Source organism: Sarcophilus harrisii, chromosome 4 (assembly GCF_902635505.1).
Source record: "Sarcophilus harrisii chromosome 4, mSarHar1.11, whole genome shotgun sequence".
In the NCBI taxonomy this organism is placed as follows: Eukaryota; Metazoa; Chordata; class Mammalia; order Dasyuromorphia; family Dasyuridae; genus Sarcophilus; species Sarcophilus harrisii.
Genome location: NC_045429.1, coordinates 211,274,276 through 211,346,364, shown reverse-complemented (window position 1 = coordinate 211,346,364; position 72,089 = coordinate 211,274,276).

The window sequence follows — 72,089 nt, the reverse complement described above, 5'->3', positions numbered from 1 at the left end:
TTTTTATTCCTTTTGTGGTTGAAAAAATCCCCATCAATCTGTGGGGAAGAGACATTTTACAGCAGATAGGATTACAATTAAGTACTTTGGCTTTTTAGGCAGGGATGCTGTTGAAGGCCTGCCAGCACTCTCACCTGTTCCTATTCAGTGGAAAACTGATAGACCAGTGTGGGTAGAACAGTGGCCCTTAAGAAGAGATAAAATTCAGGCCTTAGTAGATATAGTGCAAGAGCAACTTGATCAAGGACACTTAAAACCTTCTCTAAGTCCTTGGAATTCTCCAGTATTTATTATAAAAAAGAAATCTGGAAAATGGAGGATGTTAATGGATTTAAGAAAGGTAAATGAACAGATGCAAACTATGGGAACTCTTCAGCCTGGACTTCCATCTCCTACTCAGTTGCCTAGAGAATGGCCTCTTTGGGATATAGATAGCAAGGATTGTTTCTATCCCTCTAGATAAGGAGGATATGAAAAGATTTGCCTTTTGAGTACCCAGCATTAATTTAGCTGAGCCTTATAAAAGATATGAATGCACAGTTTTACCACAGGGAATGAAAAATAGCCCAACTTTGTGCCAAATATATGTTGTTGCTGCTCTTACTCCAGTAAGAAAAGCATTTCCAAAGGTTATATTGTTACATTATATGGATGATATTTTGGGGTGTGCACCTGAGGAACAAATGTTAGAAGCATGTCTACAAAAGAGTATAGAAACAATAAGAAACTACAAACTTCATATCGCTACAGAAAAAATTTAAAGGCATGCTCCTTTTCAATATTTAGGATATGAACTATATCCTAAGGCACTTAGAATTCAAAAACTGTCTTTAAGAACAGAGAAGTTAAATACTTTGAATGATTTCCAAAAATTAATAGAAGATATCCAATGGATGCATCCAGTGCTAGGCTTACCTACCAATCAATTGCAACCCCTATATGACATTTTAAAGGGAGACACTACTTTAAATTCATCACGCCAGCTTACAAAAGAAGCTCGAGAGGCTTTGAGAGAAGTTGAACTGGCTTTATCCAATGTGATTGGAAGAGTCACTCAAAAACCCTTGGAAATAACAGTTTTTGCTATGAAAGAGGCACCCACAGCAGTCCTTCATCAAGGAGACAATGTGATAGAGTGGGTGAACCTCCTGGCATAATCAGAACAAAGCCTTACTCCTTATCCAGTGCTTGTGGCTAGAATTTTATTAAAGGCCATTAAGAGAGCAATACAATTATCTGGGACAAGACCTGATAGGATATACACCTTTTATACTAACACACAAATTAACGTATGCTGCGAGACCATCCCAGAGTGGCAAATTTTATTGGCCACAGCTCCAAATTTTGCACATGGGTCTCCATTAAAGATGAGCAGACTATTACATGATTGGCAATGGATTTTTGAGGAGAAGGTTTCTAAGGTTCCTCTTAAAGGACCCACCATCTTTACAGATGCATCTAAAAAAATATTTGTGCTGTATACTCTTATGATTTAACAATAAGAAGAGTAGTCAGAACTCCTTTTCAGTCCAGCCAGCACAACAAATTATATGCAGTCATGCTAGCTCTCACTTATTACCCAGGCGATATAAATATGATATCTGATTCAACCTATTCAGTAGGTGTTGTAATGGGCTAAGGTTTGAGTTGATGCACTGAGGTCCCAAGTACGTGAGGTTAAATAGTAATTGGGCTATACTCTATTAATACACATGATTGCATAAAGAATGGTCCCTGCCCACTCTCTGTGCAAGTCCGGATGTGTTGTATAGGAAATGACGATTTTGGTGGGTGGAGGCAGAGAGAGACAGGAAGAGAAGCTGGGAGAGATTGGGCCTGGGTTCGATACTCCTGGCTGGCTGCTGGTCGTGTGGCTGCTGGTCTAGCTAGCTTCTTGACTCAGCTGCACACATTGCTATCGCCGATTCTCTTCCACCTGCGATCCTTCTTCACTGAGAATAAAGACTGACGATTTTCCCATAACCTGAATTCCTGACTCCTGCTGATTTAAAAATACACAATCTTCGCAAGGTGTGGTACAAAGAATTGCCACAGCTCAAATAAAATTTGCAGCTTCTGATATATATCAGCTCTTCAAGGAACTTCAAGAGCAAGTGAGAAAACATCCAGGCAAGATTTATATCTTTCATGTCCACTCACATAGTGGACTTCCAGGTCCTATTTTCAATGGAAATTCAAAGGCAGATAGCCTTTTAACTATGTTAGTTAGTACTCCTTTGTTTCAGGAGGCCCAGGAATCCCATTCTAAATACCATCAGGCTGCTCGAGCTTTACATTTACAATTTGGGATAACAAAAGAGGAAGCTAGGAGCATAGTAAAAAGCTGTACAGCTTGCCTTCTTTTCCACCCTCCTATGCTCCCCCAGGGAAGAATCCTTGTGGTTTAAGACCCAATGAAATATGGCAAATGAATGTGGCCCATTATAAATCTTTTGGTCGTCTGTCTTTTATCCATGTTGTGGTAGACACCTTTTCAGGATTCACTTATGGAATGCCAGCAGCAAAAGAGACAGCCCTAGTGGTCACTGAATTCCTCATACAAGCATTCACAATTATGGGCGTGGCACAAGAAATAAAAACAGATAATGGACCCGCATATAACTCCAAACATTTTGAACACTTTTGTGCACAGTATAAGATTTTACACACCACTGGCATACCCTTTAATCCTCAAGGTCAAGTAATCGTAGAAAGAAGAAACAGAGACATTAAGACACTCCTCCAAAAACAAAAGAAAGGGGGAGCCATGGGTAACCCTAGAGAACTTCTAAATTTAGTTCTCTATACCATTAATTTTTTAATTCATGATAAAGATGCACTGGCTCCAGCAGACAGGTTTTATAACCCACTAGAAGAGCAGTGTCCAGTGTGAACAGCTCCACTATCTTTAGATAATTGCCAGGTGATGTGGAGAGATCCAGAAAGTGGTGAATGGAAGGGACCAGATAGGTTAACTGCTTGGAGAAGAGGATTTGCTTGTATCTCTACAGGAGGAGAAGGAATCAGATGGGTGCCAACAAGCCATATTTGCCTTGTCCATCAGAGAGAAACAGAAAAAGAGAAAGATCTCAAAACAAAGGAAAAGATTTAAGAAACATCTGACACTGAAGGAGCATTGACTGACAATGAAACTGTTAAAATAACTTTAAAAACTTCAGGAATCATTGGATTTCTAACATAAGAAGAGACTGTTTCAAATTCTTCAAAACAAAGGAGAAGATTCAAGAAACATCTGACATTGAAAGAGCATGGCTGATAATGAGACTGTTAAAATAGCTTTAAAATCTTCATGAATCATTGGATTTTCTAATACAAGATGAGACTCTTTCAGTTCTTGAAAATCGGCAAGAATCTTTTCATTTCCTTGTTATGAAAAATTGTTTACTTCAAACTTCCAGGAATTATTGAATTCCTGGCATATGAATTAATGGGCAATGGGTACCTTTTGGACTATTTTTAGGACTTATGGACATGTGTAATTTTGTATGTTGATTCATGTTATTTGTTAACATTACTACTAGCCTGTGTTATATTGCTATGTGCTTATGTAATTATGTGTAATGCCTCCTATATTGGTGGATTTATGTATACCTTGTTTCAAGTGAGCCCCTCTAGAAACCCACTAATCTGATTTGATTTTCTATTTCCTTTGGTGTTTTCATCTCCCTTCATGAGAAGTCAGGGAGGTCATGACCACCTATGTTCTAAATCAAAAGAAAAGGGGAGATGTTGGAATCTTTACAAATTGTTAAGCCATTAGAGTTGATAGAAACAATAATTATCTAGTTTAGCATGGTTCAATATGATTGATTTGATTTTAGAAGGAGATATTTTGGACCAGAACTTGAAATAGGGTAATAAGTACAACTGATGGAAACAATGCTTGTGTTCACACCTTTAGAGAGCTCATAAGTATCTAAGTACTCAATGGAGTTCACACGTTTGGGAGATTTCAGGCTTAGTTTGAGATATCCGAATTCACACATCCCCTAGGGCCAGAGAGCACTCTGGGAAATAACCCAGAATCCCTCTCTCTCCAGAAGGAGGAGTTAACTTTTGGGAGATCATATATATACAGGAAGCTCTTAGAGCTGGAAGGAGTTTTCTTGGTAACATTGACTGGGGTTGGAGAGAAGCACTCTGGGAGGAAGCACACAAACCCTATCTTTGAGGCAAGAGATTAATCTTATTTTCCAACTTGATGCTGGCTGGAGCCTGAAGAAAGCAGAGGCAGAAGCCAAGGACAAAGCTGCAAGATCTCTTAGAACCAAGCAGAGAGATAGGCCTGAGCTAACCGGGCTATATTGAAGAACACAATAAAATATCTGAACTTTTATCACCTGACTGTGTTTTGGAAAAAGAACACAACATTCTCTCTTTTCATTTTTAAGACTAACAATTTCATTTTAGTCTCTCCTTTTTTTTTTTTTTTTTTTTTTTTACCAAATTTACCAAAGCTTTATCTCTTTTGTTGTTGTTGCTGTTGTTTTTTTTTTTTTTTCGTAAAACTAACTCTTAGTTTTATTTATTAATTCAATAGCTTTTTTTTTAACTTTCCAATTTATTAGTCTTTCCTTTCATTTTTAGAATTTCAAGGTCTGTATTAGATTAGGGGTTTTTAATTTGCATTTTTTTAGCTGCAAGCCCAATTCATTGATCTTCTCTTTCTCTGTTTTATGCAGGTAGGCCTGTAGAGATATAACATTTCTGTGTATTAGCACATTTGCTGCATCTCACAAATTTTGTTATATTGTCAAATTGTTGTAATTCTCTTGGATGAAATTATTAATTATGTCTATGATTTGCTGTTTCACCCATTTATTCTTTAAGATGTGATTATTTTGTTTCCAATTATGTTTTGGTCTATTTTCCTTTGGTTTTTTATTGAATGTAGTGTTTATTGCATTGTGATCTGAAAAGAATGTATTTATTATTTTTGCCTTTCTGCATTTGATTTTGGGTCTTTATGTCCTAATATACGGTCAATTTTTGTATAGGTTCCATGAACTGCTGAGAAGAAAGTATACTTCTTTCTGTCTCCATTCAGTTTTCTTTAAAGATCTATCATATCTAACTTTTCTAGGATTCTATTTACCTCTTTAACTTCTTTATTATTTATTTCATACTTTGATTTTTCTAGTTCTGAGAGTACAAAGTTGAGATATTCCACTATTATAATGCTGCTGTCTATTTCTTTTTGCAACTCTCTTAACTTCTTCTATAGAAATTTCCATGCTATGCCACTTGGTGCATTTATATTTAGTATTGATATTGCTACATTATCTACGATACCCTTTAGATATACTTTTCTTCCTTATTTCTTTTAATTAGATTAATTTCTGCTTTTGCTTGATCTGAGATCAGGATGGCTACCTTTTTTATTTTCTTCATCTAATGCATAACAGATTGTGCTCCAGCCTTTTACCTTTACTCTGTATGTATCATTCTGCTTTAAATATATTTCTTGTAACAAAATATTGTAGGATTCTGGGTTTTAATCCAGTCTTCTATATGTTTGTGCTTTATGGCAGACTTCACTTCATTGACATTTACAGTTAATATTACTAATTCTGTATTTCCTGCCATCTTATTTTCCCCATTATCCCCTTAATATACTTTTTTCTTTCTTTTCCCCCTTACCCATATCCCCAGTATTTAACTTATGAGCACCACTTGCCTCAAACAATCCTCCCCCTTTAGTGTCTCCCCCCTTTCTTATACTTTTTCCCTGCTATTTCTGTATGCCCTACTATTTAGCCTATCCCTTTCCTTTTTTGTCTCTCCCCTCCACTTTTCAATAAAATGAGAGGTTTCTTCATAAACCAAATGTGTCTAATTTTTTTTCTTTTTGAGCCAAATCTGATGTAAGATTCATACCATGTTCATCCTCCTTTCTTCTTTCCCTCAAATATAATAGGTTCTTTGCCTCTTAGTGAGATGTAATTTCCCTTATTTACCTCCACTTTTCCCTTTTTCTAGTACAATCCCCTTTTCACCTCTAGTTCCTTTTTTATATTATAACAGTAAAATCAAGTTATACCTGCACTTTCTATCTATACCCATAACAGAAATACAGTGCTCAAGAGTTCCTTTTACTTCTTTATGTTTTTCTTAATTTCCATATTTGGAGGTCAGGTTTTTTGTTTGTTTGTTTGTTTGTTTAGCTGTGGTCTTTTCTTCAGACATAAATGGAATTCACCGGTTTCATTGAATGCCTATCATCTTCCCTGGAAGAAAATTCTCAGTTTAGCAGAGTAGTTCATTCTTGGCTGCATTCCAAGTTCCTTTGCCTTTTGTAATATCAGATTTCAGGCCCTTCAATTCTCTAATGTGGAATTTACTAGATCTTGAATAATCCTTATTGTGCCTCTTTGGTATTTGAATTTTTTTTTCTGGTTGCTTGTAATATATTTTTTTTTCCTTTGGTCCAATAATTCTGAAATTTAGCCACAATGTTCCTTGGAGTTTTAATTTTGGTGTCTCTTTCATGAGGTATTCAATGAATTCTTTCAATGGCTATTTGACCTTTTGATTCTATGATATCTGGGAAGTTCTCTTTGATGATTTCCTGAAAAATAGTGTATAGGCTCTTTTTTCATCATGTATTTCAGGGAATACATTAATCTTTAGATTATCTCTCCTAGATGTATTTTCCAGGTCAGTTTTTTTCCCAAGTAGCTATTTTACATTTTTTCCCCTAATTTTTCATATTTTCATTTTTGCTTGACTGATTCTTGATGTCTCATTGAGTCATTTATTTTCACTTGTTCAGTTCTGATTTTAGTGAATTATTTTCTTCATTTACCTCTTTTTAAAAGTTCTTTTTGTATTTGTCTAAGTGAGTTTTTAAATGAGTTGCTTTGTTCTATGGAATTTTTTTTTCCATTTCACAATTTTTTAAGAAGTTATTTTCTTTTTCCATTTTACAAATTCTGTTTTCCCGGGAATTCTTTACCTTTTCCAATTCACAATTTCTGTTTTTTGGGGAGTTACTTACCTTTTCCAATTCACAAATTCTGTTTTCCTGGAAGTTTTTAAACTTTTCCCTTTTACATATTCTGTTTTTCAAGGAGTTGTTTTCTTTTTCCACTTTATCAAACCTCTCTGTTAATGAGTTATGTACCTTTTCCAAACCCTCTTGCAAAGTTTTCCTTTTCTTTCCCCATTTTTCTTCTAGCTCTCTTTTGAGATCCTTTTTAATTTCTTCTAGTAAAGCCTTTTGTGGTGGAGACCAGGTTATACCACCCTTTTGGTCTTAATCTGGAGACAATCTCCATTTAGTCTCTTCAGGGTTTCAAATCTTTTCTTCTCTCTCACAATACAAGCTATCATAGTTAGAGTCACTTTGTTTTTTACACATTTTTAACAAAAAAGTTGGGATCTGCTTTAAGGTCAAGTTCTGGATTTTGGCCACTATATTTCTTGTAGTTTTGATTTTAGAGCCTGTTCAGTAGGTGATCAATTAATTCTTTCAATGTCTATTTTGCCCTCTGTTTCTATAACTTCTGGGTAGTTCTCTTTGATAAATTATTAGAAAATAGTGTCCAGGCTCTTTTTTTCATCATATTTTTCAGGGAGTCCAATAATTCTCAGATTGTCTCATAGATCTATTTTCCAGGTCTGTTGTTTTCCCAAGAAAGTATTTGACATTTTTTTCCATTGTTTCATTTTTTTGGTTTTGCATTTCTGATTCTTGGTGTCTCCTCGAGTCATTCAATTCCATTTGTTCAATTCTGATTTTAAATGAAGTATTTTCTTCACTCACTTTTTTATATCTTTTTTCTAAGTGTCCAATTGAGTTTTTAAGTGAGTTGTTTTGTTTTAGGGCTTTTTTTTCCATTTTGCCAAATTTATTTTTGAGAGAGCTATTTTCTTTTTCCAGTTCACTAATTCTATTTTTCAAGGATTTTGTTTCTTTATCCACTCTATCTTTAAATGAGTGGGATGACTTCTCCAGACTCTCTTGCCAAGCTTCCCTTTCCTTTTCCCATTTTTCTTCTAGCTCTTTTGTGAGAGCCTTTTTAATTTCTTCTATGAGATTCATCTGTGTTGAGGACCTGATCATATCCTCTTTTGGTGATTTATCTGGAGATAGTCTGTTTTTAGTCTCCTCAGGATTTAAAGTCTGCTCTCTATCCATATAGAAGAAACCAATGGCTAAGGTCCATTTAAATTTTTTGCTCATTTTGTCAGAGAAGAATCAAGGAAGACAAACTAGGAAAAAAAATGCAAACTGTTTTTTTTTTTTTTTTTTGGGGGGGGGCGGGGTGGTGTTACCGAGCTTCCTCTACAGACTGCGGGGGGGGGGGGGGGGGCAGCAGTGAGTCACTGGCAGGACAGCAATGGCTGCTATGTGTCTCAGCTCTGAGACTCTGATAGCATGCTGAGACACTGTGGGTTTGTGTAGGCAGGTCCCGAGAGAAGCTAACTTTTTGGGGTTATAGTCTTCACCCCCTATGTTTTAGCTTCTCTGCTTGTCTACTGGCTTGCTGCCAGGGCAAAGTATCCAATACTGTAGTAAAGCTCTCCCCCTAGAGATAGCTGAGATACACCCCACCCTCCTCCGATCTGCTCAGCTGTGAGCTGCCTGCCATGCTCTTGTTGCTGCTGCTTGCCCTTAGCCTGTGCCCAATCTAAAACCATCCCCACCCTCATTAAAAAGAGACCTTTTCTGGAAAATTTCAAGGATGTCTTCTCTTGGTAATTGTTTGTGGGCTTTTTTTTTTTCAGTCAAGCACTAATTCCGAGCTTGTCATGAATTAAATTCTAAGAGAAAACACAGAGCTTAAGTAGATGTGTGCCTCCTCTCCATCATCTTGGCTGGAAGTCAACATAGAAAATTTTGAAAGACTTAGTTATCCCTTCCAAAAGTATTTGTATTTTAATAGTGAAAAATGGCTAAAGCCATAGCAATAAATAATATGAATTTAAGCTTTTTGAAATTTGTAGACTCCCCTCTCCCTTTCTTTCAAGTGAAAGCATGACTTTTGAAGGAGAGGCCTTTTAAGAACTTCTAAAAAATCAATGATTGGACCTTTTATTAACTATGATCACGTCTATATTGCCGGCATAAACTGTATCTCTTTTTGAAGTGTGTTTAATTTTGTTACCTAATGCAAGCTGGCAAATTCCATTGCTTTCTCTGTTTCTCATTAGGCCCCTAAGGTAAATTTATCTGATTTCTGAGATACAGAAAAAGTTGCAGTCACAGAAATGATCATTAATAGGTAAATGTTTGGACTAAAACAATGAGACAAATGCTAATATCTTTGAGAAAATACCTATTTCTCCTTATTTGTAAATTTATTTTAACTTGGACAAAAATGATATATATTTGCAAATCTTAACCCAGTGAAATGGTCTTTATGCATTTTTGTGCTGTAATGTGAGAGTTTTATAACCTTCCTCATACATCAATTTGATTTAGCTTCTGAAAACTAATAGTATCATTAAAACCAGAATTTCAATCATGCTTGTAATTACAATTTTTAAAAAGTTTCAGAGTATCAAAAAACAGGACAAATCTATAATATGGCTATATTAGAGAAAGTTCTCCTATTATCTGTGGTCCACACATTTATGAAAACAAAGTAATCAAAAAATTTCTGCTTAGGAGTGATTATCATGAGAATAAGATCTGTTGCTATACAGAGAAACTAATTTAGAAATGAACAAAAAACTTAGAAGCTTCAAGCAATCACTTTTGATAAAGTAGATTCTTTTCCAACTTCATATTTTCCTTTGATATGAACCAAACTGAATTATGTGATCCTTCATCTACTGTAGGACTATGTAATAGATTCAAGTCCTCATTCCCAAGATAGATTGCATATATTAAGACATTGACCAGAAAACCTGTTGGGGGAAAAAAAAAAACTAGTTACATTTTACTAGCAATAATAAGTAGAGTTAGTTTTCAATATCATTCTCTTGACAAAAAAGAGTAAAATATAATATCAAAAATGAGAAGATAGATGAAACAAGAACTAAATATTTCTTAATTGAGCTCAGAAGGGAGGGAGAGGAGGAGGAAGGGAGGGAGGGAGGAAGAAAGAAAGGGAGAAAGGGAGGAAGGAAGGGAGAGAGGGAGGGAGAGAAAGAAGGAAGGAAGGAGAGAGGGAGGAAAATTTCATCTTTTTTAATGAGAAATTTTTAAATGATTTTCAGTAATTTATGGATATGAATATGAATAACATGTTTATATTAGCAGTTAAATAGGATATTATTTGTATGCTAGTTTTTGATTTATAAAGGATCGAGTTTATATTCTGCTTTAATCACATTTTTTTGCTGTATAGCTGGACAAATTATTTAATCTTTCTTTGACTCAGTTTCCTTCTTTGTAAAATGAGGATAAAATAAAACCATTATGGCATTTTATGAAGGTAAAATAGAAAATACACATAAAATGCTTTGCAAATTTTAAAATGTTACATAAATGCTTGCTATTATTATTATGTTCAGGGTAAACAGTAGAGTGATCCCCTTCATGATATAGTTTTAGTCTTCCAGAAAAAAAAATGTAATTAGAAATTAAGTTACTAAGGAAGTATTAGCTGATATGTGGATCTTACATTCACCTTGATTCAAAATACCAAATAAGAGAATTATCATGTTCAACAACAACATCACCTTGACAATCCTCTAGGATCAAAACCATTGACTTTTTAAAAATCTTGTCTCTCCTTCATCCTCAAACCAATTCTACCCTAAACATTTATATTTGATAACAAATACCATTGCAGCACTTGAACTATTCTACAACTACTTCGTTGTCTTATCATCTTCTGCAATCATTTGTTACTGTAAGCCATAGTATTTAGAAAAACAACACAGAATGATTCATTTTAACTCATAGTTTAGAAGAAAAATCTATTGCTCAGAAAACTAAATACTTATCCAAAATCATTCAAGAAGCGGATAAAGACTACTAGGAGAGTTGCTTTCCTCCAAATCAGATTCTTTCTATATAACATCCTAACATTTCCCTCCTGATGATGTTTTTTAAGATATTTCTCAAATGCAAGTCCTTCTGGGAAAATAGATTTATTCTAGCTTATATATAACAGGCATCTTATAAATTACACTTTAGGTCACCAAAAATTTAGCAGTTTTGTTCCATGTCTTATAATTCCATGACTTGCATTCATATACTATTCTGTTAAAACACCAATTCCATTAAATACAGAGTAATGGTTTAATTGCTTTTCTTTTGATCTCAAAAACCTTTCATAAAAACCACCCTGGGTAGGTGCTTACTAAATGCATATAATAAGCAAAAGAGATAACAACTGAACAAAATGAGTCCTGGTCCTCACAAAATGTAAATGGTCTATTGAAAGTCCTCTAGCACCTCTGGGGAGAAAATTCTCATGTAAAAAGCCAAGATAGCATAGAAAAGTCAGAAAAGCATTGTAACTCTCCAACATCCCTGTAGAAACTTTTTTAAATAGTGACTTAAACAAATTCTGGAGTAGCACAAACCACTAAATTGGGTTGAAATCATTTTCAGATAAGAAAACGTAGGTAAGTAGAAAAGGTCTGTTACATATCGGTGATAGTAAAGCCCAACTCAGTACAAGCCATGATAGTACAGACAACTCCCCCCAACCAGTGAACCAAGTGGAGCCCTTGGAAGCTATTGAATTAGCAGCAAGAGTGCTTCAGTCCATAGAGGGTAAGAAGGTCAAACAACTGGTCAGAAAGTGATTGCAAAGTGTTTGGGGAGTATGGGGAAAGGATTCTATTACATTGTGCATCTTCAAATCTGGATTATATTCCTGAGTGGAAGTCCCAGGGTAAGGAGGAACATTTTCCAAAGATTACTTTACAGCTTTCCCCCCCCATCATTATCATAGATGTTAGAACAACAAACCTTAGATATCCATATCAGAGTCCTGGTGTATTTATAAAGGTAGTAGAAAGGGCACAAAAAGTTTAAAAAATGGCAAAAGTAACTGGTTTAAAGCAAATGAACATCCATGGATCAGGAAATATAATTATGATTCCCATTGCACCTGAAAAATATTGCAATAACAGAAACAGAACTATATTGGAAAATATTAATACTGAAAAAAAGCTGCCAAGACAAGTTAATAACCTAGATGTCACATATACTTTCCCCACCATTATACAATGTTTTTCTTTTACTTTAAAAATATTTGCTGTTTTTATTTTCCCACACATATATAACAATGTTTTTAACATTTATTTTTAAAATGTTGAATTCCAAATTCTTTCCGTTCCTCCATCCTTATACAAGCAAGGTTAGCAAACAATCAGTTTAGCAAATTTAATATAATCTACATGCATAAAGTTATGAAATTTTACTAATAATTTTGATGGAGAGAACAAGAGGCACAGCCCAGTCCCTTGCTGATTACCCAATAAGATCCTCCTATTCAGTCCAATGAATGAATAGAAAAACAACAATCAGAAAAAGGCAGGGCAGAGACTGAGGAAATACAGCCTCTCGAAAGGGAAACATAGTTTAATGTACCCCAGAATCATAATATTTATTATATTCTTAAGGCACTATATTGTGAGGGAGCCTCATAGGATGTCAAGCTTATGATTAATAAATATTCTGATTAGTGATTTTTTAAAGATTGTTAAGGTTCAGAAGGAGATCCCAAAAGATTAGGGTCACAGACCAGTGTTAGAAGATTATATTTTTGACAGTTAACAATATTTGTGAGAGTATCCTAAGGCTAGAAGAGGTTAGAACCAGATTGTTTAGAACAAAAGCACCCTAAGGTAAGGGGACCCCATCACTGCTACATTTCTCCTAGGAGGAGCTACAACACATTAAGAATGAATAATCCAGGGGGGTGGAGCCAAGATGGCAGAGAAGACACACGCGACTTTCTAAGCTCTTCTCTTACCCTCTTTATCAATATTATATCGAGCCTCAAAAATAGTCTTGACTACTACAATTCGTAAAGATAAGAAGTAGAACAACTCACCAGCCAAAGAAAATCTGCAGTCTCCCCAACAAAGGTTCCTCCGGGGCCAGGGGGGAGATCAGCGTAGAAGGGGAGAGAAATTAGGTTCCTAGGAGAGCCTCAAACCGAAAGTGAAAGCACAGATCTCAGCACGCGCCAGCCCCTACCGCAGAGGGGCTTTTCCTTGGGGAGTTGTATCCTGCACGGCAGGAGGACACAGCCCGGGTTCCAATCTGCTCAGTGGGGAGGGCTTGCCAAGAGCTTTTCCAGGGCGAGTATTGGGCAGAACAATGGGGCAGAGTTCAGGGCTGTCTGCTGCGCAGTCTGTGGTCTGGGGTCAGGCACCACTCCAGTCCCACAAGAGGATCTGGCCTGGGCAGTGACACTTTCACCCTTAGTCCCCAGCCAAGGGCAAAAGCTAACCCACCCCCACTAAGCAGTTTGAAGCCCCCAGGGAACCACTTCCTGTTGGGGAAGAAAACCCACCAGAGCCTCCCACCATAGCCGGAAATCCTTTACTCTCCCGCCTGCAGAGGAAGCTGGTAACCCCTGAGGAGACCACCCCAAATTTTTAAAACATGAATAAAAAAGAAAAAAACGATAGACAGCTTCAGAAAAAGAGCAGGTAGCAAACCAAGAGACCCAAACAGCAAAAATGCATCAGAAGTCCTTTTACATGAGTCTAAAAGGAGACATAAAGTCCAAAAAGAGAGTTAGAAGATAAAAAAGGAAAGAAAGTTTTACAAGAGAGCAACAACTTCCTGAAAAATGAATTGGAAAAAGTAAAAACTTGGGAAAGAAGAATTGTGAATTGAAAAAAAAAGAATTCACTGAAAGTAGGATTTGGAATTGAAAAGAAAAGAACCCCAAGGAGGATCGTGAATTGAAAAGAAAAAAATTCACTAAAAAAAAAAAAATTAGTGAAATGGAAAAAAATTTCCAGACCAAAACAATATATTTAAAACTAATTGGACATATACAAAAGAAGTAAAAAGCAATGAAGAAAAAAAATTTTAAAAATTAAACGAAAAACAGAAACAATGATTCATTGAGACAGGAACGAAAAAAACCAAAAATTACAAACTGAAAAACCGAATTATCTAATTTGCAAAACGACAGACTTGGAAAATAGATCAGGAGATAACTGAGGATTATTGGATTTCCGAAAACATGATGAAAAAAAGAGCCTAGATAAATTTTACAAAAACTCAAAGAGAACTGCCCAGATGTAATAGAATAAAGGAAATTGTTGAAAACATCAACACCTTCTGAAAGAAACCCTTAAAAACCCGGAATTAGGGCCAAATTTCAGAACTATCAGAAAGGAAAAAATTTTACAAGAGCAAAAATAAACCATTTAAAATGGGTGCCACAAAAGGTACCCAAGATCTGGGCGCTTTACATTAAAGGAAAGAAGGGGCCTAAAATGATATCTGAAAGGCACAAGAACTTGGGATGCAGCCAAGAATAAACACCCAGCAAGTTAATTTTCTTCCAGGGAAGAAGATGACATTTAAGAACAAATGAATTCCATTAGTTTAAGAAAACCAGAACAAAACAAAAAATTTGATTCCAAATAGAACCCAAGAATGCAGAAAAGGTAAAAAACTTTTAGAATTGTTTTGGGATATACAAAAAGAAACAGTATAATTTATTGTACTGATATAACATAAAAAAGGGAAGAGATAGGAAAAGGGATGATGGCAGAAAAGGTGGGAAGGAGGGATAAAAAGAGGGAAACCACATCCCAAAAGAGGCAAAGGAAACTTATCAATCTGAGGGAATTTAGAGAGGGGAGGAAATTGTGAATCTTATCCAAGGGTTGGCTCAAAGAAAAAAAATTGACATTTGTTTTAGAGAAAATTCTCTTGCCCAAAAAACGGGGAGAGGGGGAAAAGAAAAAAGAGTAATGGGAAGAAGGGGAAAAGACCAAAGGGGGGAGGGAGGGAAAAAGACGGAAGATCGTGTTAAAGAGGGGGTAAAGTTTGGGGGGAAAGAGGGTTGGGAGGCAAGAATAAGGCCAACTGGGGTTAAGGATGGTAGGAAATAAGATTTAGTAATTTAACCAAATGGAATTGGGAATTACAAAGAGGAGGCAGATAGCAGACTGGATCAAAAGTCAGAACCCCAATATGTTTTTAAAGAAACACATTAAAGCAGGGATAATATAGAGAAAGGTAAAAAGGCGGGAAAAATCTATTAGCCAGGTGAAGTAAAGCAAGCCATCCATCTCAGATCAACAAAAGTAAAATTGATCTAATTAAAAGAGATAGGAAGGAAACCATCCGGGTAATAAACGAAGCAATATCAATAAAAAATATATGCACCAAGTGAGGCATCCAACTTCCCAAAGGAGAGAGAGATTGCAATAGAAATAGACAACAAAAAAGTAAAGTGGAATCTCAACCTTGCACCCAGAATTAGACAAAACCAAACCACAAAACAAATAAGAAAGAAATTGAATAAAAAAATTAGAAAATTAGGTATGTTGATCTTTGAGAAAATTAATGGAGATAAAGGAAATATTTCTTCTCAGCAGTTCATGGAACCATTCAAAATTGACCATATTAGACATAAAGACCCTAAATTAAATGCAAGAAAGCAGAAATAGTAAATGCTTTTTTCGATCATGATGAAAAAAACACATTCAACAAAAAAGTTAGGGGAATAGACCAAAAATAATTAAACTAAAAACTCATCTTAAAGAATGATTGGGGAAGAGCAAATTATAGATAAATTAATAATTTTACCAAGATAATGACAATGATGAGACATCATAAAAATTTGGGGATGCAGCCAAAGGGAATAAGGGGGGAATTTTTATATCCTTAAGAATTAAAAAACAGAAAAGAAAAAGTTTTAATGAATTAAAACAAAAAAAATAAAAAAGACCAAAAAAAACCCCAATCAAATACTAAATTGGAAAATTTAAAATTAAAAGGAGAAAATAAAAATTGAAAGAAAAAACATTGAACTAATTAATAAAATAAGAGTTTTCAGAAAAGCCAATAAAATAGATAAGCCTTTGAAATCTGATTAGAAAAAGGAGGGAGGAAAATGAAATTAGTAGTCTTAAAAATGAAAAGGAGAACTTCCAAAAAGAGGAAATTAGAGAAATAATAGAGTTATTTTGCCAACTTATGCCAATAAATTTGATAACCAAGGAAATGGATGACTCCCCAAAAAATATAGACTTCCCAGATAACAGAGGAGGGGAAGTTTGAATAGTCCCATTTCAAAAAAGAAAAGAACAGGCAATTAAACAACTCCCAAGAAAAAATCCCCAGGACCAGATGGATTTAATGGAATTTTACCCAAACATTTAAAGAACAATTCCCTAAATGTTATATAAATTATTTGATAAAATAGGGAAATGGGAGTCCTCCAAATTTATGACACAGACATGGTATGATACCAAACCAGGTATTGAAAAAAAGAAAGAAAATTAAAGACCAACTCCCTAATAAATTGAGCTTAAATTTAAATAAGATATTAGAAAAAGACTACAGAAATCATCTCCAAGATAATAACAAATCAATAATTTATACCAGGTGGGGTTTCAATATTAGGGAAAACTATAATATAATTGGCCATGTTAATAACCACCCAAAAAACCATATGATCATCTCAATGATGCAAAAAGCATTTGATAAAATCCAACATCCATTCCATTAAAAAACCTGAGGTTAGGAAAAATGGACTTTTTCCCCAAAAAACCAAGCACCAAAAAACCATGTGACATATGTAAGGGGACAAACTGCAAACCATTCCCAAAAGATCTGAGGAAACAAGGGCTAATCACCGTTACTATTTAATATTGTATAAAACGCTATAAGAATAAGAGTTGAGAAAGAGATTTTGGGAATAAGAATAGGCAATGAGGAAAACCAAATTATCCTCTTGCGATGACATGATGGTTACTTAGAGAACCCCAGATTCGTAAAAATTATTAGAAATAATCCACAATTTTAGCAAAGTTGTGGTTATAAAATAAACCCACATAAGTCATCACATTCTTATATACAACAAAAATCCAACAGTCAGTGTTCAAAAGAGAAATTATTTAAAGAACTACCGATAATATAAAAAAGAATCTATCCCAAAGGAAAATGAAAATTTAGAGCAAAATTAAAACCCCAAAAATTAAGTCTGATCTAACCAATTGAAAATATTAAATGTTTTGATACGAGCAAATATAAAAAGATGACAATATTACCTAAACTAACATTTATTTAGACTATACCAATAGACTCCCAAAAAACTATTTTAATGACCAGAAAAATAACAACAAAGTTCATATGGAAAACAAAAGGTCAAGAATTTAAGGGAATTAATAAAAAAAATCAAATGAAGGTGGTTTATCTGTACCAGATCAAAAATTATATTTTGAGCAGAACCAAACATTTGGTATTCTAAGAAAGATTAGTTGACCGTGGAATAGATTAGGTTTTGGGGAAAAACAGTCAACAAAATAACAACCTAGTCTTTGATAAACCCAAAGATCCCAAACTTTTGGGATAAAGAACACGTTTGATAAAAAATTGTTAAAATTGGAAACTAGTGTAGAAACAGGCATTCATCCATACTTTTAACACCGACACCACGATAAGGTCAAATGGGTTCATGACCAGGCAAAGAATGAAATTATTAATAAATTAGAGGAACACAGGAAGTTTACCTCCCGACCTATGGAAGGGGAAGGTCTTTGACCAAAGCAGAACAGAGATCATTACTGATCACAAAATAGAAAATTTGATTATAAAAACTGGGTTTTTGCAAACAAAACTAATGCAGACAGGATTAAAGGAAGCAAAAACTGGGAAAAATTTTCAGTCAAAGGTTCTGATAAAGGCCTATTTCCAAAAAAATAGAGAATTAACTTAATTTATAAAAATCGCCATTCTCCAATTAAAAATGGTCAGGATATGAAGAGACAATTTTGATGAAGAAATTGAAACTATTTCTATCATATGAAAAGATGTCCGGGCTTATTAATCAGAAAATGCAAAAAGACAACCTGATACCACTAACACCGCAATTGGTTAAGATGAGGAAAAAATAATGATGATTGTTGGAGGGATGGGAAAACGGGACATTGATGCATTGTTTGGAGTTGTGAAGGTCCAACCATTTTGAGAGTATTTGGAACTATGCTCAAAAAGACAAACGATACCCTTTGATCCAGAGATACTGGAATTTATCCCAAAGAGATTATAAAGAAGGGAAAGGGACCAGTGCAAATGTTTGTGGCAGCCTTTGAAAAGGGAAACAAACTGAATGGATGTCCATAGTTGGAGAATGGCTGAATAAATTTGGGTATTAAAATTATGGAAATTACTGCTGTAAGAAATGACCCAGGATGATTTCAGAAAGGCCTGGAGAGACTTAACAAACGATTGAGGAAATGAGCAGGACCAGGGAGATCATTAATACTTCAACAAAATTAGATGATGACCAGTTCTGATGGACCAGGCCATCCTCAGCAACGAGATCAACCAAATCATTTCTAATGGAGCAGTAATGAACTGAACAACATGCCCAGAAAAGAACCTGGGTGATGACTAAAAACCATTCATTGAATTCCCAATCCCTATATTTTGCACACCTGCATTTTTTATTTTCTTCGTTATTGTACAATGTTTCAGAGTCTGACTTTTTTTATACAGCAAAAAATGTTTTGGCGTATACTTATTGTGTATCTAATTCATATTTCAATGTATTTAAAATGGTCATCCTGCCATCTAGGGAGGGGTGGGGTAAGAGGTGAAAATTGAACAAGAGGTTTGGCAATTGTTAACACTGTAAAGTTACCCATGCATATAACCTGTAAATAAAAGGCTATTAAATAACAAAAAAAAAGAATTCCCTGGGAACACTTGCTATTTTAGTCCAATCTTTAAATTCATGGACTTGGGAATATCTGTTAGTCATTTTTTCCCTCTCCCTGTAGAGTATCCGAAGTCTAAAGATAAAGTTAAATTCGGTTTAATGTTGGGGAAATATAGTAAAATTCAACCAGTGGATAAACTTAACTTTCCTATCTCAGAACTAGATAAATCTTAATAAAGGAAAACAATAAACAAACCAAGAAAGTATTTAAGGAGATGAATGGAATTTTAGAAGTTAGATATTACAGACCTTTGGTAAAAATCAAATGGTAATATAAAGGAGCTCTTTTTCAGTGTCATCCTGAACTTACTCAAAATTAATTGCATTGGAATACAAAAACTTCAAACAAATCAGAAAAAGTAGAATTATTAAATGAATCATTTTCAGATTATAGTGTAATAAAATTGCATTCAACATAGGATACATTCAACATAGTGTAGTGGAAAAATACTGAAACTAATTAAAAGCTAAATCAGCTAATACTATAGAATGAATAAGTAAAAGAACAAACCAAGGAACAATCAATAACTTCATTAAAGAGAATTTTTTTAAAATGAGACAGTAAACTAACATTTATAAGATGCAACCAAAACAGAACTGAGGCAAAATTTTATATTTCTGAACTCTTATATGAATAAAATAGGGGAAAAAACAAATCAATGATTAAGCATAAAACTAAAAGATAAAACAGAACTAGAATCAGACGAAATTGAAAATACCCAAAAAGGAAATTATGAAAATCAAAGAGGAAATTATACAATTGAAAGAAAAATAAAACATGAACTAACAAAAACAAGATGGTTGTATTTTAAAATGACAAATACTTGAGAGGTTGAAGGAGAACTAATGAATATTTATGAACTATTAGTGAAACTATGAATTATAGAAATACTAAAATGCAATTCATAATATAAAAATATTATTCAACTTGCACTTACCTTTCTACCCAATAAAACCATGATTAATATTGTATTCTTAATAAGAAGGAAAGAAAAAAGGAAGAAGTTCATATGAGTTAAAATATTTAATAGTAGTTCACTTTGTAGTAACAGACAGTTATATTGTTTGATAAAACCAAAGACACCAGCTTCTGGGATAAAATCTCACTTTTAACATAAAAAATTGCTAGAAAAGTGGGAAATAGTATGGCCTAGAATAATATCTTGCATCCAAGAAAAAGTAAAAATGAGAATATATTTTAGATATAAAGGGTGTTTTATAAGCAAATTGAGAAAATAAGAAATACCTGTCAGATCTATGGAGAAATACCTGTCAGATCTATGGAGAAATAAGTTTCTCCAAGTCTCTCTATGGAGAAAATAAGAAATACCTGTCAGATCTATGGAGAAAGGAAGCATTCATAGCCAAACAATAAATAGAGAATATTATGAAATGCAAGTTAAATAATTTTGATTGTATTAAATTAAAAATGATTTGCACAAACAAACCCAATACAACAAATATTAGAAGGAAAGCAAGAAACTGGGAAATAATTTGTATAGCTAGAATTTCTGATAAATACTTCCAAGCATTTAGTGATCTGAATCAAATTTATGTGAATGGCTCAATTGATAAATGGTTAAAGGATATGAATAAGCAGTTTTCAGATGAAAAAAATTAAAGCAATCTATAGTCATATGAAAAAAAGGCTATAAATCACTATTGATTAGTAAAATGCAAGTCAAAAAATTCTGAGGTACCAACTCACAGATTGGTTAATATGATACAAATGAGAAATTTAATGTTGAAGAAGATGTGAGAAAACTCTAAGACTAAAACATTGTTGGTGGAATTGTGAATTGATCCTACCATTTTGGAGAGCAATTTGTAACTATGCTCAAAGAGTAATATAACTGTGCATATCCTTTAATATGCAATACCTTTGATCCAGCAATACCACCACTCTGTCTATATTCCAAAAATATCATAAAAAGGGAACAGGACCAACATGTGCAACACAAACACACACACACACACACACACACACACACACATATATATATATATATATATATATATATATATATATATATATATATTTGCAGCAGCAGCAGCAAAGAATTTGAAATTAAGCTGCTGCTTGTCAAATGAAGAACAGCTGAATGAATTATGGTATATGAATGCAATGAAATACTACTGTCCTATAAGAGATGATGAGCAGGTATATTTCAGAAAAATATGGAAAGACATATTAATTAAATGTAATGAATGAAGTAAGTAGAGCCAAGACACATTATACACAGGTACATTAATATGATGGAAAGATTAATTATGACAGATTTAGCTCTTCTCTTCAATGTAATGATCTAAGACAATTATAATGGACTCCTGACAAAATATGATGATGAAATCCATATTAAAAACTTTGGAGTGTGAATGTAGATTAAAACATACCATTTTCACTTTTTCCCCTTTCTCATGGTTTTTCCTTTTGTTCTGAGTCTTCTTTCACAATGTGACTGATGTGGAATTATGTTTAACATAATTATGCATGTATAACCTATATCAGAATGCTTGCTATCTTGTGAAGGGTGGAGGGAATGGAAAGAGAAAAAAAAAAACTGGGAACTCAAAAATCTTAAAAAGATGAATGTTGAAAACAGTTTTTTTATTTTTTAATAATTATAACTTTTTATTGACAGAGCTCATGCCTGGGTAACTTTTTACAACATTATCCCTTGCACTCACTTCTGTTCCGACTTTTCCCCTCCCTTCCTCTACCCCCTCCCCCAGATGGCAAGCATCCTATACATGTTAAATATGTCAAAGTATATCCTAGATACAATATATGTGTGCAGAATCAAACAGTTCTCTTATTGCACAAGAAGAATTGGATTCAGAAGATAAAAATAACCCAGGAAGAAAAACCAAAATGCAAACAGTTTACATTCATTTCCCAGTGTTCTTTCTTTGGGTGTAGCTGCTTCTGTCCATTGTTGATCAATTGAAACTGAGTTAGATCTTCTCTGTCAAAGAGATCCACTTCCATCAGAATACATCCTCATACAGTATTGTTCTTGAAGTATATAATGATCTCCTGGTTCTGCTCATTTCACTCAGCATCAGTTCATGTAAGTCTCTCCAAGCTTCTCTGTATCCGTCCTGCTGGTCATTTCTTACAGAACAATAATATTCTACAACATTCATATACCACAATTTACCCAACTAATTTCCAATTGATGGGCATCCATTCATTTTCCAGTTTCTAGCTACTACAAACAGGGCTGCCACAAACATTTTGGCACACACAGGTCCCTTTCCTTCTTTAGTATCTCTTTGGCATATAAGTCTAGTAGTAGCACTGCTGGATCAAATGGTATGCACATTTTGATAAATTTTGGGGCATAATTCCAGATTGCCCTCCAGAATGGTTGGATTCATTCACAACTCCACCAACAATGCATCAGTGTCCCAGTTTTCCCACATCCCCTCCAATATTCATCATTATTTTTCCTGTCATCTTAGCCAATCTGACAGGTGTGTAGTAGTATCTCAGAGTTTTCTTAATTTGTATTTCTCTGATCAATAGTGATTTGGAACATCTTTTCATATGAGTGGAAATAGTATCAATTTCATCATCTGAAAATTGTCTGCTCATATCCTTTGACCATTTATCAATTGGAGAATGGCTTGATTTCTTATAAATTAGAGTCAATTCTCTATGTATTTTGGAAATGAGGCCTTTATCAGAACCTTTAACTGTGAAAATGTTTTCTTTTCTAATCTTGGAAAACAATTTTTACATATAATTTGAAACATTAAAAATACTATTAAAACATTAAAGAAAAAAATTAGAACTAGCCACCTGAAAAAAGAGGTACAAAAATTCACTGAAGAAAATAATTCATTAAAAATTAGACGAGTAATTTGAAACTAGTGACTTTATGAGCCTTTTAAAAATAATAAAACAAAGTCAAAAAATGAAAAAATAGAAACCCTTAAATATAGCAATAGAAAAATAACTGACCTCAAAAATAGATTATAGAGAAATAATTTAAGAAGTATTGGACTATTTAAAGCCAGTATCAAAGAGACTAGAAATTGTATTTCTAGAAATTATAAAGGGAAAATGCCCTGATAGCTTAGATCCAGAAGGCAAAATAGAAATTAAAGCATCAAAGACCTCAAAGATCAGCCATAAAATGAAGATCCTCAAATTTAAAATTCTTAAGAATATGACAGACAGATTCCAATGTTCTTTGATCAAGAAGGAAATATCACAAGCAGCTAAAAATATTATAGTGGTATAGTTGGGATCAAACAAGATCTTTTAAGTGGCTCTGTCATTATCATATGATATTCCAGAAGGAAAATAATCTAGGATTATAGAGAATCATAATCTAAAACAACAAAAATTAATATAAACCTTCATTAGCAAAAATGTATATTTAATGAATGTCAATTTTGATATTGAAACAGAAGACTCAAGAGAAGTATAAAAAGGTAAGGATGAAATTATAGCCATATGAGGCTCAATAAGATTAAATCTTATTTTTGTTTTTACATCCTATATGAAAAGATGAACAAATTCTTAAGAAGTTTATCATTATTAGAAATTTACATAAAAGAGGGTATGGGTGTGAGTCAATAATATTAGCATGATCACATAAAAATGAAGAGGTGAGAAAGAGGGATGCATTGAGAGAAGAGGGGATTTAAAAACAAAATGGGAAAAATATTTCACATAAAAAAGAAATGGAAGTAATAGTTTTTACAGTGGAAGAGAAAACAGGTTGTGGTGATGGCAAGCAATATTAAAACTTTACTCTCCTTAAGTGGGAAGAAAAATCTCTCCTATGAAATAAGAAAATAGGAGAAAAAACAAGTATCTTGGGGAGGACACTAATAAAAAAGAGGATAGTTTAAGGAAATCATTGGTAAAAAGCAAAACATAATTGTGAGAAGGGACAGGAAAAATGAAAAAGAAAAAGAAGATAGAATGGAAGGAAATACACAGTAATCAAAAATCCAAGTGTGAATGGGATGAGCTTTCCTATTAAGAGCAAATGGATACCAGAATATATGAAAAATCAAAATTCAAAAATATCTGGTTTATAAGACTACAATTGAAACATAAAGATATACACAGAATATAGCAGAACTTCTTCAGTCAATCTCCAAATATTGATCATCTCCTTAAGTTCCAATCATTCACCATTACAAAAAACAGCTGCTGTAGATACTTTTTGCAAATATATATATATATTCCTTTTTCTTTGATTACTTTGAAGAATAAACTTAGTAATGGTACCACTGATTCAAAATATATCCACAGTCTTTTGGGGATAGTTCAAGAGTGTTCTCCAGAAAGCTTGGATCGACACTTCACCCTCTAATAGCAGTTTATTAGTGTATTTATTTTTCCTCATCTCCTCCAGCATTTATCATTTCTGCTAAGTGGGACACATTTTAAAGTTCTTTTAATTTGCTTTTATCTCTTAATTATGACTTAAAATTTTTTTTCTAAATGAAAACTTTTTTTTCTAAATGAAAACCTTTATAATTTATATAATTTATGATTTGAGGAAAGTATATATACACATATATTGCTGAGGCAATTGGGGTTAAGTGACTTGCTCAGTGTCACACTGCTAGGAAGTGTTAAGTGTCTGAGGCCAGATTTAAACTTAATTCCACCTGACTTCAGGACTGGTGCTCTACCCACTGTACCACCTAGCTGCCCCAAGTATATTATGTTTACAAATTTTGCACATATTCCTGTTTCTAAGAGAAACAACACCTTTTTAAATTTTAACTCACTCTCTATGGCAACTTTTAGCAAAATATTTTTCTGATTATCTTTTTCAATTAGCTCTATTTTTATTTTCTATCTCATCTTTTCTTTTTAATCTGATTTTTTGTGCACCATAATTGTGGAAATATATATAGACAACCCCAGAGGTTTATCATATATTGAATTACTTGTCATCTAGTGAAGGGGGATGAAGGAAGGAAAGGGAAAAAAATTGTTACACAAAATTGTGCAAAGATGAATGTTGAAAATTATCTATGTATATGTTTTTAAAATAATTTAAAAAATAGAAAGACTGACATGAACTGATGCCATGTGGAAACCAAGAGAACATTATACACAATGGCAAGATTGTATGATAATCACTTCTGATGTATATGGCTCTTTCAAAATTGAGGTGATTCAGGCAATGATAGTAGATATGAGATGGAGAGAACCATCTGCATCAAAAATGAAGTGTATAAGGACTGAAGTGGATCACAACATAGTTTTTTCACAGTTTTTTCTTTCAATTTCTTTCCTTTTTATTCTTGTGCATCAAGATAAATGTGGAAATGTTTGTAGAAGAATCACATATGTTTAACATATATTGGATTATTTGCTGTCTAAGAGAGGGGGTAAGGAAAATGAAGGGAGAAAAAAAAGTTGAATACAGGGTTTACAAGGTTGACTATTGAAAATTATTTATTTTGAAAAAAAAGGTAAAAAAAAGCATATGCTAGTTTGATTAATACAATAATACAAGATTCTTCCAAAGGATTTTAAAAATTTACAAAAAATTAATAAAAAATGCTATTCACCTACTAGGAGAGAAATGATGAACTCTGACCCAAAATTGAAGTATAATTTACTTTTTTCTTACTTTTTATACTATTTAAATTTTTTTTTAAATACACATTACTTTATGAATCACGTTGGGAGATAAAAATCAGAGCAAAAGGGAAAAACAAAAACAAAAACATGAGATAGTTTTAAAAAAGGAGTCAACATAGCCTGTGTTGATTTACATTTAGTAAATGTTCTTTTTCTGTATACAGATAACATTTTATGTCCAGATTCTATTCAGATTGTTTTGGATCACTGAATCATTGAGAAGAACGAAGTGTATCATAGTTGATCATCACACTTGCTTGCTTTTGTTATGAATACAATGTATTCCTGATTCTGCTTGTTTCTCTGAGCATTTGGTCATATAAATCTTTCCAGGGCTTATATCCCAAAGAGATACTAAAGAAGGGAAAGGGATCTGTATGTGCACGAATTATTGTGGCAGCCCTTTTTGTAGAGGCTAGAAACTTTAAACTGAATGGATGCCCATCAGTTGGAGAATGGCTGAATAAATTGTGGTATATGAATATTATGGAATATTATTGTTCTATAAGAAATGACCAACAGGATGATTTCAGAAAGGCCTGGAGAGACTTACACGAACTGATGCTGAGTGAAATGAGTAGGACCAGGAGATCATTATATACTTCAACAACAATACTATATGATGACCAGTTCTGATGGACCTGGCCATCCTCAGCAATGAGATCAACCAAATAATTTCTAATGGAGCAGTAATGAACTGAACCAGCTATGCCCAGAGAAAGAGCTCTGGGTGATGACTAAAAACCATTACATTGAATTCCCAATCCCTATATTTATGCCCACCTGCATTTTTGATTTCCTTCACAAGCTAATTGTACAATATTTCAGAGTCTGATTCTTTTTATACAGCAAAATAACGGTTTGGTCATGTATACTTATTGTGTATCTAATTTATATTTTAATATATTTAACACCTACTGGTCATCCTGCCATCTGGGAGAGGGCATGGGGGGAGGGAGGGGAAAAATTGGAACAAGAGGTTTGGCAATTGTTAATGCTGTAAAGTTACCCATGCATATAACCTGTAAATAAAAGACTGTTAAATTAAAAAAAATAATAATAAAATAAAATATATCACAGAAAAATAAATCTTTCCAGGCCTTTCTAAAATCAGCATGCTCATCATTTTTATAAAACAATAACATTTCATTATCTTCATATATCACACCTTATTCAACCATTCCCCAATTGATGGACATCTACTCATTTTCCAATTCTTTACCACCACAAAAAAGAATTGCTACAAATATTTTTGCACATGAGTTCCTTTTCCATCCTTTATGATTTTCTTGGGCTACAGTCCCAGTAATGGCACTGGATTAAAGCAAAGTTTGATAGGCTTTTAAATATAGTTCCAAACTCCTCTCCAGAATAGTTGGATGAATTTGCAAAAATTAAAAGCCCTAGTTCCTTCTATTCATTTTCCATGGCATATTCTTCATTTATAGCTTTATCTCTTTATTCTAATTTCCTTCTTCTGGATATGCCCTAGCAATTCAGGTAATGTCTGTTAAGGTAAAGTATAAAATAAGCATCCTTTCCCCCGTTCTGGGACATCATGTTGTCCTATAAATGCTTATTTGTATTTGATCTTGTAGCTGTTAAGTTATATTGTTGACTAGCATCAAGTTTATAGTTTACAAAAATCTTTCCATATTTTTTCATGGTAACCTTTTTTTATTTCAGCCTTGTCTCCCTATTTTAGGATTACAAAATTGGTTTTCAAATATTTATACATATAAATATAAAGCCAAATTTGACAAATGTGTGTTTAGCACATCATTTTGACCTGTCAGATCTTTCTAGGTCCTAATTACCTTATCTAATATAATAACACTGTTTTCTAAGTTCTATTCATTTGAAAATTTGAAACAAAATGTTGAATCACTTAGAATCAAGAACTGGTTCCTTAGATCTCTGTCTGAAGGCTTATTGCTTGATATACTACAATTGTTGACTATACTTTGGGTCCAGCAAACCAAATAGTGTCAAATTTACCTAATTATTTTCACCTCTGAAATGTTTTATAAACAATCATAGTGAGATATTTATTTAAATGTATTTCCTGAAATCTAAGCATACTATTATCCAGGATAATCCCCCATTATACCATTCATTAATTTGTCTGAAGTAAATGAGATAATCTGACCTGACCTTTTCCTGAGAAAGTTGGCTTTCAGTACTTACTTTTTCCCTTATTAAGTTCTCAAAAATTATCTCCTTAATAGTATAGCATTAAGTTTTCCTTGAAATAGAAGTACACCTTCTGTTTATGGTATTCTACAAGTTGAGCCATGAAACAGAATTAAAGAATTAAAATTGAGTATTATTCAGAAAGCAATCGATTTTACATATGGTGGGTGTCAGCAGGATGCAAACTTTTATAAACAATTTTAAAGAAAAAATAAAAACATAAAAGCATTAATGGAATGAATGAACATATATATGGCATAGTCATAAAATGAAAATGAGGAATAACAATTGAGTTTCATTGTGCTTCAATTGTAACCTTGTAATGACAAAGAAAATTAAGGAAAGAACTCAATAATAAACTTGAGGTGGGGCAATGGACAAAACTGACTTAAGAATGGCAGATTTTTCCAGATTCCAATTTACACAACTAGTGGCAACAACAAGTTAATCTGGATCTTTGTAAATGTAAATATAATGCCTCTGTATTTTGCTAAATCCAATATTTTTTTCTTCCTTATTTAAATAATTGCAAGGCTATTTACCTGTCCCTTGTGCTAAAGCCATTTTCCAATTTTTCAAGAGTCTTTGAAAATAACTGACATTTCAACCATAATTTTTCTTCATTCTTCCCCCATTAGATGAGACTCCTCTAGGTCCTTCAACTTGAACACACCAAAGATGGTGAGCTCTGTTTGATCATTTTCTCAATTTCCTTTTTTTTCCACCTTTCTTGATGTGTGTGTGCGTGTGTGTGTGTGTGTGTGTGAGTGTGTATATATTTGGATCCTGACTTTTCTAACACAATGTTTATTTGCAGAAGAGAAAAAAAATTTACAAATAGGATTTCAAACATTTCATTCTTGTTAATTATCAATAATTTGTTCCCCAACAGTAGTCTTCTTATCTTTTGAAATTTTCTCCATTTTTAAAATTTTTCCCATTTTCCCATTTTTAATACTCAAAGCTTTTTTGAGCAATTTTATTTTCTTTAGTATTCATAATCAGCCTAGTTCATTTTCTAATTCAAAATTCATTTTCATTCTTTTTTCTAGGATGCTGTTATTCTGTATGATTTATCCTTATTCCCTTCATAATTGTTTCTTTAATATGTAACTTTTAAAAATGTAAAGGTTTATCAGTAAGCATCATATGTAATGGGGATAAACTGGAACCATTCCCAATAAGATCAGGAGTGAAACAACGTTGCCCACTATCACCATTATTATTCAATATTGTATTAGCAATGCTAGCCTTGGCAATAAGAGTTGAGAAAGAAATTAAAGGAATTAGAGTAGGTAATGAGGAAACCAAATATCACTCTTTGCAGACGATATGATGGTATACTTAGAAAACCCCAGATATTTGATTAAAAAGCTATTAGAAATAATCCACACCTGTAGCAAAGTTGCAGGATATAAAATAAATCCACATAAGCCATCAACATTCTTATGTATCACTAACAAAATCCAACATAGGTACAAAGACAAATTCCATTTAAAGCAAGTACTGATAGTATAGGGAAAATCAGAAACTATATCAGCAAAACTAAAAAAAAAAAAAAAAATACTTTCCACACAAATAAAGTCAGATCTAACCAAATGGAAAAATATTAAATGCTCTTGGATAGGGTGAGCAAATAAAATAAAGATGACAATGCTACCTAAACTAATCTATTTATTTAGCACTATATAAATCAGAATCCAAAAAAAAAAAAACTATTTTAATGACCTAGAAAAAATAACAATAAAGTTCATATGAGAAAACAAAAGGTCAAGAATCTCAAGGGAATTAATGAAAAAAAAATCCAATAAAGGTGGCCTAGCTATACCAGATCTAAAACTATATTATAAAGCAGCAGTTATCAAAACCATTTGGTATTAGCTAGGAAATAGACTAGTTGATCAGTGGAATAGGTTAGTTTCAAAGGACAAAACAGCCAATGACGTTAATAATCTAGTATTTGACAAACCCAAAGATCCCAGCTTTTGGGATAAAAACTCACTATTTGACAAAAATTGTTAGGAACATTGGAAATTAGTATGGTAGAAAGTATGCATTGACCCACACTTAACACCATACTCCAAGATAAAGTCAAAATAGGTTCATGACCTAGGCATAAAGAATGAGATTATAGGGGCGGAGCCAAGATGGCGGAGAAGACACACACGACTTTCTAAGCTCTTCTCTTACCCTCTTTATCAATATTATATCGAGCCTCAAAAATCCTGCCAAGGGAAAAAAAAGGGGAAATAGGGGAAAAAAATTGAAAAAAAAAAATTTTCCCCAGGGGATTTCAAGGGGAAGAAATTTGGGTTGAGGGTTCCCAAAAAAAGGGTGAACACAACTACAAAGGCAAAAACCCGAACCCCCTTATGACCTGAAAAAAACCGGACCTCCAATCTGGGGGGGGTTGGGAAACCTTTTAGGGGCCCAATTTCAGGGCAAACATGGGGCAGAGTTCCCTTTGGTTGCTCAAAACCCCTAAGTCCCCAAAAGGTTGGCGGGGAATAACTTTACCCCTTAGTTAGAGGGGAAAATTGCAGAAAAATTCCCAGTCAACTTTCCCCTTTGGGGGAAAAAAAATTATAGGCCCAAAAGGGAGGAAACGGTTTAAAATTTTTCCCTTTTTAAAACGGTAATTTGCCCGACCTACCCAAAAGGTTTAAAATAATAAAAAAGGAAAAGAAATTGCAGTTCTTCAAAAAAGGGGTCGAAACCGAAGCTCAAACGAAAATGTCGAGTCCCTCCACAAAGTCCAGAAGAAAGGCCAAAAACCCCCAAAAAGTTAAAGTTAAAGGGAGAACCTTTGCAAAGAGCCAACAATTCCTAAATAAAGGGAAAAGAAAAAAATTCAGGGTAAATTTGAAAAGGAAAAATAAATTCAGAAAGGTTCTTGAATGAAAAAAAAAGCAAAAAGAGGTCCGGGGGAAAAAAAAAAAAAAAAGGGATTGGGAAAAAAGAAAATAATTACTAAAGAAAAAAATTATAAATTGGAAAAAAATTTCCAACCAAAACAATACTCAAAAAACCCAATTAATTCAAAAAGAAAAAAAACAAAAGAAAAACCCTTTAAAAATTAAATGAACAAAGAAAAAATTGCATTAACAGAAAAAACAGTCAACAAAAACAAAAAAATAAAAACAAAAAACCTGTTTTCTACTTCAAAAAAAAACCTTAAAAAATCTAAAGAAATAAATAGGAAAAACAAAAAAAACCCAAACACCAAAAAACAAAAAGAAGCCCAATTAATTAAAATAAAATAGCATTAAAAAAAAACAAAAAAAACCCTAAAAAAAAAAACCCCAAAAAAGAAAATAAATTAAAAAAAAAAAATTTTAAAAAAAAAAAAAAAAACCAAAAACACCAAAAAATCAAAAAATCTGGGACTTAAAAAAAAAAAAAATTAAAAAAAGGGCACAAAACTTGGGACAAAAAATAAACACCCAACAAGGGACTTTTCCTTCCAAAAAATAATTTAATAAACAAAAATTAAATTTTTTTTAAAAAAACCAAAAAACAAAAATTTACTCCAAAGAAAATCAAGAATGGAAAAAAAAATAACCTTAAAAAAAATTTTTTTTAAACAAAAAAAAAACAGAAAAAAAAAATTAAAAAAGGGAAAATAAAAAGGGGGGAAAAAAGGGGAAAAAAAAAAAAAAAAAAAAAACCCAAAAAACTACAACCCAAATTTAAAAAAAACGGGAATCTTTATTATAAGGCTCCAAAAAAAAAAAAATTACAAAATTTTTAAAACCCTTTTTCCTTAAAAACAAAAAAAAAAAACCCCAAAAAAAAGGGAAAAAGAAAAGGGGGAAGGGATTAAAAAAAAAAAAACAAAACATTTTGGGAAAAAAGGGGAAAAGGGGGAAAAAAAAAAAAAACTTTTCCCCTTTTAAAAAGGAAAAAAAATAAAAAAGGGAAAACTCCCAAAAGAAAAAGGCAATACAATTAAAAAAATTTAAAAATCAAATTTTTACAAAAACCATTTAAAAAAAACAAAGAAAAAACGGACAAAAATTTTCCCAAAAAAAAAACCGAAACAAAATAAAATTATTTAATTAAAAAAAAAAAAGGAAATTCCCCAAAAAAATAAAAAAAAAGCAAACAATCAAAATTAATCCCATTAAGGGCAAAAGCCCTTTAAAGAAAAAAACAAAAAAAAACAACAAAAAAACCCCAAATAAAATCCCCCCTCAAATTTTAAAAAAATAAAAAAAAAAAAAAAAAAAAAGAAAAAAAAATTGATTAATTTTTAAAAAAAAAAGAAAAGGGAAAAATACCCCAAAAAATTATGGAACCTTTAAAAAATTGACCAATTTGAAAAAACCCAAATTAAATCAAAAACAAAAAAAATGTTTTTTAACATAAAGAAAAAAAATAATTCAACCCAAAAAAGGAAAATAACAAAAGAATTGAAATAAAACAACCATCAAAAAAAATTTAAAAATAGTAACAAAAAATCCCAAATAAACAATGAAACATCATACCCAAAAATCACCAAAGGGAAAAAAAAACCCTTAAGGCTTAAAAAAAAAAAAAAAAAAATTTAAAAACTTTAAAAAAAAAAAAAAAAAAAAAAAAAAGGAGAAATTAAAAATAGAAAGAAAAAAATTAAAAAACTAATTAAAAAACAAATTGGTTTCTATGAAAAAAGCCAAAAAAAAACCCTTTGAACTGTTAAAAAGGAGGGAAAAAGAAAATAGCTTAAAAGAAAAGGGAAACTTTCCACCAAAAGGAAAAAAAAAAAATTTATTTTTCTCAACTTTTAAAAAATTTATAACCAGAAAATAACTACCTCCAAAAAAAAATTCCCAACTAAAAAAAAAAAACTTAAATCCCATTTGAAAAAAAAAGAAACATAAAACAACTCCCCAAAAAAAATCCCAGGCAATGGATTTACAAAAACCATTTAAAAAAATGCCCAATCTATATAAAATTTTTCATAAAAGGGAAAAGGGTCCCCCAATTCCTTCATAAAAAATGTTTTACCCTAAACCAAATTTAAAAAAAAAAAAAAAATAAACCAATCTCCCTAAGAAATTAGCTAACTTAAAAAAATTAGCAAAAACACAAAAATCATCCCAAATAAACACAATGAATTTAACCGGAATCACGGAAATTTAGGAAAACTATCAAAAATTGGCCATTTAAAACCCAAAACCCCGCACTCTAATCGAAAAACATTTATAAAATCCATCCCATTCCTAAAAAAATTTAAAAAAAACTTTCCAAAAAATCACGCATCAAAAAACCATCAGGATCATTGAAAACAACCGCCCCAAAAATCATGAAACAAAACCCCCACATCACCTTACTAAAAGAAAAACACACAGAAAAAGGAAAAAAATTAAAAAAAAAAGGCAAAAAGCCAAAATTTCACTCTTTGCGAAACGATTTTCCCCAAAAGGCTCTAAAAGTTTTGAAAATTCCAACTTTACTTTTTGGTTAAAAATCCCCCACACACATTTTATTCACAACAAATCCAACATCAAGTTACAAAAAAATTCCATTTAAAGAACCTAAATAAAAAATAGAAACCCAAGGGAAAACAAAACAAGCAAAATTACAAACCACCACACAAATTAAAGTCATCAACCTTGGAAAAAAAATTCTTTGAACAAAAAAAAAAATTTTCCTAAAAACATTTATTTGCCTAACCCAATTGAAATCCCAAAAACATTTAAACCAAAAAAAAAACAAAAAGTTCTATGGAAAACAAAAAATCAAAATTTCAAAATTTAAAAAAAAAAAAAAATATGTTAACTGAAAATCAAAATTTAAACACTTCCAAAAATTTGATTTAAAAAAAATTGCAGGGAATAAAGTTCCAAAAAACAATCCAAATTAAAACCTTAGGAAAACCCAAAATCCCACTTTTTAGAAACCAAAAAATTTAAAAATTGAAACTAAATGGAACAGGATTATCCATACTTAAGCCACACCAAAAATAAGGTCAAAATTTCAACACAAAAAAAAAAATTAAAAAAAAAAAATTTACCCTCAACCCGGGAAAGGGTCTTTAACCAAAAAAACAAATCAACATCACAAAAAAAAAATTTCCCCGTTTAAAATTTTTACCAAACCCAAACTAATCAACAAATCAAAAACAATAAACAAAATTTTTACCCAAAAATTTATAAACCCATTTCCAAAAAGAATAACCAAATAAAAATTCCCCCAAAAAAAAAAATAAAAAATTTTTTAAAGAAGAAATTGAAACCTTTCTAGTCATATGAAAAGATGCCCAAGTCATTATTAATCAGAAATAAATTAAGACCTCCTAAGATACCCTAACACCTGTCAGATTGGCTAAGATGACAGGAAAAAATAATATGATTGTTGGAGGGGAAGCGGGAAAACTGGGACATTGATGCATTGTTGGTGGGTTGTGAAAACCATTTTTAGAGTAGTTTGGAACTATGTAAAAAGTTATCAAACTGATACACTTTGATCCTGCAGGTTACTACTGGGATTATATCCCGAGATTATAAAGAAGGGAAAGGGACCTGTATGTAGAATGTTTGGGCAGCCCTTTTGTATTGGCTAGAAACTGGAAACTGAATGGATGTCCATCAGTTGGAGATTACGAATAAATTTGGTATAGAAAATGGAATATTACTGTTCTGTAAAAAACCAACAGGATATTTCAGAAAGGCCTGGAGACTTACACAAACTGATGCTGAGGAAATGGAAGGACCAGGGAGATCTTATACTTCAACAAAATACTAGATGATAAGTTCTTGATGGATCAGGCCATCCCCAGCAACGAGATCAACCAAACATTTTCTAATGGGAATAATAACTGGTAGCATGCCCAGAAAAATAACCTGGGAGATGACTAAAACCATTACATTGAATTCCCAATCCCTATATTTATGCACACCTGCATTTTTGATTTCCTTCACAAGCTAAATTGTACAATAATTCAGAGTCTGATTCTTTTTGTACAGCAAAATAATGTTTTGGTCATGTATACTTATTGTGTATCTAAGTTATATTTTAATATATTTAATATCTACTGGTCATCCTGCCATCTAGGGGAGGGGGTGGGGGGGTAAGAGGTGAAAAATTGGAACAAGAGGTTTGGCAATTGTTAATGCTGTAAAGTTACCCATGTATAAATCCTGTAAATAAAAGGCTATTAAATAAAAAAAAAAAAGAATGAGATTATAAATAAATTGGAAGAGCATAGGATAGTTTTCCTCTCAGATCTGTGAAAGAGGAAGGAATTTATAACCAAAGAAGACTTAGAGATTATTATTCATCAAAAAATAAAAAAAAAATTGATTATATCAAATTGAAAAGATTTTGTACAAAAAACTAATGCAGACACGATCAGAAGGGAAGCAATCAACTGGGAAAACATTTTTCCATTCAAAGGTTCTGATAAAGACCTCATTTCCAAAATATATAGAGAATTGACTCTAAAATATAAGAAATCAAGCCATTCTCCAATTCATAAATAGTCAAAGGATGTGAACAGAGAATTCTCAGACAAAGAAATTGAAATTATTTCTAGCCATAAGAAAAGATGCTCCAATTCATTATTATTCAGAGAAATGCAAATTAAGACAACTCTGAGATACCACTACAGACCTGTTTAGATGAGCTAGAATGACAAGGGAAAGATAATGTGGAATCTGGGAGGGAATGTGGGAAAACTGGGACACTGATACATTGTTGGTGGAATTGTGAATACATCCAGCCATTGTGAAGAGCAATTTTGATCTATGCTCAAAAAGTTATCAAACTGTGCAGACCCTTTGATCCAGCAGTGTTACTACTGGGATTATATCCCAAAGAGATTTTAAAGAAGGGAAAGAGACCTGTCTGTACAAGAATGTTTGTGGCAGCACTCTTTGTAATAGCCAGAAACTGGAAACTGAGGAGATGCCCAATAATTGGAGAATTACTGAATAAATTTTGGCATATGAATATTATGGAATATTATTGTTTTGTAAGAAATGACCAGCAGAATGATTTCAGAAAGCCCTGGAGAGACTTACATGAACTGATGCTGAGTGAAATGAGTAGGACCAGGAGATCATTATGTACTTCAACAACAATACTATATGATGATCAGTTCTGATGGACATGACCCTTTTCAACAATGAGATGAATCAAATCTGTTCCAATACAGCAGTAATGAATTGAACTAGCTACATATACCCAGCGAAAGAACTCTGGGAGATGACTATGAACCTACATAGAATTCTCAATCCTTCTATTTTCATCTGCCTCAATTTTTGATTTCCTTCACAGGCTAATTGTACACTATTTCAAAGTCTGGTTACTTTTGTACAGCAAAATAACTGTATGGACATGTGTACTTATATTGTATTTAATTTATACTTTAACATATTTAACATGTATTGGTTAACCTGCCATCTGGGGGAGGGGATGGGGGGAAGGAGAGGAAAAAATTAGAACAAAAAGATTTGCACCTGTCAATGCTGAAAAATTAATTACCTATGCATATATCTTGTAAATAAAAAGCTATAATAAAAAAAATGCAAAATAAACAAAAAAAAAAGTAAGGGTTTGAATTCCTTGTATTTCAGTGTTATGTTTTTCATTATCTTATTTTTCCTCCTCATCAGGATCATTATTTTTCTTCAGAATTTCTTTGTTGAGATCTTCATCTAAAGTTAGGGTGAACAACACAAAATCATTTGCTGATGGCCAAACCTTTGCTTATATAGCCTCTGAGAATTTAATTTGGTTGACCCATGAACAAGAGAATATTGACAATTTAGATGATTTGCATTTATAGAGCCTTTCCATATGCACTTCCTTGAAGTACCTCAGCTAAACTCTGTTCTTCAATGATCCTTTGAAAGTAGAATATAATGAAGGATATATAAACATAAATCACTATATATACATATTTATGATACAATGTTAATTCTTGAATCTATAATATTCTTTAATTTCATTTAAATTTATTAAAATTTATTTAATTGGAAAAAAGATGTTGACAAGATCTCAGGATGTCTTCTTTTGATTTTACCTTACATGTCTTTAAAATGGGCTTAATTTTTTTTTTTAATTTTTCCACTAAGATATTCAAGAAAAGTTTAAATTTCTATGAGTTCACAATGTAAACACTAGGATTATTTTTAATAAAGCAGTTATATTACTTTAGCATATATTACCTAACTCATCACTTTCTAAAATAATTTCCCCTCCCCCCATCAACTCAATATAAAAGTTATCACTGCTTCACTAATGATATTTAGTGGTAACCTTCAGACCTTTATTTTCTCCTATGGATTATTTAGTGACAATGTTTGTCTCTTGATATTTCAGAAATCTTCAAGTATCCATTGCAATTACTTCAATTTCTTTCCATTCTTAATTTTTTGACAAACTGTTTCCATGGTGTTGAAAAATATAATTACCTAATAATCAAGAAATGTATTTTAATGTGGTTACAAATCTCTACAGACATGCAAACTTCTAATCTAAGTTATTCCCCAGATAAGCAGAGTTATTAAGTGTCAGATGCATGTAAGTTATTAATTTTCCCTTCTTAATCTTTGGCCTAATTACTTTATCCCAAATTGTATTTACTTTTAGATAAATATTAATGTAGACTATTCTGAAATGAATCCATTAAAAAGCATAAGTTTAAGAAGACTTTGAAAATGGTTTAATTTTAAAGAAATAAAACAACAAGAGGTAACATTGCATGTTTCCCATATACTATGTATTATACACTGGAAGCTCTTTGCAAGGAACTGTGCTATAATTTTTTAGCCTTTAACCTTTTATTTAAATTTTGTTATTTTTGTTACACTTTTTTTTCTGTTCAAAACATATGTATAGATAATTTTTCAACATTGGCCCTTGCAAAACCTGTGTTCCAATTTTTTTTCCCTTCTTCTCCACCCCTCCCCTAGATGACAAGTAATCCCATATATGATAAACATGTTTTTTAAAAGTATGTGTTAAGTCCAATATATATATACATGTTTATACAATGATTGTGCTATAAAAGAAAAATCAGTTCAAAAAGGAAAAATAAAATGAGAAAACAAACAAAATGCAAGCAAACAACAAAAACAGTGAAAACACTTGTAATCCACACTCAGTTCCCACAATCCTCTTTTTGTGTTTAATGATCACAAGATCATTGGAACTGGTCTCAATCATCTTATTGCTAAAAAGAGCCATATCCATCAGAATTGATGTTCATATAATCTTGTTGTTGCTGTATACAATGATCTCCTGGCTTTGTTCATTTCACTTAGTAAAATTTCATGTAAGTTTTTCCAGGCCTCTCTGAAATCATCCTGCTTATTGTTTCTTATAGAACAATAATATTCCATAGCATTCATATGCTATAATTTATTCAGCCATTCTCCAATTGATGGGAATCCACTAAGTTTCCAGTTTCTTGCCTCTATAAAAATGGCTGCTACAATTATTTTTGCACATGTGGGATCCTTTCTCTCCTTTATGATGTATGGATCCAGTAGAAACACTGCTAGATTAAAGGGTATGCAGATTTTGATAGACCTTTGGACATAGTTCCAAATTTCTCTCCAGAATCAGTACACAACTCCCCCAACAATGTATTAGTGTCCCAATTTTCCCATATCTCTTCCAAAATGTGTTATTATCTTTTTCTATAATCTTAGCCAAGTACCTCAGAGTTGTCTTAATTTGCATATTTCTCATTAATAGTGATTTGAAGCACCTTTTCATGTGACTAGAAATGGTTTGAAATTTTTTATCTAAAAAATCTCTTTGTATCTCTTGATCATTTATCAATTGTAGAATGGCTTGAATTCTTATAAATTTGAGTCTCTATATATTTTAGAAATCAGGCCTTTACCAGAACCTTTGAATATAACATTTGGCACCAGTTTATTGCTTCTTTTTTAATAGTGTCTGCATTGATGTTATTTGTATGAACATTTTTAACTTAATATAATAAAAATTATCTATCTTGTTTTCAATAATGTATTCCACTTCTTCTTGGGCCACAAATTCCTTCCTTCTCCACAGATGTGAGAGGTAAATTGTCCTATATTCTTCTAATTTGCTTATAATATCACTCTTTATGCCTAAATCATAAATCTATTTTGACCTTATTGTGGTATGTGGTGTTAGATGTGGTCAAGGCCTAATTGATGTCATACTAGTTTCAAATTTTCCCAGCAGTTATTTTTTTGTCAGATAGTGATTTCTTATCACAAAAGCTGGTGTCTTTCGGTTTGTTAAACTCTATATTACTATAGTCATTGAATGTCTCTTGTAAACCTAACCTATTCTACTGATCAACTACTCCATGTGCTGTAAAATTATACAGCATGAGTTCCATACAAAACTGGTTGAAATAACTGTTTTCTGATATTTTATTAGACATTTTATTTACTTTTCTGATTTCTTAGTTTGAACATAAATTTATCTTCAATTTTATTAGTAGATATTACTTCAGAACTGTGACAATTGTGGCAATTTGGGCTTTGTCTGAGAGCACTAGCATCTGGAAGATGATCATAGCATTATCTAAGAATTTGCTTACTTCCCATACTCTCTGAATTTGACTCCTCAGCATTCCATTTTGTTAATTCTAGAGCTTCAAGTAATACTTCATATAGATAGATAGATAGATAGATAGATAGATACTCTATTTTAAGCAGCACCACTCTCCTTAACTTCTTCATCTCTATCTTATTTGAAGAGTAACCTTACTATATACCAAGGCCAACTCCTCCACTTGAGCAAGAGGTCTGATTTCAGTCTTTCTCTTCCAATAGCCTGTCTCTCATGTCCATTACATCTCTTATCTTGCACTCTTAATGTTTATCTATTTTTCTACTGCTTACAAATCTGCACATGTTCATATATCCTCAAAGTCCTTCATTCTATCTTTCATTTTTTTAATTAATTTTTTTAATATTTCAAAACATATGCCTGGGCAATTCTTCAATATTAGTCCTTGCAAAACCTTGAATTCCAATTCCCCCCCCTTACTCCATAATTTCCCCATGGTGGCAAGTAGTTCAATATATGTTAATCATGATAGAAATATATGTTAAATCGGATATATGCATACATATTTATAAAATTATCAAGTCACGCAAAAGACATTAAATCAAACCAGCAAAAAAAAAAAAAAAAAAAAAAAAAAAAAAAAAAAAAAAAAAAAAAAACAAGATAAGCAAAATAAAATGCAAGCAAAAAACTACAAAAATAGTGAAACTGCTATGTTGTGAACCACAATCAGTTCCCACAGACATTTCTCTGGGTGTAAATGGCTCTCTTCATCAGTGAACAATTGGAACTGGTTTGAAACATCTAATTGTTGAAGACAGCCACATCCATTATAATTGATCATTATATAATCTTCTTGTTGTCATATATAATGATTTCCTAGTTCTGCTCATTTCACTTAGCATCAGTTCATGTAAGTCTCTCTAGGCTTCTCTGAAATCATCCTGCTGGTCCTTTCTTAGAGAACAATAATATTCCATAACATTCATATATCATAATTTATTCAGCCATTCTCCAATTGATAGGCATCCATTTAGTTTCAAGTTTCTTGCCATTACAGAAAGGGCTGCCACAAATATTTTTTTATACGTGGGTCCTTTCCCCTCCTTTAAGATTTCCTGGGGATATAAACCCATAGAAACACTGCTGGGCCAAGGGGCATGCACAGTTTGATAACGTTCTGAGCATAGTTCCAAACTGTTCTTCAGAATGATTAGATTTCATATCACCAAAAAATGTATCTGTGTCCCAGTTTTTCCACATCCCCTCCAACATATGTCATTAGTTTTTCCTGTCATCTTATCTAATCTGAGAGGTGTCTAGTGGTATCTCAGAGTTGTCTTAATTTCATTTTTCTGATCAACAGTGATTTAGTGCACCTTTTCATGTGACAATAAATAATTTCAATTTCATCAGAAAATTATCTCTTTTGGGGGATGGAGCCAAGATAGTGGAGAGGACACAAGCTTCATTCTAAGCTCCCGTTCTACCCTCACTACTGATTACCAAATTCAGCCTCTGAAATAGTGCTTGACTGGTAGAATTCATGAATATTAGGAGTACAACAAATTACCAGCTGAAGATAATCTGGAAGATCACCAGATAAGGTTTGTCCGGATCACTGGGAGGAAGTCAGTGCAGGCAGTGAGGCAAAACATGGAGGCTAGCACATTCAGCAGGCTAGGGGACAGGTGTGGCCTCTGTGGGTGGAGAATGTTTAGGGAGAACTCCATACCATAATTTAACAGGACCTGGCCGCACCTAACCAGCATGAGGAGTGACAAAGCATGGACCACAGTGCAGCTGCATAGCTGCAGTGCACAGCTAGGGGCTCTACCCAGAGCAGTCACATTTCTGCACTTCATGCACAGAATGCTGCCTTAGCATTCTATCTGGGTTGTTCCTTCAAAATTTACTGAAGATGTCTTAACTGCCAAATTCAATGCCCTTTTCTCAATCCTTATTTATGTTGTACTGTTATACTTGACCAAGCTCTTCTTCAAACTGCTCCAAATTCTTTTAAATAATGACTCTAAACAGATTTTAGAGTATCAGAATGAAGTAGAATATTTTCCAATATAGAACTTAGAAGCAACTAAGAAGCTCATCTCTGGTCTATGAGATCAGAGTGGGTGAACAGCATGTCTTCCCAGTGCGAGGATATGCTAGTACAGTGCTGGCCCCAGCCCCAGCCCTAGTGCCAACCTTTGAATCAGTGGCTGTACTGTTGGCTTCCAGACCTGTCAGCCTAGAAAGACACTAAAGAAGACCTGAAAGGCCAGCAGAAAAGGTCCAGAGTGGGAGCCAAGTGCACAAACTCAGTGCAGATTCAGTCTCCATTGTGGAACATTTTAATCAGCAGCAGTGTTGGCAGCTTCTAAACCTCTCAGCCTGGGGACTCCATGGAGGACTCAGAAGGTCAGCAAAGAGGATCTGTGGATATGAAGTGGGAATCTGGTGTGCAATCCCAGTGCAACACCAGTGAGCACAGTGCCAGCACCATAGAGGTCACATGAAAAATACATAACAGCCCCAGGGAAGAAAAGGGTGCTTGTGTTCAGATTCTTAGAAAGTTCTCTGAAAACAGCAGCATAAAATTCCTGAAACTTGGGAGAATGAAGGCTCCACTTTGGAAACAGAGTCCTTATTTAACAAAGAGTTAAAAGCAGAGCAATAGATCAGGAAAATGAGCAGAAAACAAAAATGTTTCTGACCATTGAACATTATAGTGACAAGGGATATCAAAACACACACTCAGATGCTAACAAAGTCAAAATTCCTACATCCAAAGCTTCCAAGAAAAACAGAAATTGTGCTCAGACTATGGAAAAGATCAAAATGGATTTTGAATATCAAATAAGAGAAATAGAGGAAAGGCTACCAAAGGAAATACAATAGCAACAACAACAACAAAAATAACTAATGAGTAGAAGAATACCTTAACAAGCTTAAAAAGCAAAATTGGCCAATTACAAAATAAGGTACCTAAGCTCACTGAGGAAAATAATGCCTTAACAAAATAGAATTGAGCAAATTGAATCTAATGACTTCATGGGAAATCAAGATACAATAAAGCAAAACCAAAAAGATGAAAAAATTGCAAGAAATGAAATACCTCACTGAAAAAACAACTGACCTGGAAAATAGATTCAGGAGAAATAATTTAAAAATTATTGGTCTATCTGAAAGTCATGATAAAAAGAATAAGAACTTATACATTATCCTTCAAGAATTATCAAGGAAAACTCTTCTGATACTCTAGAATTAGAGGGGGAAATAGAAATGGAAAGAATCAACTAATCATCTCCTGAAAGAAATTCCAAAATAAAAATTGTAAGGAATGTTATACCAATTTCTGAAATTCCCAGGTCAAGAAGAAAATATTGCAAGGATCCAAAAACTATTCAAGTATAGTGGAGTCATAGTTAAGATAACACAAGATTTAGTAATTTCTATATTAAAGGACAGGAGAACTTGGAATATGATATTTAGAGAATAATGAAAGCATTTCAACCAAGAATCATCTACCCAGCAAAACTGAGTATAATCACTCAGAGGAAAATCCCATCAATGAAACAGAGGATTTTTCAAACCTCCATAATTAAAAGACCAGATCCGGATCAAAAATTTGATTTTCAAATACTGTTCTCTGGAGAAGCATAAGAAGGTAATCAGGAAAGTCATATCATAAGGGAGTTAATAATGTTTATCTGTTTACATTCCTACATGGGAGGATGATACTTGCAACTTATTAGAACATCCTTATTATTATGTCAGTTAGAAGGAATATATTTAGACAGAGGGCATAGGTGTGAGTTGAATGTTAAGCAATAATATATATGTATATATAAATATATATGTATATATATATATATATATATATATATATATATATATATATATATATATATCAAATTAAGAGGGGAGAGATGAATGTACTGGGAGAAAGGAAAGGATAAAAGTGGAATGGTGCAAATTATCTGCCATAAAAAAGGGAAGAAAAAAACTTTGCAATGAAGGGGAAGAGGGAAATGAGAGGCAGAGGGAATAAAACTTACTCTTATCAAAAAGACTCAAATAAGAAATAACATCTATACTCAATAAGGACAGAGAAATCTGTCTTGCCCTGCAGGAAAATAGGAGGACTTGGAATGTGGAAAAGAGGTGAGGGTGATAAAAGAGAGGGCATATTCGGGGAGGGAGTGTTCACTAGCAAAACACTTTTGAGGAGCAACAGAGTGAAAAAAGAGTTAATAAATGGAGGGAAATACAATTAGCCATGGTAATTGCAAAAAAAAAAAAATTTTCCCAAGCAATTTTTTTTTCTGATAAGGTCTCATTTCTCATACATAGAGTGAATTTTTGAGAATAGCTGCCATTCACAGCAATATATCAAAGGATTTATGATGAAAAATGCTATCTAGCATCAAAGAAAAAAGCTGATGGAGTCTGTATGCAGATTAAAGCACAGTTTTTTCCTTTATTTATTTTTGTATAGTCTAATTATTTTTTTATTTATTGATTTATTTGTTTGCTTGATTATTCTTGGTAATTTGGTCTCCATTTTCTTTTGCAACATGGATCATCTAGAAATATTTTGCATGACTGCTCATATATAATCTATATCAAATACTCTCTCAAAGAGTAGTTAGGGAAAGGAGAGAGAAAGAATTTGGAACTGAACATTTAAAAATGCTAATTTTTAGATGTAATTTGATAAAAATAAAATTATCATTAAAAACCTCCTACTAATTGTCTAATGATGACATGTAAGCAATTAAAAATATTATGCAAGCCCAAATGTTATACTCCAATAAAAGGTCAGGAATAAATACTTTTTAAAATAAAAGTTGCAAATTATCAACCACCACAATCAAGAATGACCTAATTGAATTAAAACAGTAATACAAATCATAATTTCAGCATTTCACATTGCATTTAATATATTCACAAATGACACAAATATGAGAAGAATCACTACTGGAGTGGCTGTGGAAAGCCAGGCATATTATTGGTATGGCCAAGTCCCCCTGGATCAATTAAAAAGATTTGAAATTACTGAAACATCCAAACCTTTTAAAAATCATATTTATTCTAACTTATAATAGGCACAAGAAGCCTGTAAAGTGTAAGAAAATGATTGGCCGAGCATTGGATTATAAAATAATGTACTCCAAATAAGTAACAATATCTATGACCAATGATGGTTCTAAAAGTTCTAACAGTTATTATTTTGGCTAATAATAACAGTAATGGTGAAACTGCATAGCACATTAAAATCTACAAAATAAAATTACTTTCCTATGAGTATGAAGTAGCAAGAGAAGTATTATTAGTATTTTTGTGTCTACACAATAATTATGAATTTATTAATTTGTAGAATTTCCTTTTCCATTGATTCAAAGAAAGAATAGGTCTGTAGCTTCTAATATTTTTTTTCTTTTAAATTTAAAATTAAATAGAAAATAAGAAAATAGACAAATTGAAAAAGGAACAGAAAAAGGGAAAAAAATTGTCATGTGCTCAGCAGAACATCAGGAAGAAATCAAATTATGTAACTATAAATTTCCCTTTAAAAATGCATAATAATAGAAACAATTACATTCATGACTCCATCATTACTTTGCTTCCTTGTATATTAATATTTTGTTCTCTACTGTGCACTTTTTATTTTATTCTTTTATTCTTTTAATCTCTTCAAATCCCCAAACATGTTATGGTTAAACAAAGCAAGTATACATCCACAAAAGCACATAGCAAATATATATCCATAAATATACATATGCATTTATGTATACATAGACATGCAACTAAAATAATATTAATATAGCTGACATATTTCTCTTCATTGAATCTTTATGTTTGATCTTCTCTGACATTGGTTATAGTTGTTGTCTTTTGTTCTTGAAGAGGATCAAAATAATATCACAATATTAGTATCAAATTAGAATGTCCTACTATAGCTGACCAGATCAATATGAGTTTGAAATGCTCTGCTACAGATCAGACACAAATAGTCTCTATGAACATTTAGTATGACTTCTCTAACTTGGAACATCCTGTATTTCTTCTGACTAATTCATTTTTGCTTTGCTTGTAAAGCAAAGCATCTTTTCTGATGAGAGCACACCATTGCTTAACAATTCCAGGAAAAATGTCATGTATATAACATTTGTAGACCTGACTAAGGTTTTTGATACTATTAGTCATGAGAGCTTATGAAAAATTATGTCAAAATATGATTGCCTAGAGAAATTCATCACTATATAGTATATCATTTTTGTGATGATATGCTTGCCTGGGTTCTGGACAATGGGCAATGTTCTTGAGCTTTCCCAGTCATCAATGGAATGGAAATAAGACTGTGTGCTTGCTCCCATGCTTTTTAGCATGATGTTTTAACCCATATTGTCAAATGCCTTTAAAGAAGACAAATTAATGATAAATCCTTCAAGTTGAAAAGGTTAGAAGTCAAAACTAAAATGGAAGAAGTGTTGATGCATGACTTTTTGTTTGCAGAATCTGATCATTCACTCAATGCATCCTTCAAAGCTGAGATGCAACAAAGTATGAATCAATTCTCTGCTGCTTATGTTAATTTTGGCCTAACAATTAACTCTAAGGAAACACAGGTGACACAGGCTGACAGGAGTCAGCCAGCACCCACACCATCCATTTGTGAAAGCACCAATTAGAGTAAATGGTGCAGCTATGAATGTTGTGGATTCATTCTCTTACCTTTGGCGATACACTTTCTAGGAATATTCAAATTGATAATGTGATTGACACACTTATTTCCAAGGCTTGTTCAGTATTCTACAGTCTCTGAAGGAAAAAATGGAAGATGAGAAATATTATACTTTCTACCAAACTGAAGATTTACAGAGCATTTGCCCTGAACTTTCTGTTGTATGTCTGTGAAGTCTAGAGAGTATACCAATGCCATTCCAGGAAACTTAATCACTTCCATTTGAATTGTATTGGGAAGATTCTGAAGATCACTAGGCAGGATGAGATATCAGACACTAAGATGCTTGTTTGAACTAAACTGCCAAGCATTACAGCACTACTACAGAAAGCACGACTTGGTTGGGCTGGCTACGTTGTTTGAATGTCAAATGTATGCTTGCCAAAAACATTATTTTATGGGGAACTTATACAGGGCAAGGCCTCACAAAGTAGTTAGAAAAAGCAATAGAAGAATGTTCTCAAAGTCTTTCTTAAGAATTTTAGAATTGATTGTATATCATGGGAGATACTGATAGAGGAATGCTCAACATGGTGTGCCCTTATCAGAGAATATGCTGTGCTTTGAGATCAGTGATTACTAACCTTACTTTTTTCTTATGAATTCTACTCCTGATCCTTCTTATTGTGTTTGTATATTTCTTATTTCCTATTCCTGTTAAATTTCCACTCCTTAACTTGCCTTACTATTATTTAATATCTCCTCTCCATGGATCCCTCCATTGTCTTTTCCCTCCACCTTACCTCCCCTCTTTATCCTTTTCCATTAATCTATATACTTTATTCAACTGCTTTAAATCTACACACCTTTCAGTAACCCACCCTAATCTATTCCCTCTGCCTTACATTTTTGTAGATTGTGGAAGGTGCTATTTTTACCTTTTACTAGATGGTTTTGCTTTTTTAGAGTGAAATTCTTGGTTCTGGGTTACAGTCTAGAAAAGAGAACTGAAGTAACCTAAGTGAAGAGATAATTTCTTTGGATTCACATCAGTTTCCCTTTCTAGCCTGGGATCCAAAAACAAGAACTCTGCCCATAGGAAGTAAGTAGCAACTGTTCTACTGATTTTACACTCACAGGATATGCTAGTTTCTTCTCAATCAGGGTCACATCTCTACAGCACAGCTGGGCCTGGTATTCCTTTTCATATTTTCCCCTTATTATTCTTGGACTCAGATCCCAGACTTGCCATACTGTTCATTTTGGTTTGAGCTGAGGCTATTGCTGAATCCAGCTATCTCTACTCATCTCCTACTCCCATTTGTTGTTTCTATGGAGCTAGCCTGGAAGTGTTTATGCCTCACACCTAATTAAACTTTGATCCTGGTGTCTTTCTTCTAGTCTTCTTGTATTGTCCTAGATGGATTTCTGTTCTGTAATTCCTTATTTCCTACAGAATCAAATATAAAATATCTGTTCCACTTGAAAAAACCTTTCATCATCTTGCACTAATCATGACCCACTAACTCTAGCTTCCTTCCTATTCTACAAAAAGTCTAATTCCTAATTGAGCATTTTCACTTGCTGACTCTTATGCAAGGAATATTTTTCTGCCTTATCACTGCTTCCAGTTTTTTTCCAAACTCTCAGCTAACAACTACCTATTGAAAAAGTCCCTTACTTTCTTGTGCTCACCCTTTGAGATTATCTCCAGTTTAAACTATTTGTTTCTTGTTTGTTCACAGTTGTTTGCATGCTGTCTTTTTCTTTAGAAGGTGAGGTTATTGAGGACATGGATGGTTTTTACCTTTCATTATATCTCACTTGAACATCTTCCATGATATATAATTAAAGCCTATTATGATGTCCATGAACTGATCCCATATGATCACAGCAGATCAATTTGGTTGACAAGCTAATGCCTCTTCTCTCTCACACTCTCCTTCAGAGCCTTCCAACCACTAAGATTCCTCTGGCAATGGGCATATCAATTTTATCATTTATGTGTGCAACCCTAGAAAGTATGCTATCAAAGTAAATAGATATATTTAATATTTCTAAGGGTTCCACATATGGGTGGTGCAGTACTAGCTGGTGTAGAACCTATTTTCTTGTTGATAAATTTTAGTTCCAAATTAACACAAACTGCAGAGAATTTATGCACACTGTGTTTCAACCTAATCTCAGAAGCTGCATTGACTGCAGAGACATTTGGAAAAAAAGATAGTCATTCACCAACTCTCCTTCCACTTTAGTTTTGGCTTGTAACCTTTTCAAGTTATATAATTGATTGTCAGTGTGGTAACTGATTTTCATGCTATTTCCATCTTTATTGAAGCAGTCTGACAACATTGCTGAAAACATTATGCAAAAAAGCATCAAAACAAGCACATGTCTATGTTTTAAGTCACTGATAATTGGAAAGTTCAAAAGCACTATTCAATATCCAGAATGCATGCAAGTATGTCATGGTGGAACTGGCATAAAAAAGTAATGAACTCCTCTGGCAACCAAATTTTGTCATGATCTTCTGATTTTTTTTTTCCTATAAAATCAACTCTTAGTTAAGGCTACCTATCCTATATGAGACAATGGCTGCATTCGCATATATTTAGATGATGGCTCTCCTCACAGTTGGTGCTTGCTGAATGTTTGGTAGTAAGATAATCATAGGCAAGGATTGGAGAGTGAAGGGAGAGAAGTTAGAGGCTCTTGGTGGCAGGATGAGGAGGAGAGAGGCTGGAGACTCCGGACTCCAGAATGCAGTATACATCTTTGGCAAGCCATGTGGCAGTTTGCCTGCCTCCTTCACTTCTCCCTCTAAAAACCAAGGACTTTGATTTATCCTGACTCTGGCTGACCCTGAGCCCCTCCAGGGAGTTTGCCTATACTTTATAGAGAAATTTGGAATTTTGCTCAAAAGCCTATCAAACTCTGCATACCCTTTATTTGAACAGTGTCTCTATAGGGTCTGTATGCCAAAGGGATAATAAAAAGGGGAAAGAATCCATGTGTGCAAAAATGTGTGTACATTTTTTGTTTGTAGCAGCCCTTTTTGTGATAGCAAGGAACTGGAAACTGAGTGGATGCTCATCAATTGGGGAATGACTGAATAAGTTGTGGCATATGAATGTCATGGAATATTACTTTTCTTTAAGAAATGACCAACAAGATTTCAAAATGGATTGGAGAAATTTACATGAACTCTGATGTTAAGTGAAGTGAGTAGAAACAAGAGAACATTGTACACAGGACCAATAAGATTATGTGATCATCACTGACAGTCTTGCCTCTTTGCAACAATGAGAGGTGATTTAGTTTAATTCCGATGGAATTACAATGGAGAAACCATATGCATCCAGAGGGAGGACTGTAGGGACTGAATATGGATGACAACATGGTGTTTTCACCTTTTTTTGTTGTTTGCATGTTTTTTGTTTTCTTACTCATTTTTTCCCTTTTTTGATCTGATTTTTCTTGTGTAACATGTTAAATGTAGAACTAGGTGTAGAGGAGACACACATGTTCACTATATATTGGATTTCTTTTTTTATTTTTTATTATTATTATAGCTTTTTTATTGACAGAAGAATGTGTGGGTAATTTTTGAGCACTGAGCCTTGCAAATACTTGTATTCTAACTTTTCTTTTCCTTCCCACCACCCCATCCCCTAGATGGCAGCCAGTCTCATATATGTTAAACATGTTAAAGTATATATTAAATACAATATATGTGTACATATTTATATGGTTCTCTTGTTACACAAGGAAAATCAGATTTAGAAAGGTAAATATAACCTGGGAAGAAAAACAAAAATTCTGTCTAGGGGAGAAGGTGGGAAAGGCAGAGTGAAAAATTGAGGGCTCAGGGTTTTGCAAGGGTGAATATTTAAAAAAAAAACTATCTTTGCATATATTTTGAAAATTAAAAAAACAAACTATTGTTTTTAAAAGAGGTATATTTCATTCTATCCTTATTCAGTTTTCTCCAAAGGTCTATCATATCTAAGTTTTCTAAGATTTCATTAACCTCCCTAATTTCTTTCTTGTTCATTATGTGGTTAGATGTATCTGATTCTGAGCATGGGAAGTTAAAATCCTTCACTAACATAGTTTTGCTTAATATTTCTTCCTTTAACAGGCTTAACTTCTGGAAGAATTTTAATGCTGAACAATTTGGGGCATATATGTATAATATCAACACCACTACAGAGTCTATGATACCTTTATCAAGATGTAGTTTCTTTCCTTATCTCTCTTAATTAGAACTAATTTTGTATTTGCTTTGTCTGAGATAAGAATTGCTACCCCTGATTTTTTTGTTTCAGTTAAAGCATAATAAATTCGGCTCTAGCCTTTCCCCATTAGTCTGTATCTATCTCTCTGTTTCATATGTGTTTCTTGTAAACAACATATTGTATGATTTTGCTTTTTTCATCCACTGCACTATTTGTTTCCATTTTATGGCAACATTTATTTTATTCCTATTCAATGTTATGATTACTAGCTTTGAATTTCTGTGCAGACTATTTTCTCCTCCATATATTTTTCTTCTCCTTCTTTCTTGCTAATCCCACCATCAACCAGCCCCCTTCTATCAGCCATCCTTTGTTCTCTTACTCTTTTTCCATAGTGATTCTTCCCTAGTATCTTACCCCTCATTTTCTTTCCTTTTTCTTCTCCTATATCTATCATAAATATGACAAATTTCTTTACACAACTGTATGAATATCTTATCCCTTTCTGAGCAATTTGCTTGACTAATAGGTCTTTGTGCATCTTAATGTGATCTAATTTATTCCATTTTACCTCCTCTTTCATCTTCATCCAGAACAATTCTCTTTTCAACACCTTTATTTCTTTTTCTTTAGCCAATCTGAGAGGTGTGTGGTGATACCTCAGAGTTTTAATTTGCATTTCTCTAATCAATAGTAATTTAGAGTATTTTTCCTATGGCTATAGATGGCTTTAATTTCATCATCTGAAAATTGTCTATTTATATCCTTTGATCATTTAAATTTGACACAGTTGTTTTATATATTTTATTTTATTTTTATTTAATAGCCTTTTATTTACAGGTTATATGTATGGGTAACTTTACAGCATTAACAATTGCCAAACCTCTTGTTCCAATTATTCACCTCTTACCCTCCCTCCCCCTCCCCTAGATGGCAGGATGACCAGTAAATGTTAAATATATTAAAATATAAATTAGATACACAATAAGTATACATGACCAAAACGATATTTTGCTGTACAAAAAAGAATCAGAATCTGAAATATTGTACAATTAGCTTGTGAAGGAAATCAAAAATGCAGGTGGGCATAAATATAGGGATTGGGAATTCAATGTAATGGTTTTTAGTCATCTCCCAGAGTTCTTTTTCTGGGAATAGCTGGTTCAGTTCATAACTGCTCCTTTGGAAATGATTTGGTTGATCTCGTTGCTGAGGATGGCCTGGTCCATCAGGACTGGTCATCATATAGTATTGTTGTTGAAGTATATAATGATCTCCTGGTCCTGCTCATTTCACTCAGCATCAGTTCATGTAAGTCTCTCCAGGCCTTTCTGAAATTATCCTGTTGGTCATTTCTTACAGAACAGTAATATTCCATAATTTTCATATACCACAATTTATTCAGCCATTCTCCAACGATGGACATCCATTCAGTTTCAGTTTTTAGCCACTACACAAGGGCTGCCACAAACATTCGTGCACATACGGAGTCCTTTCCTTCTTTATAATCTCTTTGGGATATAATCCCAGTAGTAACACTGCAGGATCAAAGGGTATGCACAGTTTGATAACTTTTTGAGCATAGTTCAAACTACTCTCCAAAATGGTTAGATTCGTTCACAACTCCACCAACAATACATCAATGTCCCAGTTTTCCGCATCCCCTCAACAATCATCATATTTTTCCTGTCATCTTAGCCAATCTGACAGGTGTGTAGTGGTATCTTAGAGTTGTCTTAATTTGCATTTCTCTTATTAATAATAACTTGGAGCATCTTTTCATATGACTAGAAATAGTTTCAATTTCTTCATCTGAGAATTGTCTGTTCATATCCTTTGACCATTTTTCAATTGGAGCATGGCTTGATTTTTTATAAATTACAGTTAATTCTCTATATATTTTGGAAATGAGGCCTTTATCAGAACCTTTGACTGTAAAAATATTTTCCCAGTTTATTGCTCCCCTTCTAATCTTATCTGCATTAGTTTTGTTTATACAAAAACTTTTCAGTTTGGTATAATCGAAATTTTCTATTTTGTGATCAGTAATGATCTCTAGTTCTGCTTTGGTCATAAAGACCTTCCCTTCCACAGGTCTGAGAGGTAAACTATCCTATGTTCCTCTAATTTATTAATAATTTTATTCTTTATGCCTAGGTCATGAACCCATTTTGACCTTATCTTGGTGTACGGCGTTAAGCATGGATCAATGCATAGTTTCTGCCATATTAGTTTCCAATTTTCCCAGCAATTTTTATCAAACAGTAAGTTCATATCCCAAAAGCTGGGATCTTTGGGTTTGTCAAAGACTAGGTTGCTATATTTGTTGACTGTTTTATCCCTTGAACCTAATCTATTCCACTGATCAACTAATCTATTCCTTAGCCAATACCAAATAGTTTTGGTAACTGCTGCTCTATAATATAATTTTAGATCTGGTACAGCTAGCACCATCATTTGATTTTTTTCATTAATTCCTTGAAATTCTTGACCTTTTGTTTTCTATATGAACTTTGTTGTTATTTTTCTAGGTCATTAAAATAGTTTTTGGGGTCTGATTGGTATGGCCTAAATAAATGAATTAGTTTAGGTAATATTGTCATCTTTATTATATTTGCTCGCCCTATCCAAGAGCATTTAATATTTTCAATTGTTAGATCAGACTTAATTTGTGTGAAAAGTGGTCTGTAATATTGCTCATAAAGTTTCTGATTTTCCCTTGGCAGATAGATTCCTAAATATTTTATATTATCAGTAGTTACTTTAAATGGAATTTCTCTTTGTAACTCTGACTGTTGGATTTGTTAGTGATATATAAGAATGCTGATGACTTATGTGGGTTTATTTTATAACCAGCAACTTTGCTAAAGTTGTGGATTGTTTCTAATAACTTTTTAGCAGAATCTCTGGGGTTCTCTAAGTATACCATCATGTCATTGGCAAATACTGATAATTTGGCTTCCTCATTGCCTATTCTTATTCCTTTAATCTCTTTCTCAGCTCTTATTGCTATAGCTAGCATTTCTAATACAATATTAAATAGTAACGGTGATAGTGGGCAACCTTGATTCCTCAGATCTTATTGAGGAATGGATGCAGTTTGTCTCCATACTATGATGTACTGATGGTTTTAAATAGATGTCTGATTATTTTAGAGGAAAGTCCATTTTTCCTATACTCTCAAGTGTTTTAATAGGAATGGATGTTGGATTTTATCAAATGCTTTTCTGCATCTATTGAGATGATCATATGGTTTTTGTTAATTTGGTTATTAACATGGCCAATTATATTGATAGTTTTCTAATATTAGACCAGCCCTGAATTCCTGGTATAAATCCAACTTGATCATAGTGTATTATCTTGGAGATGATTTTCTGTAGTCTTTTTGCTAATATCTTATTTAAGATTTTAGCATTAATATTCATTAGGGAGATTGGTCTATAATTTTCTTTCTCTGTTTTCAGCCTACCTGGTTTAGGTATCAGTACCATGTCTGTGTCATAGAAGGAATTTGGTAGGACTCCTTCATTCCCTATTTTATCAAATAATTTATATAGCATTAGGGCCAATTGTTCTTTAAATGTTTGGTAAAATTCATGTAAATCCATCTGGTCCTGGGATTTTTTCTTAGGGAGTTGTTTAATTGCCTGTTCTATTTCTTTTTCTGAAATGGGACTATTCAAACAATTTACTTCCTCCTCTGTTAGTCTGGGAAGTCTGTATTTTGGAGGTAGTCATCCATTTCACTTAGGTTATCAAATTTATTGGCTTAAAGTTGAGCAAAATAATTCCTTATTATTTCTCTAATTTCCTCTTCATTGTGGAAAGTTCACCCTTTTCATTTTAAGACTATTAATTTCATTTCCTCCTCCTTTTCTAATCAGATTTACCAAAGGCTTATCTATTTTATTGGCTTTTCATAGAACCAACTCTTAGTTTATTAATTAGTTCAATAGTTTTTACTTTCAATATTTTTAATTTCTCCTTTTAATTTTAAATTTCCAATTTAGTATTTGATTGGGGGTTTTAATTTGGTCTTTTTTAGTTTTTTTTAGTTCAAGCCCAATTCATTAATCTTTTCTTTCTCTGTTTTATTCAAGTAAGCCTCTAAGGACATAAATTCCCTCTTATTACCGCTTTGGCTGCATCCACAAATTTGGTATGATGTCTCATCATTGTCATTACCTTGAGTGAAATTATTAATTGTATCTATAATTTGCTGCTTCACCCAATCATTCTTTAAGATGAGATTGTTTAGTTTCCAATTACTTTTTGGTCTATTTCTCCTAACTTTTTGTTGAATGTAGTTTTTATTGCATCATGATCTGAAAAGAAAGCATTTACTATTTCTGCTTTCTTGCATTTAATTTGAGGTCTTTATGTCCTAATATATGGTCAATTTTTGAATAGGTTCCATGAACTGCTGAGGAAGAAAGTATATTCCTTTCTATCTCCATTCAATTTTCTCCAAAGATCCAATATACCTAATTTTTCTAATATTGTATTTACTTCTTTAATTTCTTTCTTATTTGTTTTGTGGTTTGATTTGTCTAATTCTGAGGTGCAGGTTGAGATCTCCTACTATTACAGTTTTGTTGTCTATTTCTTCTTGCAACTCTCTTAACTCTCCTTTAGGAAGTTGGATGCCATACCACTTGGTGCATATATGTTTAATATTGATATTGCTTCGTTGTTTATGCTCCTTTTAGCAGGATGTAGTTTCCTTCCTTATTCTTTTAATTAGATCAATTTTTACTTTTGCTTGATCTGAGATAGGATGGCTACCCTACTTTTGACTTCACCTGAAGCATAATAGATTTTGCTCCAGCCTTTACCTTTACTCTATATGTATCTCCCTGCTTAATGTGTTTCTTGTAAACAACATATTGTAGGGTTCTGACTTTTGATCCAGTCTGCTATCTGCCTCCTCTTATGGGGAATTCATCCATTCACATTTTGGTTAGAATTACTAAATCTGTATTTCCTACCATCCTAATAACCCCAGATTGTGCTTTATATTCTTACCTCCCCCAACCCTCTTTCCCCTTTTAAACTTATGCCCCTCTTGTATCACGATACTTATCCTCTTTAAAATCCCTCCCTCCCCCCTTTGAGTCTTCCCCTTCCTTCCCTTATTACTCTTTTTCTTTTCCCTTTTCCTCTCCCCGTTTTAATGAGGCGAGGAGAATTTTCTCTAAAACAAATGTCAATTATTTTTCTTTGAGTCAACTCTGATGAGAGTAAGATTCACAATGTTCCTCCCCTCTCTAAATTCCCTCAGATATGATAAGTTTCCTTAGCCTCTTTGTGGGATGTGGTTTCCCTCTTTTATCCCTCCTTCCCACCTTATTCTGCCTTCATCCCTTTTCCATATCTGCTTCCCTTTTTTATGTTATATCAGTACAATCAAATTATACATGTATTCTTTTTGTATATCCACAACAGAAATACAATTCTCAAGAGTTATTTTTACCTTTTCTGCATCTCTTGAGTTCTATTCTTGGAGATCAAATTTTTGTTTAGTTCTGGTTTTCTTCAGAAACAAATGATTCATTTGTTTCATTAACTATCCATCTTCTTCCTGGAAGAAAATGCTCACCTTAGCTGGGTAGTTTATTCTTGGCTGCATCTCAAGTTCTTGTGCCTTTAGGAATATCATATTCCAGGCCCTTCTTTCCTTTAATGTAGAGGCAGCCAGATCTTGGGTGATCCTTATTGTGGCACCTCGGTATTTAAATGGTTTTGGCTGCTTGTAAAATTTTTTCCTTAATCTGATAGTTCTGAAATTTGGCCACAATATTCTTTGGGGTTTTTATTTTAGGGTTTCTTTCAGAATGTGTTCGATGAATTCTTTCAATGCCTCTTTTACCTTCTGATTCTATTACATCTGGGCAGTTCTCTTTGATGATTCCTTGTAAAATAATATCTAGGCTCTTTTTTTCATCATAGTTTTCGGAAAGTCCAATAATCCTCAGATTATCTCTCCTAGATCTATTTTCCAAGTCTGTCGTTTTTGCAAGTATATAATTCATGGTTTTTCAGTTTGTCATTTTTTGTTTTTGTTGACTGATTCTTGCTGTCTCAATGAATCATTAGTTTCTATTTGTCCAGTTCTAATTTTAAAGAATTATTTTCTTCATTAGCTTTTTTTACTTCTTTCTGTATATGTCCAATTGAGTTTTAAATGTATTGTTTTGGTCTGTGGAATTTTTTTCCATTTCACTAATTTTTTTTTTAGTGAATTATTTTCTTTTTCCAATTCACTGATCCTACTTTCTTGTGAGTTCTTTGTCTTTTCCAATTCACAAATCCTACTTTCTCATGAATTCTTTATTTTTTCCAATTCACAATTCTTACTTTCCTGAGATTTTTTTTTTTTTTCCAATTCACCAATTTTGTTTCCCTGCACTTCCTGGGAATTTTTAACTTTCAATTCGTATTCAGGAGTTGTTGCTCTCTTGTAAGGTTTCTCTTTCCTTTCCCCATTTATCTTCTAACTCTCTTTTGAGACTTTTAATGATCTCTTGTATGAGAGCATCATGTAAAGGAGGACAGTCTGATGCATTTTTGCTGTTTGAGGTCTCTTCAGGTTTGCTGACCTGCTCTTTTTCTGCATAGAAGCTGTCGATAATTCTTTTCATCTTTTTATTCATGTTTAAAGCCTTTAGGGTATGTCTCTAGGCAAGGGGCACCAGCTTCCTCTGCAGAGCAGGGAGATGTAAAACCGATTTCGGGCTCGGAGGTATGGGAGTGCTCTGGTGAGGTTTCCCTTCCCCAACAGGAAGTGGATTCAGCACTGGCCAAGCTATTGAAGTGCCCATTTGGGCTGTGTAGGTTAGCGATTGCCCTTGGCTAGAGACTAAGGGGTGAAAGTGTCACTGCCCCAGGCCCAGAGCCTCTTGTGGGACTGTGAGTATTAGCAGCTGACTGCAGACTGCAGACCTAAGACCACAGGCCTCCACAAACTCTGCCCAGGGTCTCTGCCTGATGCAAATCAGCCCTGGAAAAGCTCTATGGCTCAATCCAGGCTCCCACTGCCAGATTGGAGGCTAGCAGGCTGTGTCTCCTGCCGTGCAGGATCCACAACTGCCCCAAGGAAAAAGCCCTGTACTGTGGGTTGGGGCTGAGCGCTTGTGCTGAGATCTGTGCTTTCACTTTCGGTTTGAGGCTCTCCTCAGAACCTAATTTCTCTCCCTTCAGGCTGATCTCCCCCTGCCTTTAGGACCAACCTTTTATTTGGCAGACTGCAGATTTTCTTCGGCCGGTGAGTTGTTCTACTTCTTATCTTTACGAATTGTAGCAGTCAAGACTATTTTGAGGCTCGATATAATATTGATAAAGAGGGTAAGAGAGGAGCTTAGAAAGTCGTGAGTGCCTTCTCCGCCATCTTGGCTCCGCCCCCCCTGTTTTATATATTTTAGAAATCAGACCTTTTTCAGAAATACTGGCAGTAATTTTTTTTTTATTTTTACTTCCCTTTTAATCCTGTTTCTGTTGGTTTTATTTGTGCAAAACATTTTTAATTTAATATAATCATAGTTGTCATTTTACTTTTCCTAATGTTCTCTATTTCTTCTCTGGTCATTTTTCCCTTCTGCAATGGTCTGATACATAAATTATCCCTTGTTTTGTTAATTTGTTTATGGTATTACCCTTTATACCCAAATCATGTATACATGGATACTTTCAATGACTATTTTACTCTGTCATTGTAGTATACCAGAGTAGTTTTCTTTAATCATCTTTTGAAGAATGCTACCAAGACTCTTTTTTTTGGTCATGGTCTTCAGATTGATCAATAATTTTAAAATTCTTTCTCCTCAATTTATTTTGAAAATTAGTTGTTTTCCCATTGAGATATTTTATGTTTTCTTCCATTTTTCATTCTTTTTTATGTTCTTTGATTGATAGTTAATTTCTCATAATATAATTATTGTTCCTTGATCCATTTCTAGTTTTTAATATGTAATTTTCTTCAATTAGCTTTTGTATCTCCTTTTCCATTTGATTAATTCTACTTTTCATGTATTTTTTACTCAGTAGATTTTCTGCATTTGGACAACTGTGCTTTTAAAGGAATTTATGTCTTTAGTTATTTTTTAAGTTGCCAATTGTATTGTATTTCTTTAAGGAATTAATTTCTTCAATCAATTTTTGACCTTTTTCCAAGGTGTTGCTTCTCTCTTGCATACCTATCTTTCTTTTCACAATTGTTTTTCTACCTCTCTTATTTGAGTTTTAAAATTAATCATGAAAATTTTCAAGAGGCCTTTTCAAATTTCACATATGAGCATTTTGTCTTCTTCTCAATTGGTGTTTTGCTCTTCCCAGTCACCATAGTAACTTTCTATTATTCATATTCTACTTTGATTTTTATTAATTTATTGATTCTTCTTCCTTCCTTCCTTCTTTCTTTTTTCTTTATTTTCTTTGTTTTCCTTTATTTCTTTTCTCTCGTTCTTTTCAACTTATTTCTTTATTTCTTAATGTGTCTCTTAGTCATTGCCAGGAAGTTTCTTTCCTCTTTAGTTCTTCTCTTGGAAAATGACCATGTACCTAAGAGATTGTGTGGCTTCAGGAAATGCCAAGGAAAATTCAATATTATAAAACAGTGTAAAAATATTAGGAGCAGAATAGAGGTCTTTTTCCATTGTTTTCAGTCTGGTGAAGGCTTTTGATATTGTCAGCTGAAAGGGCTTGTGGAAGCTCACATCAAAATTGTGTTGCCTGGCTTTTTCATTAAAACAATACTATGAGGGAAGTAGAACAAGAATCATAATTTTTACTTTGCTAGAATGATGTCAAAATAAGAAAATATTATGTAATTATAGAGATACATTAAGACTAAAATATTATTCTTGTGCCTTACTTTCTAACACATAAGTCTATCGTATGACACTGGTCACCTGGGTCTTTCCAAAAGTAGATTTCTTGAATACTAGCATTTTTTTCCTACTGCCCCTATTCTTAGAATGTTCTCCCTCTTTACCTCTGCCAATTATTTCTCTGGTTTTCTTTAAGTTGCAATTTGCCTTGATATTAGTGTCTTAGATTGTTAATTATTTATTACTTGATTTGAATATAAAATACTCTGCATAATTGTTTTCATTATGTTTCCCCCTTCAGGCCATAAGTTTCTTAAGGGAAGGGACAGTCTTTTGCCCATTTTGTATACCTATTGATTAACACAGTATCTGGCTTATACTAGCAATAATAAATGTTTACTGACTGATTGATTGATTGGTGCTATGAGATGCCAAATCAATAAATCACAAATTTGTTTAGAAAAAGTAGAATGAAATCAATGGTTATAATAATGGACAAAATAGTGCATTTTGGTTACCATAGTTAAAAAGTTTATAACCAAAAATAGAAGGGACAATAGAAAGGGTGGCTTTTTTTTTGAAAAAAAAATAAAGTATGTTTTCTCTGGGTATCCAATTTAAAGCTAACTCCATAATAAAAACAAATTAGATATTCCTTTTAAAGTTTATTTTATTTTAAAATTTTATTCATACATCATTTTCAACATTCACTCTTGCAAAACTTTGTGTTCAATTTTTTTTAACCTATGTTTCCTTCATCCTCTTCCCTAGATGGCAAGTAATCCAATATATGATAAACATGTGCAATTCTTCTATACATATTTCCACAATTATGATGCTCAAGAAAAAAAATCAGTTCAAAAAAAAATGAGAGAAAAGAAAATGCAAGCTAGTAACAAGAAAAAAAGCAATAATGCCATGTTGTGATCTGAACTCAGTTTCCACAGTCCTCTCCGGATGCATATGTCTGTCTTTATCATAAGATCATTGGAACTTAATTGAATCACCTTGCTGTTGAAAAAAGTTATGTACATCAGAATTGATAATCATATAATCTTGTTGTTCCTATGTACAATTTTCTCCTGGTTTTACTCAGTTCATTTAGCATCACTTCAAGTAAGTCTCTCCAGGCCTCTCTGAAATGATTCTGCAGATAATTTCTTATACAGAAATAATATTCCATAACATTTATATACCATAACTTATTCAGCCATTGTCCAGCTGATGGGTATCCACTCAATTTCCAGTTCCTTGCTACTTCCAAAAAGACTGCTACAAATATTTTTGCACATTTGAGTTCTTTTCCCTTTTTTTAGGATCTGTTTTGTGATACAATCCCAGTAGAGACATTGCTGAACCAAAGGGTTTCCCTTTCTTGATAACCTTTAGAGCATAATTCCAAATTTCTCTCCAGAATGGTTGGATTAGAACCTAGATCACTAGGTGATGTAATTACTAAGAGTTCTCCTAAAAGTTGATGGAAGGAGGTTGAGCTAGGTTGGCTAGACTTGCTAAAAACCATCAGGTGCATATTAGTGGAAGAATTACTTGGAGTCCTCCAGTTAGGATAAGGGTTCTGCTATGGATGCGTTCATAGTTTGTGTTGGCTAGACAGAAAAGTATTGAGGAGGCGATTATTAGCACAGTAGCACCCATGAAGCCTATAGGAGATTGTATAAGAGGTGCAATGATTACTAAACCTATATGGCTGACAGGAATATGTGATGAGTGATTTAAGATCTGTTTGTCACAAGCAAATAGAGCTTGTTATAATCATGCCTCATAGAGATAGGATTATAAATGGGTAACAAAAAGTTGATGTAGTTGTTTCTGTGAAAGCTGTGATTTGTATAATGCCATAACCACCTAGCTTTAGTAGAATGGCAGCTAATACTATAGAGCCAGCGATGGGGGCCTCCACATGTGCTTTAGGCAGTCAAGATGGAGACCATACAGTGGTATTTTTACTATAAATGCTATTATGCAGGCATATCATAGTAAGGAAGCTGATATAGAAGTGTCTAGCATAGGTGGTACTAGTGTTATAGTAAGTATGTGAAGGGAGCCTAGGTTGTTGTGTAGGTAAAGTAATGCTACTAGAAGGGGGAGGGAGCCTACTAGTGTGTAAAAAAAGGAAATATAGACCTGCATTGAGTCGTTCGTTTTGGCTACCCCAGCGTGAAATGATAATAAGGGTTGGGATTAGGGTAGTTTCAAATAAGATATAGAATATAATTAGTTCAGATGAGGTGAAGGCTATGATTAGGGAAAGTTGGAGGATAATAAGTGTAGTTAAGTAAATTTTTTTTCGTGTTAAAGGCTCATGGGCTAGATGGTTTTGACTAGCAATGATTATTAGTGGAAGAAGCCAGAATGATAGAATAAGTAATGGGCCTGATAAAGAGTCTAGGGAGAAAGAGTTATTATAATTGTAGCCTAAATCAGAATTGTGGTAGAATAAGGTTAGGCTTCAAATGCTAATAATAAAGCTGTGTATAGTGGTGTTAATTCATACTCAGGATTTTTTGGAGCATCATGTTAGGGGAATAAGTATAAAGGTTGATGTAAGAATTTTTAGCATTGTAGTAGGTTTATATTTTGGATATAGTCATTACCATGGGTTATTGAGATTTTTACTAATAGTGCGAGACCAACTCCTGCTTCACAAGCTGAGAAGACTAGTAGAATTAATGGGGTTATAGATATTGAGAATATATGGAAGTCAGTAATCAGGTGTGTTATGAGGATGAACAGGGACAATATTATTCCTTCTACACATAGAAGGGTTGATATTAAGTGTGATTGGTAAATTAAAACCCCTGTGAGGGCTAATAGAAAGGCTACAATTAGGTTTAGGTTAATAGGGAGCATAAGGTATTCATGGGGTAGAACCATGATTTATTGAGTCAAAATCAATTATCTTAATTAGATTAAAAACCTATTCAGTTCATTCAAGGCCTTTTTGAAACCACTCGTATGCGAGACCCCCTGTTAGTAGGATGATGATAGAGTATGCTAAGATAAGTATGGTGCTGGTAGTAGACAGTTGGATAGCTCAGGGCAGGGGTAGAAGAAGGGCGATCTCTAGGTCAAATAATAGGAATGTAATAGCAACTAGGAAGAATTTTATTGAGAAAGGAAGACGGGCGGAGCCCAATGGATCAAACCCACATTCATATGGGCTAGATTTTTCTAGGTACAAATATAGTTGTGGTAGTCAGAAAGCAATAAGGACTACGATGGTTGCCAGAGCAGAGTTGATTAGGAGAGTTAATATTAGGTTAATTATTTTTCTCTGGTTTTACCCAGAACTTAATGATTGGAAATCAGTAGTACTAATTATACTAGAAAAATAGGAGCCTCATCAGTAGATGGAGACACATAGAAATAGTAATACGACATCTACAAAGTGTCAATATCAGGCTGCAGCTTCAAATCCGAAGTGGTGTGTAGATGTGAAATGGTAGAAGAGTTGTTGAAGGAGGCAAACAATTAAGAACAAAGATCCAATAATTATGTGTAAGCCATGAAAGCCAGTTGCTACAAAGAATGTTGACCCGTAAATGCCATCAGAGATAGTAAAAGGTGCTTCATAGTATTCTGTAGCTTGGAGGATTGTGAAATATAAACCTAAAGCAATGGTAGTTGTTAAGGCTTGAATTATTTGTTTGTGGTCACCCTCTATTAGGCTATGATGTGCCCAGGTGATGGAGACACCTGAGGCTAGAAGAATGGCTGTATTTAATAGTGGGACTTCTAGTGGGTTTAGGGGGTGAATTCCTAAGGGAGGTCAGCAGCCCCCTAGTTCTAGGGCTAGATCACAACTCTACCAATAATGGAACACAATTTTCCCACACCCCCTCCAACATTTCTCATCTTTTCCTGTCATGTTAGCTGAGAGGTGTATAGTGATATGTCAGAGTTGTCTTAACTTGCATTTCTCTAATCAATAATGATTTAGAACATCTTTTCATATGACTAGAAATGGCTTCACTTTCTTCAGTTGAAAATTGTCTATTCATATCCTTTGATCATTTAACAATTGGAGAATAGCTTGTCTTCTTATAAATTGACCCAATTCACTATATATTTCAGTAATTATCAGAACTCTTGGATGTAAAAAAAAATCCCTGTTTATTGCTTCCCTTCTAATCTTGTCTGCATTGGTTTTATTTACACAAAATCTTTTTAACTTAAAATAATAAAAAGTGTCCACTTTGCATGCATATTTGGCCACAAATTTCTTCCTTTTCCACAGATCTGACATTTCAGGTTTATTGACATACAGCTGGGAAAATAGCTCCTAATTATTGATCCATTTTCCTTTTTATTGGTGGAGAGTTCATACATTTCATTTTTGGTAATAACAGTTTTATTTTCTTCTTTCCTTTTTCTAATTAAATTAGCTATGTATCTGTTCACCTATTTTGCTGTTTTCAGCAAACTTTCAACCAACTCTTAGTTTTGTTTATTAGTTTGAAGGTTTCATTACTTTTCATATTATTAATGTCCTCTTTTAGTTTCAGAATTTCAAATTTTGTATTTAATTGGAGGTTTTAAATTTGTTTCTTTTTTTTTTAGTTTTGTTAACTGCATGCTCAATTTGTTGATCCCTTTCTGCATCCCACCAATTTTGATATGATATCTCATTAAAAGCCATTCTTTTGGATAAAATTATTGATTGTTTCTATGAATTGTTGTTGCACCAACTTATTATTTAGGAACTGATTATGCAGTTTCCAATAAGTTTTGGTCTGTTTTTCCCTGGTTCTTTATTACATGTAATTTTTATTGCATGTCTTTTAGGAGATGATCAATGAATTCTTTCAATGGCTATTTTCTAAGACATCAGGACAGTTTTCCATGATGATTTTCTGAAAGACTTTGTCTAGGCTCTTTTTTAATCAAGGTTTTCAGATAGTCCAATAATCCTTAGATTATTTTTCCTGGGTGTATTTTCCAGGTCATTTGTTTTTCAAATGAAACATTTTATATACTTTCATCAAAAATTGGTTTTATTTAATTGATTTATGAAATCTCATTGAGTCATTCTCTTCCATTTTTAATTCTAATTTTTAGTGGTTTGTTTTCTTATGTTAGCTCTTTTATCTCTTTTTTTCATTTGGTCAATTGAACTAATGAATTATTTTGTTTATTGGATTTTTTTTACATTTTACAAATTTTGTTTTCAGTGAGTTAACTTCTTTTTTTATAATTACATCAAATTTATTTTGTAAGGAGTTATAAGCTATTTTCATTTTCCCAAATACATATTTAAATTGTTTTCTTCAGATAATTTCTGTGTGTCCTTTTTCAAACACTCCTGCAAAGTTCTCTTTCCTTTCCTCTTTTTTCTTCTAATTCTCTTTTAAGGTCCTTTGTAAATTCTTCTAAGAGAGCTTTGTGAGATAGAGACCTACTTATATCACTTTTGGGGGCTTCATCTGGATATGTTTTGCCTTACTGTACTCAGGGTTTGAGATATATTCTTTTCTGTCTCTACAAAAGCTATCTATGGTCAGAGCCCCTTCTGTAGTTTTGCTAATTTTAAAAAAATTGAGGTTTGCCCTTATGGCAAAGTAGAAGTTGTCACAAGCTTCCTTTTATGCATGACAGAGCCTTCAAGCTACCCTGGGCCTGATGCTGTTTGCTTCCTTCCAGGGCTACACTGGCATGGCCAAGTCCTGAGTTATTCTGAGTTTCAGGGACTCATTGTATTTTGTAGTTGCATCAGATGCCTCACAGCAAGTCTGTTGATGCACTGGTTTCTGGACCATGGAAGAGTAGTCAACATTGGTCAAGAGTATTCCAAATATATTGTGCTGATGTGGAGGCACCATGCTACCCTGAGTTCCTGTACTGCACCTGCATTCCTCTGTCTCCCCTTTCCTACTGGATTAAAATAGAACTTTACTGAAGTTCTTCCAAAATATCGTCTGATAGAAATTTGTTATGCTACAAATAGTTGTCGATTTTATTTATCAAAAACCAGATCATAGGCTTGCTTTGGTATTAATCAGAAGGAAGCTAGGAAGAGCTCAAAGAACTGTCTACCCTCTGCTATTTTGGCTCCACTCCATGTATTTACTTCCAAATGACAAAATTTCAAAAGACACTCAAATTATATTCATCATATTAAGACACCTTTCTTTTTTTATTTTATTTTAATAGCCTTTTATTTACAGGTTACATGTATGGGTAACTTTATAGCATTGACAATTGCCAAACCTCTTGTTCCAATTTTCCCCCTCCTTTCCCCTCCCTTCTCCCTCAGACGGCAGGATGACAAGTAGATGTTAAATATATTAAAATATAAATTAGATACACAATAAGTATACATGGCCAAACCGTTATTTTGCTGTACAAAAAGAATTGGACTCTGAAATATTGTACAATTAGCCTGTGAAGGAAATCAAAAATGCAGGTGGGCAAAAATACAGGGATTGGGAATTCAATGTAATGGTTCTTCATCATCTCCCAGAGTTATTTCGCTGGGCTTAGCTGGTTCAGTTCATTAATGCTCCATTGGAACTGATTTGATTCATCTCATTGCTGAGGATGGCCAGGCCCATCAGAATTGGTAATCATATAGTATCGTTGTTGAAGTATATAATGAGCTCCTGTCCCTGCTCATTTCACTCAGCATCAGTTCGTGTAAGTCTCTCCAGGCCTTTTTGAAATCATCCTGTTGGTCGTTTCTTACTGAACAATAATATTCCATAATATTCATATACCACAATTTATTCAGCCATTCTCCAATTGATGGGCATCCACTCAATTTCTAGTTTCTGGCCACTACAAAGAGGGCTGCCACAAACATTTGTGCACATACAGATCCCTTTTCCTTCTTTATAATCTCTTTGGGATTTAAGCCCAGTAGTAACACTGTTGGATCAAAGGGTATGCACAGTTTGATAACTTTTTTTGGCTAATAATTCTTTCTTTCTTTATTTTATTTATTATAATAACTTTTAATTGATAGAAGCCATGCCAGGGTAATTTTTTACAACATTATCCCTTGCACTCACTTCTGTTCCGATTTTTCCCCTCTCTCCCTCCACCCCCTCCCTTAGATGACAAGCACTCCTATATATGTTAAATATGTCGCAGTATATCCGAGATACAATATATGTGTGCCGAAACAAACAGATCTCTTATTGCACAGGGAGAATTGGATTCAGAAGGTAAAAATAACACGGGAAGAAAAACAAAAATGCAAACAGTTTACATTCATTTTCCCAGTGTTCTTTCTTTGCATGCATTGCTTCTGTCCATCATTGATCAAGTGAAACTGAATTCGGTCTCTTTGTCAAAGAAATACACTTCCATCTGAATACATCTTCATACAGTATCGTTGTTGAAGTATATAATGATCTCCTGGTTCTGCTCATTTCACTTAGCATCAGTTCATGTAAGTCTCTCCAAGCCTCTCTGTATTCATCCTGCTGGTCATTTCTTACAGATCAATAATATTCCATAACATTCATATACTACAATTTACCCAACCATTCTCCAATTTATGGGCATCCATTCATTTTCCAATTTCTAGCCACTACAAATAGAACTGCCACAAACATTTTGGCACATACAGGTTTCCCTTCTTTAGTAAGTTTGATAACTTTTTGAGCATAGTTCCAAATTGCTCTCCAGAATGGATGCATTCACAATTCAACCAACAATGTATTAGTGTCCCTGTTTTCCCACATCCCCTCTAACATTCCGCATTATATTTCCCTGTCATTCTAGCCAGTCTGACAGGTGTGTGGTGATATCTCAGAGTTGTCTTAATTTGCATTTCTCTGAATAATAATGACTTGGGGCATCTTTTCATATGGCTAGAAATAGTTTCATTAAGACATCTTTCAAAGGGAACATGATTACTAGTTGAATGTAAAAAGCTTTTTACTGATGTGTCACTCATATAAATCATATGTAATGGGAGATTCAATTGAAAATGTGACATTGATTCCAATGTTACTTTTGGTCATCCAAAGTCCAATATGAAAAACTCATAATTTAAAAAAAAATCTTTGTAGATCCTTTTTTTTAAAAGTAATATTCTATCTATACTTATTTCTGTCCAAAATTTTGGATTCCAGTTCAATTTATTATGCATATGCTTATAATCTATGATAATTTGATTGTGCCAATTAGCTTGTAATTTTGGGTGGAAATTTTTTTTAAAAAGATTTAGAAATATAAAGCCATTCAAAGTGTTTTCCTCTGACATATATTTATTTTTGAAGTTATTCAACAGTTTATTTCCCACTAGTGAATAGGTGTCCAAATTAAAAATAATATTTTAGAGTTCATAAAACAGGAATAAATCAAAAGAATAAACTGGTGGGAATCACTATGACTTAGTGCACACTATGACTTAGTGCAAACTATGAATATTTAAAACATCTTTAAGTAAAGAAAACATAGTTGACTTCTGGGTAGAGACAAGATAGTACAGATGACGCATGTTTTTCTTTGACTTTCTTTACAACCACTTTCTTTACAATAATCATGAAATCCAGCCTCTGAGTTAGCTCTGTATGGGCAGACCCTACAAATATTGGTAGTGTAACAAATTATCAGCAGAAGATAATTTCAAAGATCACCAAAAAAATTCTGTTTTCAATTGGAAATGTGAGGAAGGCAGCCAATGCCAGCACAGACAGCTCAGAGTCCCAGAGCAGAGAATTTATGGGAGAAAACAGACCAGGATATCTAGTTTTTTATCTACTTTTTCATATATCCTATTTACCTCTTTAACTTCTTTCTTATTTATTTTATGGTTTGTTTTTATCTAGTTCTGAGAGTGCAAGGTCGAAATCTCTCACGATTATAGTTTTTCTGTCTTTCTTTTTGCAGCTCTTTTGTCATGTCCTTTAGGAATTTAGATGCTACACTACTTGATGCATATATGTTTAGTATTGATATTTCTTTATTTTCTATGGTACCCTTTAACAAGTTATAATTTTGGTCCTCCTGAAAGAGAACCCAAAAAATATTGTGGCTAAATTTGAAAACTATTGGACCAATGAAAAATATTACAAGCATCCAGAAAGAAATAATTCAAATACAGAGGACTTTCACTTTAAAGGATCAAAGAGACTAGAATCTGATATTCCCAAAAGGTGAAGGATCTTGGAAGGTAGCCAAGAATAAATTATCCTACTAAACTGAGCATTTTCTTTCAGGAAGAAGATGGACATTCAATTAAACTAGGGAATTCCATGTATTTTTGATGAAAAGATCAGAGCTAAACAAAAAAATGTGATCTCCAAATATAGAAATACAAAACGATAAAAAGAAAAAAAAAACTCTTGAAAAGTATATTTCTGTTATGGGTATACATTGAGAATACATGTATAATCTGATTTTACTGTTATAATATAAAAAAGAAACGAGATGGAAAGGGGATTGTAACAGAAAACAAAAGGGAAAATGGAGCTAAAATGAGGAAAATTACATCTCAGAAAAAGTCAAAGAAAACATATTATAATTGAGGGAAAGAAAAAAGGGTGATGAATTTTGTGTGAATCTTACTTTCATCAAATTTGGCCCAAAGAAAGAATATTAGACATATTTGGTTTCACCGAGAAACATCTCTCATCTTATAGAAAAGTAAGATAGGAAAAGGGAAAAGGGATGGGATACACTAAATATAAGGGAAACAAGAAATAGTAAAGGAAATGTATAAGAAAGGAAGAGGATCTCTAAAACGCCAGGACTGCTTAAGGCAAGTAGTACTCATAAGTAAAATACTGGGGAGAAGGGAAAGGGGAAAAGGAAAGAGAAACATATAATTCGAGGTTAATACAATGGCAGGAAATATAAAATTAGTAGCGTTAACTATAAATGTGAATGAAGTGAACTCACTCATAAAATGTAAGCAGATAGCAGATGTAATGTGCTGAAGCTCAAGTTGATACACTGAGGTCCCAAGCACGTGAGGCCAAATAGTAATTGGACCATACTCTATTAATATATATGCTTGGAGAAAGAATGGCCCCTGCCCACTCTTTTTGCAAGTCCTGATGTGTTGTATAGGAAATGACGATTTTGGTGGGTGGAGGCAGAGGGGAGGAAGAGAGGCAGGGAGAGAAGGCTGGCTGGCTTCTGGTCTGGATGGCTTCTTGACTCAGCTGCACACATTGTGATCATGATCCCCCCTTCACCTCCGATCCCCCTTCACCTCCAGTCCTTCTTCACCTCTACTGAGAATAAAGATTGAAGATTTTCCCTTAACCTGAATTCCTGACTCCGGCTGATTTTAAAATATGCAGTCATCACAAGCAGACTGGATTAAAAGCCAGAATTATACAATATTTTGTTAACAAGAAACATATTTAAAGCAGATTGATACAGAGTAAAGGTAAAAAGATGGAGTAGAATCTATTATGCTTCGGGTGAAGTAAAAACAAAGCAGGGGTAGCCATCCTCATATCAGATCAAGCAAAAGCAAAATTTGATCTGATTAAAAGAGATAAAGAAGGAAATTATATCTTGCTAAAGGGCACCATAGTTATTGAAGCAATATCAATAAATACCATATATGCACCAAGTGGTGTAGCATCTAAACTCCTAAGGACAAGTTAAGAGAATTGCAAAAAGAAAGACAGAAAAACTATAACAGTGGGAGATCTCAACCTTGAACTCTCAGAACTTGATAAAACAAACCATAAAATAAATAAGAAAGAAGCTAAAGATGTAAATAGAATATATGAAAAACTAGATATGATAGATCTTTAGAGAAAATTGAATGGAGACAAAAAGGAGTACAGTTTCTTCTCAGCAGTTCATAAACTTATACAAAATTTGATCATATATTAGGACACAAGGACCTCAAAATCAAATGCAGAAAGGCAGAAATTGTGAATCTATTTTTTTTAAGATCTCAATGCAATAAAAATTACATTCAATAAAAGATCAGGTAAAAATAGACCAAAGAGCAACTGGAAACTAAATAATCTCATCCCAAAGAATAAATGGTGAAAGAGCAATTCATAGATGCAATCAATAATTTCATCCAAGAGAATGACAATAATGCAACAACATAACAAAATTTATGGGATGCAGCCAAAGTGGTAATAAGGGGAAATTTATATCTCTAGAGGCTTACTTGCATAAAAGAGAAAAAGAGAAGCTCAATAAATTGGGCTTGCAAATAAAAAAGTAGAAAAAGAACAAATTAAAAACCAAATCAAATACCAAAGTTAAAATTCTAAAAATAAAAGGAGAGATCAATAAAATCAAAACTTAAAAAAAACCTATTGCATTAATAATAAAACTAAAAGTTGTTTTAATGAAAAAAATCAACAAATTAGATAAAACTGTAGTTAATTTGATAAAAGGAAAGAGGAAAAAATAAAATTGTTAGTCTCAAAAATGAAAAGGAAGAACTATTCACCAATGAAGAGGAAACTAGAGCAATTATAGGAGTTACTTTGTCCAACTTTATGCCAGTAGATTTGATAATCTAAGTGAAATGGAGAAATACCTAAAAGTATATAGATTGCCCACATTAACAGAAGAGGAAATAAATTACTTAAATATTCCCATTTTAGAAAAAGAATTAAAACAAGCTATTAATCAACTCCCTAAGAAAAAATCCCCGGGGTGGAGCCAAGATGGAGGAGAAGGCACATGTGTCTTTCTAAGCCTCTCTCATACCCTCAATACTAATTATTAAATTCAGCCTCAAAAATAGCACTTGATTGGTAAAATTCACGAAGATTGGAAGTACAAAATTTTACCAGCTGAAGATAATCTGGAAGATCGCCAGGAAAGGTTTATTGTGAGCGGTGGGAGCAGAGCAGCATAAGCAGGGGATAGAACCAGAGGCTGGCATATAGAGTGGACTGGGGTAGGGGTGGTCTCCATGCCTGAAAAATTTACAGAGTAGACTCTACCACAGATTGGCTGCTCTGCTTTGGTTGCAAAGCAGTAGACCAGCAGAGAAATTAAAACTAAAGGTAGAGGGTACTATAAAAAATGCCAGAACCTAATAGGATCTGGCCATATGCACCTAAAACTGGAAGTGAGTGATGCAGCACAGACCACAACACAGCTGTGCAGCAGCATTCTGTAGCACGGGGCTTTTGCTGGGGTGGTTGGCAGGTCTTCAAAGCAAGGGGCAGTCCGGGGCAGCCTATAATCTGCACAGTGGGGTCTCAGCCTGGGGCATTGGAACTTCCAAGGCATGACTGTGCTCCCCAAAACAATTGCTGGTATCCATAGACCTAAAATGGTCTTTTGCCTGGGTTGGTGACACTTTCACTGCTCAGCATCTAGGCCCAGGGCAGTCACTAATCTGCACAGCAGGGGTCTTCACAGAACACTTCCTTATCCAGGCCCATTATACCCAGGACTGAGTCACTTCCAATGTGGAGCTTTTCCAAGAGTACTTCCACAGCTAGGCTGCTCTTTGCATTCTGCTGTAAAGACAGCTTATGTCCATATACCTATCACTGCTCTGTAGAGGAAGCTGGTAAACTCCTTGCCATGAAGGTAGAACCTACAGGCTTTAAAAAAATGAGGAAAAATATCAAAAGGATGATCAATAGCTTCTATACAGAAAGAGCAAGTTTTCAACCCTGAGGAGATTAATGGCAGTCTTTAGACAAAGGGGGATGCAACCTGTTCCCCATCACACAAGGCAATCCTAGAAGAAACTATGTAAAATCTTAAAAGGGAGCTAGAAGAAAAATGGGGAAAGGGAAGAGAAGCTGCAAGAGAGTAACAACTTCCTGAAATGTGAATTGTAAAGATCGCCCAGGAAAGTAGACTTTGCGAATTGGAAAAAGAAAACAGCTCATTAAAAAAAAAAAAAAATAGTGAAATAAGAAAAAATTCCATAGAGCAAAAAAAAAAACTCATTTAAAAACTCAAATGGATATATGCAAAAAGAACTTAAAAAAAAGCTAATGAAGAAAATAACTCATTAAAAATCAGAACCGAACAAATAGAAATGAATGATTCATTGAGACATCAAGCATCAGTCAAGCAAAACCAAAAAAAAAAAAAAAGAAAGAAAAGAAAAGAAAAGAAAAAAAATCAGAAAAAAAAATCTTCAATATCTTCTTGGAAAAACAATAGACCTGGAAAGTAGATCTAGGAGAGATCATCTGAGTGTTATTGTACTTCTTGAAAATTATGATGAAAAAAAGA